General features: G+C 47.4%; 1 protein-coding gene across 1 annotated transcript; it reads left to right on the top strand.

Moving 5' to 3' along the window:
• Nucleotides 1–30,188: 30,188 nt before the first annotated feature.
• On the top strand, nucleotides 30,189–64,898 carry CDRT4 (CMT1A duplicated region transcript 4; the record flags this gene model as incomplete). The annotated part of the gene is given in 6 exon segments (XM_081162052.1): nucleotides 30,189–30,430; nucleotides 37,789–37,894; nucleotides 41,787–41,865; nucleotides 56,781–57,229; nucleotides 57,233–57,263; nucleotides 64,714–64,898. Coding segments are annotated over 6 exon segments (1,092 nt in total).
• Nucleotides 64,899–72,089: the final 7,191 nt, after the last annotated feature.

The following is a 72,089-nucleotide window of genomic DNA, read 5'->3' as shown; positions in this document are numbered from 1 at the left end:
CTGTGTCTGCCGCGCATCCAAAACCCAGGCCGAGGGTGCGGCTCCCGGCTTAAACCGCAGTGCTCTCCCGTTGCTCTGGCTGCGAAGACGCGGCCTCTTCGCGTGGCCTCTCTTCTCCGCGCGTCCTGCCAGCTTGCCGGGCTCCTCCCCCTGCACCCCTGGTGTGTTTCAGGCTTGCTGAGGGTCACTCGCTTTTCCTGCTAACGTCTGTACATTCTGGTCCTTTTCCTGGAACGATTCCTTCCCCTTTCTCTTCACTGGGTGCCTGCTACTCGATCCTTCACATTTCAGTTGAATTATCACTTCTCTGCAATGATCACTTATCAGAAGTCTTCTCTGACTCCCCCGCACCCCCAGTTGGTTCCAATGTCCACATGTATGCTCCATGCTGCCTGACACTGTGTTTGTCTGGGATTTATTGATGCCACTCTGTAGGCTGTACAAACGATAAGCTAGGATAGGTCATAGCTCCATGAGGTAGGACGGAGTGTTTTTGCTGACCACTGCTTCTCATGCTTGGGCACAATGTTTGTTGATGAGTGAACAACATAAACAAGTAAAAACATCACCGACGATTTTGAGGGTGGTGAATGTCCACTAAAGCCTTCACCAGTGGCCAGCATCTTTGCCCTTGGTTTAAAGCAAGTGAAAAGAGGTAGTTGCATGGGTTGAAACTGTTTTTTAGAATTTTTCTTTTTCTGAAAGCTCACCAACTCAGCTGCAAGTACTCACTCCATTTGTGATCTCATTTAGGGAGGGAGCCTTTGGATTTAAACACATTTGGCTGTTGAATAATCCTGATTGCAAAATAGGGTGACTTCATGCTCTTCCTTCCTCCCTTAGAATAAAATCACAGTTCTCTTCACACTAGGGAGGCCTTGCGAGGAGTTCCCCGAAGGAGCAGAAAAACAGTATTTAAGAGACATCCAGTCTTAGATCCATAAAAGGACCATTGTAATAGGGATTTGGCATGTCCATTTTTATCAGTTTTCTGAGTCCTGTCATGGAACGTCAACCACCAGTCATTAGGTTCTCAGTATGGACAAAGTTATTTATTATCACCTTCTGGGGTTCAGAGACCTGCCCCCCTCTATCTCTACTGAAATCCTTTTTTACATAGTATTTGGGGATTCCACAGTCCCATCTCCATGAGCTTCCAGATGTAGCTGGAATTCAGTTGGCAGATCTACTTGTCCTCATTTCCATTCACTTATTCATTCAACAGACAGTCAGAGCCCATAAGATATCAGGCACTGACTTTGCCACAGTGATTTCTTTTGCTTTCAGTGACATACTCTTCCTCCTAACAGAGTGTTAGCTCCAGGAGGTTAGGGATCTCTGTCCATTTTGCTCATGGATGTATCTCAAGTACCTAGAATTGTGCTTTGCCCTCAGTAAATACTTGTTGATTGAATGGAGGCCAGAATCCCTTATGTTAAAATGGAGTCTAGATACCTTCCTATATTTTGCCTGACTACCATTCAGCATCCATTTTCCCCACTTTTGGGGTTAGAACTCTGTTTTTCTATGGGAGAAAAATCCTTATCTCACTTTCAGAGTCTGGGGGGTAGTTGGAGGCCAACCCTACCCCCAAGATTCTAGTCACTAAGACTTGAACCTGGGTCTTTTGTTGGAATTCCTGGGAGGAGACACTCTCTCCCAAGAAGTCTTAGATCTAAAAGGTTGTAAGTCTGTCACTTCTGAGGTTCACCATGTGGTGACAGCCTGCCTGGGAGTGGAGCCCAGATGGAGGAAATCAGAGCTTGGAGAAGTTGAGAACAATCGAGTTCTAATGACATTGCTTTTCTGTTCAGCTCATGTCACCTGCGTTAGTTTCCTAGTGCACTTGTAACCCTAGTGCACATACTGGGAGGTTTAAAATCCAGTTATTACTAGATTAGGGACCACTTCAGTGACCTAATTTTACTTGATTACCTCTGTAAAGATCCCGTTGGCAAATCAGATCACATATACAGGTACTGGGGGTTAGGACTTCAACATCTTTTTGGGGGCCCAACTCAGCCCATACCCTACCTCTTGTATCTGAGAGCCTTACCTGCTTAATGTTTCAATTTCATAAAGCAAATCCTATATTTTGTAGAAAGCTTTCCAAATAAAGAAGAAATTTTCATTTTTTTCCATATAATTTTTCCATGTAACTGGGAAGAAGGAAGCCAGAAATGAAAGAAACAACAAACTGGGTTTGAGAAAAAGGTAGCACTTTATATTTCTTGCACTATATATACACACAGATATAAACACACAAGTGCGTGTACAGTATACATAAGAATTCTACGTAATTCTATTTACCCATCTATGTCCATCCATCCATCCATCCATCCATCCATCCATCCATCCATCCATCCATCCGTCATCTATCATCCATCACCCATCCATCTATTATCTGTCATCTATCATCTGCCATCCATCATCCATCTATCCATCCATCACCCATCCATCTATCATCTGTCATCTATCATCCATCATCCATCATCCATCTATCCATCCATCATTCATCCATCTATCTCCACATTTATGGTACAGATGCTTCTCAGTCTTATGCTTTCTTCCTCATGTGTTAATCCTGGGATAAAAACCACATCTAACCTGACTACTGTTGGTCTCCTGCTAAGGGACTCCTGTGTTTACCTGTTAAAATCTCTCCCCAGGTGCTGGTTACCCAGCCCAGTAGCAGCTTGAGATCTGAGAAGAGAAGGGCAGGAGCTGGATTTGGGAGTTATCCCAACATGGGGAGTTCATGTCACAGATTGGCATTTCCTCTGTGGTAGGTGCACCTGGGGCTGAGCTGGTGAGATATGACTGTACTTCTCTCTTCGACCAGTTTCTTAGCAAGTCCACGAAAGAAGAGCAAGCATCTCTCCTATATTGAGCACTGTTCTAGGTGCTGAGGATGCCACAGTAAACAAGAGAAACAGACTTGAGTGTTAAGGGGCTTACATTCTAGTGGGATCAGCGAAGTCTCCCTTTCATCCTGGGGAAGCCAGGCCAATGCCATAAACCCCTAGCCCACATTTTAGTGAGAGGCAAGGCAGAGAAAGATCTGGCTTTCCTGTTACTCTTGGGTGACTGTACTGTGCTCTGAGCCTGGTGTGGGTGCTCTCCAGTCTTTCCCTTTGGGACCCCTAGGGTTTGGGTGCCAGTCTTTCCACTGCCTGCCTGCGCCTCCAGCCAGGGCACCTCCAAACTGGGAGATGTCATGGCATCTTCTTAGCTCTTACTTTGCTTCTTGTCACATTGCTCTTCTTCTCCGGAAGGGGGCCAAGGCCTCCCTTAGTTGAGTCCTGCATGCTCTCTGACCAGCTGTGGGTGGTGAGGACATCCTTCTGCACCCAGAGAGGGCTTCTCAATGTTTTGTTTCCTGTTGTGCTTCCAGTTGGTTAGTACAAGGTTTGTTCATGGGGCACTTACCCTGGTGCTGCTCTCTCTCATCAGGTATCCCCCTGATTTTATGTTACCTACACTCTCTTCTGAAAGGACTCTGATTTTTAGTTGTAATCTTGGTTGCTGTTGTGTGTGTAACTTTGAGAGTTTAATCTACTTCCAGTATTTTCTGTATCTTAAAACAGCACACATTATGTCTCTGTTCTTTTATGTTCAGCAGCTTTTAGCTCCTTTGTAAAAAAAAAAAAAAAAAAATTCAATGTTTAAATGTTGGACAAATAAATGTTTTGGAAATGAAACAAACACTTAAAAATAGGGTGTTTTAAAATTTCCTTAAAGTCTTTTGAGCTTTCAGGCTGGGAAAAGGTTAAATATCACCCCTGGAGGAAATTGGGCTCTCAGGAAAATGGAAATGATCTCTATTCTGTCCTAAGAAAAGAGAGTTCAGCGTGGCTCCTTACCCAGGTGGAAGAGTTTCTGAGTGGCCCTGGGAATCGCCCAGGCTCCCTCCAGGACTGAGGCGAGGTAAGGCAGGAAAAGGCTGGCTCCACAGGACACCTGGACTTGAATATCGGTCTGGCTGCCTCTCAGCTGTGTTGTTTGCAGGTCAGGCCCCATGGACTCAGTTTTCTCAGCCACGAACATTGAAAAAACGAATTCCATGCGATGTTTAGGACGACTCTTTGGAGTTTGAGTGGGTATAAGCAGGGGCTTCTGAAAACCATACCCAGAGCAGCCCCTCTGCTGGGGGTGGCTGCCTCACCCTGTTCCCAGGCTGGCCTCCTGTTACAGCAGCTCGGAGATGAGCCAAAAGGTTTATCCATTGTTAAATGAAAACTGAATTGAGGTTGATTCCAGCACTCAGTGCTATGTTAGCGAGCTGATCAAAGCTCTCAGAATGTAGGGCTCCAAGTCTGACTGTGTCACTCTCTGTATGTCTGGGCAAGTTACTTACCCTCTCCATGCCTCAGCCTCTTCATCTGTAAAATGGAAGCAATACCTATCTTATAAAGCCTCTGTTAGTTACTAAGTCAGCACTCACAACATGTTTGGAGCAGGGCCTGGCACACAATAACATTCAATTAATGTTAGTTACTATTATAAGCCCCGCACTTGGAAATAGGTGGTAGCCCCAGCAGTGGCTTTCAGCAGGGAGGGTGGGCAGTGGGTCATCAGCATCACAATATTGACCTTCAGAGCATCTTCACCAAGTAAATGGGGAGGGCCTTATTTTGATGTCTCTTCTATAATGAAGAAAAGATGCTATCCTAGAGAAGGAAAGGGGCCTTCCTGAGGCTCCCGGGTCAGAAAAAAGCAGAATCTAAAGCCTTCCTATTGAACCCCAAGGCACTTGGAACCAGAATACTTACCGCCTGGGGTTTACGGTGTTCAGGGGCCATGCAGGGTATGTTAGGGAGAGCGGCTGCTGTGCTGGGTCAGCGGCAGACACCCTTATGGGATAAGCGTGGGGGCACAGCATCTTGTGATCTAGGGCTGCACAGGAGGTGGAAAGTATCAAGTTTGTCTTCCTATAGAAAAACCACCATTTTCTGGAGTTGGTCCGTCTTAAAGAAATTTTGCAAAAAAGCAGCAGTTATTTTCTGAACACTCTCTGTCTAGGACTTTGATGTATATACAAAGGGTCTGCTGGAGATCACGAGAGCTGCAGGCCACTTCAGGGTTCCTAGAATTGTAAAAAGCAGAAATGAGAAAACACGTTTTCAAGCTCATGGTGATACTTTTGGTGCTCACATTGAAAAAGTAACGTTTCTATGCTCCACATCGTATGTCGCCAGGGAGTTGCACGTTAACACAACGAGCCCTGCGCAGCCATTAGAAAGGCCCAAACCCAGAACACTGAGGACAGCAAGTGGCAGCGAGGACGCGGAGCAGCAGCAGCTCATCCCTGCTGGCGGGAAGGCAGGACAGTGCAGCCGCGTTGGAAGACAGCTTGGTGGTTTCTTACAAAATGGAACATACTCTTACTCTGTGGCCCAGCAACTGTGCTCCTTGGTCTTTATCCAAATGAACTGAGTCTTATGTCCACACAAAAACCTGCACATGCATGTTTATAGCAGTTTTATTAATTATTTCCAAAACTTGGAAGCAATCAAGATGTTTTTCAGTAGGTGAATGCACAAGTCAGCTGTGTATATCTAGACAGTGGAATATTATTCAGCACTAAAAAGAAATGAGCTATCAAGCCATGAAAAGACATGGGGGAAATTTAAATCCGTATCACTAAGTGAAAGCAGCCCATCTGCAAAGGCTGCACACTGTATGATTCCAGCTATATGACAAATGGAAAAGGCAAAGCTATGGAGACAGTGAAAAGAGAGTGGTTGCCAGGGGCTGGGGAGGGAGATGCGTAGGTGAGGCACAGGGGATTTTCAGGGCAGTGAAAAATATTCTGTGTGATACAATGATGGATCTATATCATTACCCATTTGTCCAAACCCTAGAATGTACAATATCAAAGTGAACCCTAAGGTGAACTACGGATTTGAGGTGATTATAACGCATCACTGTAGGTTCATCCTTGATAAAATATGTACCATTGTGCTGAGTGATACTGATAATGGGGGACGCTGAGCTTGTGTGAGGAAAGGGGTATCTGGGAAATCTCTGTATCGCCCTCTCAAGTTTCTTTAAATTGGAAACTGCTCTAAAAAACAAAGTCTTTAAAAGTAGGTAATGCATTTCAATATACTAAAACTACAATGCAATATAATTGCACTATTTAAAATTAATTGTAGAATTTCTAAAAGATAATAACTCAGTAATGCTCAGCAGGGTGGGTGGCAGGCACGCGGCCAGGCCTCTGGGCCTCGGATGCAGTGGTGGCTGACACGGGCCTCCCGGCGTGAGGAGCCTGCCCCGGCAGTGGGTCAGGTATGACGTGTTAGGGGGGTTCAGAGGAGCGCTGAGCTTTGCCGGTGGGCCCCGAGAAGGCCTCACAGAAGCCTGGCCTTTAGGGATGCTCGAGCTCCGCAAGGCAGGAAGGAGACGGGGCGTCCCGGCGGAGGGTGGGCACGACCCCCCGGGGGCAGCGCCTTTCAGCCCGTGCGCCGCAAGCACCAAAACACGCGAACCTGCCTGGGTAGCCAGGGCACTGCCTCTTCCTGAGGGCGCCAAAGGAGAACTGACAGCAGCCCACACCCTGGCCGTCTGGTGTGACTGAACCAAAATTAGACCTTTTTTTTTGGTGAGATTGGCAATATATATATCTTTGGTGTGCTGCAGAATTTTAGTAACTAGTTTATGTGCCACGAGATGAAAAGTGTTGACAATCGCTGTCTAGAGCATCGCACTGACACCACTGACGTGGCTCATAGGGAAATCCTCAGAAGGTTCGGTTTAGTTCTTATGGGGCAAGATCTTTTTTTTCTTCACCAAGTTCCTTGACCTTCCCATTAAGTGTCTTGTTCTCATTAATTTCCTTGAGCATCTTTATAACCATTACTGTGAACTCTCTTTTTGATAACTTGCTCAACTCCATCTCATCAAGGGCTTTTTCTGGCAATTGTTCCCTTTCTTTAGTTTGGGGTTTGTTTCTCTCTCATTTTTTTTTAAGCTTCTTTAGTGTTGAAAGTATTACAGATGTCCCCTTTTTATCCCCACTGATCCCCCCCACCCCACATCCATTCCACCCCCAGGCTTTCCCCATAGCAATGTCTGTGTCCATGGGTTATGCTTATAAACATATAAGTTCTTCGCTTAATCTCTCTCTGCCCACTGCCCCCTCCCCCCTTCCCTCTGAGAAGAGGTGGGGCAAGATCTTGCTTTCATGCCTCTAAGCCCTTATGTGGTATTTGAGTCCCTTCTCCCTCTTGGTCCTGGGGGCTGTTGAGTGGAAATGGCCATAGCTGATGGGTCAGTGGGGGTCCACAGTCGTGGCCAGCTTGACACCGAGTCCCTTCCTCAGTGTTCCTGAGCTGTTGTTTCAAAGAATCAGCTTTCTCCCGTCTCACCTCTCACTCCCTCTACCAGCACCCTGTGTAGCTCCTGAGTTTCTTCTGGGTGTATGAACTCATATGAATAGTTGCCAATGAAAAAGGAATTAGATATGTGGATCTCTTGTGAAAGAAATTACGCAAAGTGTTTCAAAGATTTAAAAAATTCCTATGGGCTTGTCTGCTATTCTGGATAACTACATTGCAGCATTCTTTCTTCAGTGGAAAGTTGAGGGCTGACTGGGTAAAATATGTCTTGTGCTCCAACATGATGACACAATCCAAAGCTGGGAGTTTCGATGTATATCTAACAGAATTAGCAGACCATCCAAACAGCCTGGGACACCAGAACTAGGGAGCACCTGTGTATATACGCTTGGTGTTTAATATTCTTTCTTTGTTGTTTGCCAACTTCTTGATAACTTAGTAACTATCATGATTTGTTGCTAGATCTTGGAAGGGAAAACATGAAGAAAAAGATAAACAGGAAATATGTCTAAACATATGATCTGTGATCTATTTTAGATATCTGCCTACTTAGCTAGCTATCTAATCTATCATTATCTGTTATTTATTAAATGCATCTTTCTCTGTTCTCTCTCTCATCTAAGCTTTGGCATATATTTGGAAAGATAACCAACAGATATTTTCTTTTTTAAAACAGCTTTATTAACACATAATTCACATTCCATGTAATTCACTAATTTAAATTGTGCAATTCAATGTTTAGTATATCAACAAAGTTGTGGAGCCATCACCACAGTCAACTTTTAGGACATTTTAATCACTCCAACAAGGAGCCCTGCAGCTTTAGCTGTCACCTCCCGGCTGTCCCACCCTCCTCTAGCCCCTGGCAACCACCACTTTTCTTTCTATCTATGGATTTGTCTGTTCTGGACATTTCATGGAATAAAATATAGTGTCCTTTTGTGACTGGTTATTGTCGAGCCCAAGAAAAAAGTTACCTACTAAGAAGGACTCCTGGTGGCTAATTTAAAGCAGGAGCCTCCATGAAACCAGCTTCAGGGAGAAGCCTGCACTAAGCTTCCCGACTCCGCCGAGCCGGCTGCCAACGCCCGCTCCTGCGGCTGAGCTGCCCTCGTAAAGGAGCTGCTCCAGGCCTGTTTCAGCCGGTGGGCCGGAGGCTGCCCTGTGCAATCAGAGCTGTGTAATTGTAGCCATTCGCATTTTCACCGACCAGTCAGGAGAGTGCTTTCTGGAGCAATCAAACTGGAGGCTTTGGAGCCCTCATTTGCTGAGCACTGCCAATCAGGGATGGGGCGGGACTGTCTATAAATCAGCTCTCCTCTGACTCCCAGAGCACAGGGTCCCTTTCCCCCAAAGACTGAAGCCTGCGTTTTTCCCTGCTGGAGCCGAAACACCAGCGATGTCTGCAGGAGCAGTCCAGGCCAGAGCCCGGCTGTCTAGCGGGAGGGGGGCCTAGACAGAAGGCCTCCTCACCCCTGGGCCACCGTGTTTCTGGGCAGCCTTGTAGCCATGCTGTTCTCACAGCGGTGCTGTATCACAGTTGGGCTGTTTGCACTGAACAAGTTTTCTTCTTCACCGCACCTAAAATTGGGGATTCCTGTTGGTGTTGAATGGGTGCCAATGACCATCGTTGACATTATAGGGCAGCCAAAGTGGGGCTCTGAAGTGACAACCTGACGCCATCCTGCAATTAACACACTTGGTGCCTACAGGACCTGAGGGTCTTGGGTAAGTCCTCTTAGGTCCAAGATTTTTCACACTTGTGGTTGAGATCTTGGAGATTTTATTCAAGGTAGGTAGGGCCCCTCATCTGGTGACCTCTGATCATATGTTTGGACCAAGAGGGTCCCTCCATACGATTTGAGTTTGGTGCCTGCTGGGGGAGGGTATCCCTCAGTTGTATTTGGCACCAGGGAGGGTATCACCCAGGGAGAACTTTCCTTCATTGTGTTTGATGCCCTCGAAGGTATTCTCCAGTTGGGACTAGGCCTTGTCCATAAGGTTCGTGGGGATGCTCACACTGATGGGCACCTGAAAGGATACTGTCATGGGGAGGGGCGCGTGTGAGAGTGCTCACGCTGATGGGCACTCGGGAGATGCTGCCCATGAGGAGTGCAAAATAGGCAACCCGGGCTCGAAAATGCTCATGCTAGTCAGCGCTCCCTGGTGGCAGCAAGGGCTACTTTGGCTGACTGCATGTGTCAATACTGCAGTCCAGAGAACTGTCATTGGCTAGGCTTCTGGACAGACTCACAGATGATGATCTCAAGCTTTGTTGGCCAAGATGATGTTTCTTTGAAACCCCAAAGCTTGTCTATTTGCACGCTCAGTTAGAACAAAGAAAATGCCAAGAAAATTCCGTAACTTCTAGAAACATTGTGAAGGTTTTTTTCTTTTAAATTGGTAACTTGAGAGCTTTAAATGAAATCGAGAGGATACCACCCCCTTTTTAGGAAAAAACAATTCTAAATTTGGTAAGTGCCTTAATAAATTTAAAAGGAAACTGGTGCGCATGAAGCTGGACCAAAAAGGGGATCATTGGAAAACTTTTCCTCTGACCCTTGTGCCTGGAACTCTAACGCCAAGTTTGTTAAGAAACCTTGGAAGAGCCCTCATTTGCTAGCCCCCCTTCCTTCCACTCCCCGATCTTTGTCTACAAATGCGCAGCTGCCATCTTACTGCCAAGCTTCACCTCTGGAGCCATTTTTCAGTCTTCTTCCCAGGAACCCAGGGAAATCTGCCCTTAAAACTAAGGCCTTTGGAGGCCACACTCTCTACTTCCTAACCTTTCCAACTTTATTGTGCACATTTTCTATTGCTTGTGTTTGTTGATAAGCCCACCTTAAGGAGAAACTTTAAAGGAGAGGATCTTAAACTTCTCAGAGACAATGGAACACATTTTTTTTTTTTTTAAACTTTAAAACAGCTTTAAAAGAATTCTTACAGCATGCAAAAACTCTGGCCATCTGAGCGAAACCTCAGTTTAGTCTGCCTGCCAGGAAAAATATTTGAATCCATGACTTTTCTTTTGAGCTGTGTATATTGTGCTGTCTGTGTTTATGTTTGTCTTTCTATGCATGTTATAGTGAAGTATATTTCACTGCTAGAAGTATTGCCAACATTGATTTGTAAACTCACATTTAGATAGTGAGAGATCCCTATTCTACTGGCTTAGAACAAATGAGTGCTCATACAAATTGGAGAAATAACAGAAACCAACACGATTGCCTTTCAGGTGCACGTGATTTAGAATTAATCTTTAGTAAATACAACTAGCTTAAGGAAGTTGGTTTAATTAAGAAGTGCCTGCAGTTGTCCACTGCTCTGCTAGCTTTGGGGCTGGGAAACCAGGGTAATAAGTTTGAAGACTTTAGTGTGTCATCTTGAAAGGCTAGAAGGGCACAGCCTCAGATTCAGATCCAGGTACTCGCTACAAAGCCTGGTTAGGATGTTACAGTGATGGAAGGTGATTCATATGGAGAGTCAGAAAAAGAAGGTGTGAGGAATGGAAATACATTTTTATTGAAGGAAAAGAAAGTCCTAAAGTAAAGTGATTTTTCTAGAATAAGAAAGAAAAAAAGATAGGACAGAAGCGGAAAGGTCTACCTAAACACACCCTGTACACTGGTCACACTCTCCCCAGGTGGGACCCAACCACGTCCCACAGTTGAATTCGTCACTAACCGCCCATTATCACATTGCTACCTATATCTTACATGTATTAAATCTGGTTATACCTATTTCAACCCTGAGCACTGTGGAATTCCCTTTGTGAGTGGAAAGAGCCTGCACTGTCAAGAACCTAAGTGTTCACCTCATGATGTCCAAACATACCTGGAAGGACTTCTCAAGGGATGTTCAAACCAGACTGAGCCCTGTTGGAAAATGTTCTGATCTCCCTTATTAATAAATCCGTAGATGAACAAACTCTTGCAGACACCCTTTGTGCCCCGCAGGTTAGGCTTATGTGTGTGATATGAAAATCAACCCTGGGCATTTGGTTGATAGCTGGAGGCTGACTGGGTGATGCCTTTTGGGTCACTTGACATCCTTATTTTCTATCCTTAAAATGACAACAGCCACCCCTCCAAATTCTCATAGAGGAAACAGAGGGCTTTATCAGTCAATAGTAGATGACTACCCTCATGTGGATCCCTCTGTTTATAAAGACTCCTCTTGTGGCCTTTCTGTGGGATGTGATTTGCCAGTGGGTTCTTTAGGAGATGAGGGTAATGCTTTCTGAGAGTTGAATTTTCATGTGGTGGCCTTGACTGCTCAATTAGACATAATGTTGTGAAACTTAACTAGAACCATCAGTTGAATTGCTAGCTCAACCGCTATAGCCACCAACCCCAGCAGACATCTTTCGATTTCTTAGCACAGGCAGTTCTCAGCTACAGACTTGCCCCTGATTATGTGTTCATGGCCCGAGGGGGAGTTTGCTTCACAGCCAGTACCTCCTGCTGTACCTGGATAAGTACTTCTTTCCACGTGGAATTAGAAACAACCCAGCTCCTCAATCTTGCCAAGTCCCTTAAGGAGCATTCCAGCTTTACTCCTAGTGTCAGTGGCCAGACTGAATTTAAACTCTGACATCTTCAGTTGGCTCCCAGTTGGGCATGGAGCTATTTTAAGGTCTGGGTTGTAAATTGTTTTGCTTATTGTTTTTCTAATTCATTTGATATAGTTCGTTGTCAAGCTATTGTTGTTCTGTATAACCAAATGTTTAAAACCTCCTACAAAAACTTGAGTAATGGTTGCATAAAGGCTGAAAATGATCCATCAGGCCTCTGCATCCCCTCCATGTTTGCAGTTAGTTCATGATGGGTAAAACCTAACTTGTGATGCCAAATACCTTTTGTCAATTACCGCTGATTTCTTTTGTGAACTAAGTGCATTTTTTGTCGTTTAACCTTTCCCAACTTGTTTTTGCTGCTTTTATAAGAGACTGAATTTTTTGACTTTGGCAGTTGCTTGAGAGACCTGTTGTAAGCAAATGGTTCTAGTTGTTCTATTGGCTACTGTCCTGCCACAGGAGTCCCACCGAGGGACCAGATGGTACTGGAGCAGGTGGCCAAGCCACTCCAGCACCGACAAGGGACAAACTGACCTGATGGGTCACCAATGCTGTCCACAGGTTTTGACTGAAAAGGGGAGATGTTAATGCCAAGAAAGAAGATACCTACCAAGAAGGGCTCCCTGTGGCTAGCTGGGCTCAGATTTAAAAGAGAGCCTAGCAGCCATTTCTACACAGGGGCAGGCCTCTTGTGCAAAACTACTTAAGAGAGAAGCCTGCACAAAGCTTCCTTACTCCGGCACTGAATTGCCTACTGACACTGTGTTCCTGCCGTCTGAGCCAGCCCTAATAAAGGAGTTCCAGAAATCCTATTCCAACCAATAGGACTGAGACTTTCCTTGTCCAGGCAGAACTGTGGAGCTAGATCCTCATTAGGATTTTCACTGACTCATCAAAGCAACTCTATTCTGACCAATCAGGACAGTTTTTTTGGATCAATCAAACTTTGAGAATTTGGAGTCTTCATTTGCATGATGATGGCCCAATAAGTGACCAGGGTTGGGCACTTATCTGTTTATAATTTAGCTCCCTTCTGCATCAGAGAGTACATTTTCCCTTTCTACCAAAGACTGAAGACTGTTTTCCCAGCAGGAGCTGAAATATCAAAGATGTCTCACTGGAGTAGACCAGAGCAGAGCAGAGCAGAGCAGAGCAGAGCAGAGCAGAGCAGAGCTGTCTAGCTGGAGAGGGCCCTCACCCAAGGGCCACCTCACCCCTGGGCTGCCTTACCCCTGGGCTGCCTTGCAGTCATGCTGTTCTCACAGCTGTGCTGCATCACAGTTGAGCTGTTTGTGCTGAATAACGTTTTCTTCTTCACCACACCCCAAGCTGGTATTACATTGCACCCAACATGGTGCTCCGAAGTGATGGCCCTATTGTTTGATGTTGCCCTGAAATCAACATACCTGGTGCCTGCAGGACCCCCTTGCACTTGAGTTGTCTTCCTGGCAGTGCCTGAGGGTATCTGAATACAACTTTCACTTAACCTAAAAATTTCAAGGTTTATCCACATAGTAGCTATTTTTCTTGAGAAAAACTTGTGGGTCAGGTGAGGCAGTAAAAATGACTCCCTGCTATTGCCTTTATGGAAGTAGGGAAGCAAACTCTACATGTTGTAGTTGCCCAATAAAGTGCTGTTAAATTAATTTTGCTTTATTTAAACTAAGGTCCAGCACTGAAACTCCCAGTTGGACTGGGACATAAGTTCTGTCTTCCAAAATAAAGTTCTTGTTAAGAAGGTAGATTCTGTAGCCACATTGCCTGGGTTCAAATCCTAGCTCTTCCCACTTCCTCCTTTACTAGATATATGAACTTAATCAGGTATTCAACATCTCTTAGACTCAGTTACCTCATCTGAAAAATGGAAATTAAAAATTGTACACAACTTCTAGGGTGGCTATTACGACCAACTGAGGTCTTGGCATATTGCCTGGTTCCTAGTAAGCCCTTAATAAAGGCTGGCAATGATTTTTATTCTTTTTTCAAGAGCTATAGTTCTATAGGCACAAGAAAAATTATAGTACAATACAAGTGCATTGAAAGATGTATAATCAAAGGGCCATGGGAGACAATGAAGAGGACAATCGATTCTCAGTGGGGTGGGTAGCAGGGGAAGGCAGGCTTTTTTCTTTTCTTTCAGGATTGCTCCCTGGAGCCAGGATCCAGACCTGGTCTACGCATATGTATTTTGGGGTTGCTGTTGTGTTTTAAAGGTTTTCAAATTAAACACCTTTAGGCAGGCATTCACACTTCCCACTCCTTAATGATGGTCCTTGACCTAGACCTTAAAGTTTGTTATGAATTAGTCAGACAGGAAGCAGAAGGGGGCAGGCTGAGGGTGCTGGGGATTACTTATATACTTACTTAAACTATATGAATTTACCACATGATTAGTGTCACTCTTACATTTCCTTTTAAAAATTAGTTTTTCTGTAATGAATAAGTGATAAGGGTATATGTTAAAACAAACCAGACAAGAGGAAAAGGAAGTCTGCCCTCTCTGGCCTGTGCTCTTCTTTTCCTTCCTCAGTTGCAGTTGGAATTTCAGAATGCTGTAGCATTCCAGAGACCAATCTTCTAAGCATTTCAAATTTAAATGCATACGTATCTCCTCTCATCCCTTTTGTTTTTTCACAAGGACAGCCTTTGAAAATATTTTTAATAAAACATGAAAACAAATACCATAAAAAATTAAAGCAAGGCTCAGAACCAAGGGGATTTGTTTTTGTTTTCATTTTAATTATAGAATTTTATAAATGTACACGTGAATAGAGAGACAAGTACAATGAACCCTCATATACCCATCACCCAGCTTCAACAGTTATCTACTTTTGCCCATATTTTTCATTTACAACCTACTTTAGTTTTTTGTTTTTTTTTTTGGTTTCTCTTAGGTTATAGTATTTTAAAGGTCTTGTCATTTTTGCTTAAATATTTATGGTGATCACTGATTACTGTATATATTATGGTATATATAGATTTGCCTCATTTATTTAAATAGAGAGATAGAATTTCCATTATGAACAACATTTGCATCATAGGAGTACCAGAAAGAGAAGAGAGAGAACAAAGGATTGAAAAATTATTTGAAAAATAATGATTGAGAACTTCCCTAACCTTGCAAAGGAAATAGACATACAAATCCAGGAAGTACAATGAGTCCCAAAGAAGATAAACCCAAGAAGGCCCACATCAAGACACATAACTAAAGTGCCAAAAGTTAAAGACAAAAAGAATCTTAAAAGGAGCAAGAGAAAGGCAATTAGTTACCTACAAGGGAGCTCCCATAAGGCTGTCAGTTTATTTCTCGACAGAAACTTTGCAGGCCAAAGGGATTGGCATGAAATATTCAAAGTGATGAAAAGCAAGAACCTACAGCCAAGATTATGCTATCCAGCAAGGCTATCATTTAGAATCGAAGGAAAGATGAACTTCCCAGATAATAAAAAGCTAAAGGAGCTCATCACCCAAACCAGGATTATAAGAAATATTAAAGAGACTTATTTAAAAGCTTATTTATAAATATAAATAATAAAATGGCAAAAACTTATCATACTTATCAATAATAACTTTAAGTGTAAATGGGTTAAATGCTTCAATCAAAAGACATAGGTGGATGAATGGATAAGAAAACAAGACCCATATATATGCTGCTTATAAGAGATCCACTTCAGTTAGAAAGACACACACAGATGGAAAGAATGGGATGGAAAAGATATTTCATGCAAATGGAAAAAAATAAAATCAGGGGTAGCAATACTTATATCAGAAAAAAACTTTAAAACAAAGGCTATAACAAGAGACAAAGAAAGACACTTTATAATGGTAAAAGAAATTGACCTAAAAAGAGGGTATAACCCTTGTAAACATTTATGTACCCAACATAGATGCACCTAAATATATAAAGTAAATATTGATGGACATAAAGGGAGAAAAGTAATACAGTCATAGTAGGGGACTTTAACACTCTATTGACATCTATAGATAGACCATCCAGAAAGAATATAAACAAGAAAACAATGATCTTAAATGACACATCAGACCAGATGTATTTAATTGATATTTTTAGAACATTTTACCCCAAAGCAGCAGAACATGCATTCTTTTCAAGTGCACACGGAACATTTTCCAGGATAAACCACAACTTAGGTCACAAAACAAGTCTCAATAAATTTAAGAAGATTGAAATCATATCAAACTTCTTCTTCCATCACATTGGGATGAAACTAGAAATCAATTATAAGAAGAAAACTGGAAAAACACAAACATGTGGAAGCTAAACAACAAGATCAAGGAGGAAATCAAGAGATACCTTGAGACAAATAAAAAGTGAAAATGCAATGACCCCAAAATTTATGGTACATGGCCAATGCAAGTCTAAAAGGGAAATTCATGGCAATACACGCTTACCTCAGGAAACAAGAAAAATCTAATCTTACACCTCAATGACCTAGAAAATGAAGAACAAACAAAAACCAAGTGAGTAGAAGGAAGGAAATAATAAAGATCAGAGCAGAAATAAATGACATAGAGTGTAAAATATACCTCACAAAAGATCAATAAAACCAAGAGCTGGTTCTTTAAAAAGATAAACAAAATTGATAAACCTTTAACCAGACTCACTAATAAGAAAAGAGAGGCCCCAAATATATAAAATTGGAAATGAAAGAAGAGAAATGACAACTGACATCACAGAATTCCAAAGGAGTATAAGAACATTTATAAACAGTCGCACGCCAACAAATTGAACAACCTAGAAGAAATGGATAAATTCCTAGAAACATACAATCTTCCAAGACTGAATCAAAAAGAAAGAGAAAATCTGGTCAGACCAATAATTACTAAAAAATCAAATCAGTAATAAGAAAACTCCCACCAAGCTAAAGTCCTGGATGGTTTCACAGGTGAATTTTACCAAATATTCAAAGGAGAATTAACACCTATGCTTCTAAAACTATTCCAAAAAATTTAAGAGAAAGGAAGAATCCCAAGCTCATTTTATAAGGTCAGTATTATCTTGATTCCAAAACCAGGTGAAGACATTATAGAAAAAAATAAATATTATAGGCCAATATTCCTGATGAACATAGATGCTAAAATCCTCAACAAAATATTAGCAAACCAGATCCAGCAATACATTAAAAAGATCATACACCATGATCAAGTGGAATTTATTCCAGGGATGCAAGGTTGGTACAATATTTGCAAATCAATAAAGGTGATACATCACATAAACAAAATGATGGATATAAATCATATAATCATATCAATAGATGAAGAAAAAACATTTGAGAAAGTCCAGCATCTACTTATGATAAAAACTCTCAGCAAAATGGAAATAGAGAAAACACCTCAAGATAATAAAGGCCATGTATGACAAACACAGCTAACATCATACTCAAAGGTGAAAAGCTACAAGTGTGTCCCTTAAGATCAGGAACAAGACAGGGATGTCCATTTTCACTACTCTTATTCAACATAGTGCTACTGGAAGTCCTAGCCTCAGCGATCAGAGAATAAAAAGAGAAAAAGTTACCCAAATTGGAAAGGGAGAAGTAAAACTGTCATTATTTGCAATGGCATGATGCAGAGAACGCTAAAGAGTACACCAAAAAACTATTAGAACTGATAAATGATTTCAGTAAAGTAACACAATACAAAATTAATATTCAGAAATCAGTTGCATTTTTATGCACCATTGACAAATTATCATAAAGAGAAATTAAGAAAACAATCCTATTTACAATTGCATAAAAAATAGCTAGGAATAAACTTAATCGAGGAGTCAAAATACCTGTATTAGAAAATTATGACATTGAAGAAAGAAATTGAAGAAACTACCAATAAATGGAAGAATATATCATGCTCATGGATTGGAAAAATTAACATAGATAAAATGCTCATAACTATCCAAAGTAACCTATAGATTCCGTGCAATTCCTATCACAAGACCAAAGGAATTTTTCACAAAACTAGAACAAAAAAAATCCTAAAATGTATATGGAACCACACAATACCTCAAATAGCCAAAGCAATCTTGAGAAAGAAGAACAAAGTTGGAGGTGTCATGCTACCTGATATCAAATGACAAGACTATAGTGGTCAAAGCGGTGTGGTACTGGCATAAAAACAGACACATAGATCAATGGAACAGAATAGAGAGCCCAGAAATAAACCCACGCTCATATGGTCAGTCTCTGAGAAGGGAGGCAAGAACATACAATGGGGTAAAGACAGTCTCTTCAATAAATGGTGTTGGGAAAACTGGACAGACACATGCAAAAAAAATAAACTAGATCATTTTCTTATACCATATACAAGAATAAACTAAAAATGAATTAAAGACTTAAATGAGGGCTTGAAACCATAAAACTTTTAGAACACATAGGCAGTAAACTCTTTGACATTGTTCTTAGTAATATATTTTTTGGATATGTCTCCGCAGGCAAAGGGAACAAAAGGAAAAGTAAACAAATGGGACCACATCAAACTAAAAAGTTTTTGCACAGCAAAGGAAACCATAAACAAAGTTAAAAGACAATTTTCTGAAAGGTAGAAGATATTCACCAATGGCACCTCTGATAAAGGGTTAATATTCAAAATTTATTTAAAAATTAATAGAATTTAACACACACAAAAAACCCAAAAAACAAAAAACAATTTGATTAAAAAATGGACAGAGGACCTAAATGGACGTTTCTCCAAAGAGGACATACAGATGGACAATAGACAAATGAAAAGTTACTCAACATCACTAATCATCAGAGAAATGCAAATTAAAACCACAATGAGATATCACCTCACAGCTGTCAGAATGGCTCCATCAACAAATCAACAAACAACAAATGTCGGTGAGGCTGTGGAGAAAAGGAGCCCTTGGGCACTGTTGGTGGGATTGGAATTGGTGCAGCCACTGAGGAAAACAGTATGGAGTTTCCTCAAAAAACTAAAGTAGAACTACCACATGATCCAGCAATCCCACTTTTGGGTATTTACTTAAAAAAATCCAAAACACTTATTTGAAAAGATGTATGCATCTCTGTGTTCACTGCGGCTTATTTATAATAGCCAAGATACACAATTGGATAGGAAAGATGTGGTACTTACATACCATGGAGTATTAGTCATAAAACAGAATGAAATCTTACCATTGGGACAACATGGATGAAACTCGAGGGTATTATGCTGTCAATTAATCTCTGAGAAAGGCAAGTAATCTTTCAGAAGGACAAGTACCGTATGGTCGCACTTATATGTGGAATCTGAAAAACAATGAGCAACCAAAACAGAAACAAACTCATCATAGACACAGGGAACAAACTGATAGTTGCCAGATGGGAGGGTGGTTGGTGGGCTGGGTGAAAATGGTGAAGGAATTAAGAGGTGTGAATTGGTAATTACAAAATAGTCATAGAGATATAAGATACAGCACAGGGAATATAATCGATAATATTGTAATAATTGTGTATGGTATCAGGTGGATACTAGACTTATCAGGTGGGTCACTTTGTAAGTAATATAAATGTCTAACCACTATGCTGTTCACCTGAAACCAACATAATATTGAATGTCAACTCTAAATGAAAAATTTTTGAAAAATTAAAAAATAATTTTCATTATGTGGATACTCCATATTTTAATTAGTCTCCTTTTGACCAGCATTTACTTTGTTTCAAGACTCTTGGCATTATAAGCAATGCCACTAGATGCATTCAGTTTGAAGCCATTATATTACTATTTGACGTACCCATTCTCCTGCCTGGGGAGTAGAATACAAATTTCAGAATTAGTATTTCCCACCAATAGCTACAAGTTCTGCACTTATTTCAGTGGAGAAGAACATTGCTTTGCATCCCCACCCCCAACCCAGCTCCACATGTGTTTATCCGCTAGGATTAGGTTCAACTGTGAGTGGCAGGAAATCCCAAACAGTGGCTTAAACCAGTAGAAGCTCATTTTTCCCTCCTGTAAACACCTGGATATAGGAGGTGCAGAGGTGAGAGTGCCCTTCACAGTAGCAAAGGACCTGAGCTGTTTGTCTTGCTACTCAGCTGTGTGTGGCTTCTATTCCCAGTCATCACAGGATACAAGGCAGCTGAGGCAGGAGCCATCATGCCTATGTTCCAGGCAGCAAGAAGAGGAAAGGACACAGGCACACTCTCTCTTTTCAGGGACCTTTCCTGAAAATTGCACTTACCACTTACATTTCCAACTCATGGGTCAGAACTCCATCTCATGGCCATCTAGTGGCCAGGAGGGTTGGGAAATGCCATCTTTACTTGGGATGCATGTGGACTTGGCTACAAGTCAGATGCAAGAACTTCACTGCTAGTGTGAACAAGGTGCTGTGGGAGCTAACAATGTGCCTGCAACAGAGGTCAGGGAAGGAAGGCTTCCTAGAGGAGATGATACTGGCGCTCGCCTGAGACGGGCAAGGTTTGCTTTTTATGAGATTTACAAAAGATAACCTGGGAATTAAAGGTAAATTCAGTTAAAATTGATATTGTTTCCAAACCTTTCTGATTTTCTCAGAAAGTCTGTATAAAGTCCTTAGCAAGAGTTACTGGCCTGACTCAGGAATTATTTGCTGCATCGATGAATGAATGAGTCAAGAAGTGCTGTGGGAATGACCGCCAGGGCCACAACAATAGCTCCTACCACACACGCTCTTCTACAAGTTTTCCTTGTCATTCCTCTCCCAGAATGTGAACTCTGTTTCACCACCTTCTTGAATCTGGGAAATGCTGTGACTCTTACCAATAGAATGTGGCTGAAGTGACACTGTGCTGTTCTAGGAGTAGCCCTTAGCTGGCCTTATGGTCCACTTCTTGCCTTTCAGAGGCTAGAATCCATGTGAAAATGTGACTACTCTGAGATCACTCTGCCGGTGAGGAGTCCAGACCACATGGAGAGGCTTTGAGGATGAGATACAATGGGAGAGAGAGAGGAAAAAAAGGGGGGGAGGAGACAAAGAGACAAAGAGACCAAGATGCCAGGCATGTAATGGAGAAGTCATCTTGGAAATGGATTCTCCAGCCCAGCTGCCCTGGCTGATTCCATGTAGATCAGAGATGAACTGCCCAGCTGAGCCCTTCCTGAATTTCAGGCCCACGCTTAAGGGACATAACCTTGGTTTTAGTGCAGTAATGAATCTCTGGAAATCTACCTTGAAAAGCTATGTTATGAAGTGTGCAGGCTGTTCCTGGGAGGGGCTCTGCATGAAGGTCCTGTGGAGAGCATCTGAGGAGGGGCAAGGATGTGGCCAGAGAGAGCTGTGGGGTGTCTCTGTGAAGCCTGCTATACCCAACCATTCCTCACCAAAGGAAGAAAAGTTCTTTATCTCATGTTCTAGGTGAACACAGAGAGCTTATCAGAAAAACAGCAAGGAAGCTATCAGAGACTTCTAGGGTTATGTCAAAAAGACTCAGGTTCCGACTGGCTAGAGAAGGAGCAACTTGAGCATTCATAAGAATACAAACTGCAGAGGATTGAATCACTCCAAAACTACTTAAATCACAAGTTCATTACAAAACCAGTAACTTTGGTCACTTTTGGAGCATGCAAAGTATCCAGTTTATCATTTTGAAAACTAACAATGAAGGGGGAAAATTCAGAATTTGTCTTGCCTTTTCCATAAACTGCACCTCAGTGTAACCAAAGACCTGACAAGAAGTGTCTCCTTATAGAAGCATTCTGGATTAAAAAAAATGAAGAAATGATGTAATTAGAATATGGCCAATTTGAAGTGTCTAAGGCAGCAGTGGGGAACGTCTGACCCTCAAGCCATATACAGCCCACAGAATCACTGGGTCTGGCCCTGCCAAGGAGGGACTCGAAATTCAATAAATCTAGGAGCTGTTTTCATAGCTAATTTTTAAGTTTATAATTTTGTATGGCCTGTGAATGATGTTATAAATATCCAAGTGGCCCTTGGCAGAAAAAGGTTTCCATCCCTGTTAATACCTTTTCCAGTCGACATTCATCAACAGCTGCTGACATTATTAATGAGAAACAATTGGGCATCACATCCTTACTGATACAAGCCATCTTGGAAAAGCAAAACTGGCCTGGTTAAGGCTCTTGATCTTCTGGCCAATTTATAGGGAACATAGACATAGCTAAAGGACACCATGGAGATGAGACCATCACAATCTGGACTGCAGAAAACTCAGTTTCTTCTACAAATAAGGAAACAAAATGAGAGAGGGAAGGGGAAGTTGTAACCTGTGGGCCTGCTCTGTGTTGCCATGACCCTCGTGGCCCTCCTGCTGCTCAGGGAATCCTCTCAGCTTCGGCTCCTGCTGCCAAGTGCCAGTTCTTTCTTTACCTCCTATTTGTGTTCCCGAGAGAACTGGAGGGGCCTCGGCCCTGTTTTTGCTCCAGGTCATGCCACAGGTCAAAGACCAGGTAGTGTGATAACATGTCCATCTCTGACCTACTCAGCTGAAGGTGCAGGGCCATGCGGGGCCCTGCTAGGATGGGATGGTGTGTGATGTTGTTTAACACCCTGGAAGGCAACCTGGGGACCCAGAGGGAGAGTTGACAAACTTCTGACCTAAAGCATTGATTTTACCCTGACTTTCTTTTGTTTTCATAGAAAATCTGAGTGTGCAGGCCAAAGAGATATGTCTGAATCCATTTAGCCAGTGCCTTGGGGAGGGGCTAGGGAAAGAATAGAGCATGCTGGGAGGTGGGAGCTGGGGGCCTGGGCAGGCTCGCCATGGACCTCCAGTGGGCTCTCCCACTGGGTGGATGCAGAGCGGCCTGGGCTTCCTCTTTTCAGTGGCTCATGTTCTGGAGTTTGCACATCTGATTATTCCACCTGTGACTGTGTTCGTGGGCAAGTCACTCAACTTCTCTGTGCCTCCAGTTTCTTCATTTGTAAAATGGGGACTAAAACAGTAGAACCTACGCAACCAGTCTATGGAGAAGACTGAACAGTGGGTGAGTGAAACGCGTGACAAATTGAGGACAGTATCTGGCACTGGGTGCATGCACGCGTGACCCAGAGCCAGCTCTGGAACCTGAGGGCGCTGTAACTCACCTGCCCTGGATGAAGGGACGGGCATGCTCAGTCCCTGCCTGTTTGGAGGTCCCAAGGAGTGCCAGTGATGGGGCTGTGAGGTACACTGAGAGACCCTGAGGCTGGGGGTGTCTCGAGGCTGGTCAGCGCTACAGAGGTACAGAGGCCCACGTTGCACCCTTGGGCAACCCATCCCTCTTACAGCCCATGAAAGCTACTGGGTGAGCCCAGATCACATGCTGACTCAGGGGAATTGCTGCCCCCAGAGGAGGGAAAATGCACCTCCCTAGAGCCAGCAAGGCCAGCAAGCCCTGTGGGAGGAGAGTAACTTGGGCTGTAGGTTTCCTTTTCAGGGCTTGGAGTCTCTCCATGAACAACACAGACACAGACGTGCTTAGCGGTGTGGCCTCTCAGAGCACCATCTGTGTGCTGGCAGGTGACAGGGCTGATGTCACCCCAAATGTCCCTCTGGCTCTCTAAACAGTGGTTCCAGGGGTCTGGCTCCCAGCTGGGGCCCTGTGCACCGCAGCACTAGACCTACAAGCAGCTCCCAGTCACTTCCAGCCACACAGGGCTTTATGGCTGCAGCTTCGAAGGTTGTTGTGAAACCCTGGGGTAGGTCAGCTGCCATCCCCACACTTCAGATCTCCTTGCCCCTGGCTATGCGCACAAAGACGTCCACAATTTTCTCTACACTTGCCTGGAGAGAACACAGACCCTTGCCAGACCTCGCCTCCTGCCCTGGCCATGCATGCGCTCCCACATCTCCAAAGAGTCCGGCCGAGTGTGCTCCGTCCTTGCTTGGAGTGTCTTTCATGGTGCCCGAGGAGACCAGAGGCTCGGCCCCACTGGCAGGCAGAGGGGTTATAGAGAGAGATTCGAAGGGAGTGTGGCACTGAACTGGGAATGGACAGGACTGGAGGGAAGAAGCACAGTGGCGAGGAGGGTCTGAGGGCTCTGGCTCACCAGGCACTCAGGGAAGGTGGATTCGTGTTGGGGAACATTTGGGGTGCATTTTCTTACCACTATGTGATAACAGTACCAGAAAGAGACAGATCTTCTGCCTTCCGGTCCTGGGCCTTTCCCGGTGACCACCTCTCTCCAGGTTCCAGAGAACCCTGAAGCAGAGGAGACGACCGGGAGCTGCTGGAACGTCAGGAGGATAAGTGCTGGCTTTGGCGGCAGAGAGGCCAGGGCACTTCAGATTCCTAGTGGGCAGGCTACGAGCAGGGACTAGCTGGTGAGCGGCACCAAGACAATGGTCAGGGAGAGATATTTCAGAGGAGTTACCAGCCGGGTGCGATGACTCTAATGGAGAAATCCTGCCTGGCTCCTAGATGCCGTCCCGAGTTGACACCGGCGATGATTAGGCCACACTCCCGGCCTGCTCTGCCCAGGCCTCCTCGAGTCCTGGAGGAGTTTTCAGAGCTGGGGCTGCAGGTGAGGTTGGCGCACATGAGCCCCATTGCAAACTAGGCCAGGCCAGGGAAGGGAGGGGCTGCTTCCAAACAGCTTTATGGTGACAGCGATCCTCTCATCTGCTCATGCAAAGAGCATCTTGCTTCAGGAGAGTGCTGAGAGCAGCCTGTAGGAAGACAAATTCCTGAGCTGCATCCCCGGTCTACAGAGTCAGAAATTCTGCGGTGGGACCCTGCACACGGGGTCTTAACCGGCCCGAGGTGATTCCTGCACTGAATGGCCACCGGTCTCAGGCATCTCTGTACCTGGGCGGGTCTGACACAGATAAATAAATGTTTGTTAAAATGAAGTAACCTCAATGATCTCACTTCCTCCTTTGGTGTTAGAGATGTCCAATGAGGTCACGCCTGTGCAGCGCCTGGTCTAAAGCCCAGCACTTAACGGCGATCACTTTGGTGGCAGCAGGGGTGGTCCCAGCACCAGGCTCTGAGGACTGCGTCCTCGGGTCAGGCTGGGCTCAGAGGAAGAGAACAGGGCAGAAGATTCAAGGTGAGGGGTGCATGGCAACTGCTGATGTCACAATGTCCCCATTTACCCCTGACTCAGGCTCCTGGACCACCTGCAGTGGCAGAGAGAGGATGGCTGGCATCAGCAGAGAAAGGACAAACGGGGAAGTGGGGTCGAGGACACTGGGACATTTCCAGGCAAAACATAAGCACCGGGCAGTAGAACCACCAAGGTACTGAAGGAAGCATGGAGGAGAACCTCAGATATCTCTCAGGTAACGGGGCTGGGTGGGATGCTTTTCACACACGGGAGTGCCCGGAATCCCCATGAGGAGAGTCCAGGGCGAAGGTGAAAATGCAGGGACCCCTGGCAGGAGGCCACGCCCTTCACAGAGCCCTCTGCTTGTGTAGGATCCCAGAGTCCGGCACTTCCTTCCATGGTTCTGATTCTGCTTGAGGCATCCTGCTGCCAGGCTTCAGCTCCCCAAATCTTGATTTTGTTTTATTTTTATTTATTCCTCCTCTAAATCTCTTCCTTTCTTTCTTTTTTTTTTTTTTAAAATTATCTTGATTGTTGAAAGTATTACAGATGTCCCCCTCTTCCCCCCATTGGTCCCCTCCACCCAGCATCTGCTGCCCCTAGGCTTTCTCCACACTATTGCTTATGTCCATGGGTTTGTGTATATATGCATATAAGGTCTAAGGTTAATCTCTCCCCACCCACCCACCAACCCCCGCCTTCCCTCTGAGATTCGTCAGTCTGTTCCATGCTTCTATGTCTCTGGATCTGAGTGAGATCCTGTAATCCTCTATGTGTTTGAAAGTTTTTGAGTGTTTTACTGTAGTTGATTTCTAATTTCATGCCATTGTGATCCGAGAAGATGCTTGATATAATTTCAATCTTCTTGAACTTGTAGAGACTTGTTTTGTGTCCTAACATGTGGTCTGTCTTTGAGAATGTCCCGTGTGCACTTGAGAGGAATGTGTATTCTGCAGCTTTGGGGTGAAATGTTCTGTAAATGACACTTAAATTCATCTGATCTAGTGTGTCATTAAGAGTCAGGTTCCTTGTTGGTATTTTGTCTGGAATATCTATCCAGTGAAGTCAGGGGGTTGTTAAAGTCCACAACTATGACTGTATTGCAGTCCATCTCTCCCTTAAAGTCCTTCAAAAGTTTTTTATATATCTTTAGGTGCTCCTATATTAGGTGCATATACGTTTACCAGGGTTTCTGATGAGAAATCAGCTGACAGCCTTATGGGAATTCCTTTGTAGGTAACAGATTGCTTTTCTCTAGCTGCCTTTAAGATTCTCTCTTTGTCTTTATTTTTGGCATTGTAATTATGATGTGTCTGGGCTTGGGCCTCTTTGGGTTCTTCTTTCTTGGGACTCCCTGTGCCTCCTGAACTTGTGTGACTTTTTCCTTGATCAGGTTAGGGAAATTTTCTGCCATTATTTCTTCAAGCATGTTCTCTATCCATTGTTCACTTTCTTTATCTTCTGGTACTCCTATGATGTGATATTGTTATGTTTCATGTTGTCCCATAGCTTCCTTAAGCTGTCCTCCTGTTTTCCTGTTTTTGTTTTCTTTTAAATATATTGTTATTGATTTCAGAGAGAGGAAAGGAGAGGGAGAGAAAGAGATAGAAACATCAATGATGAGAGAATCATTGATCAGCTGCCTCCTGCATGCCACTGGGGATTGAGCCCACAACCCAGGCATGTGCCCTCACTGAGAACCAAACCTCTATCTCCTGGATCATAGGCTGATGCTCAACCACTGAGCCATGCTGGCTGAGCTGTTCTCCTGTTTTTTTTTTTATTGTTTTTTTTATTTTTGGTTCTCTGGTTGAGTGATTTTTTTTCTCCCCTGTTTTCTAATTTGCTGATCTGATCCTCAGCTTCCTGTAACCTGCTGTTTATTCTTTCCAATGTATTCTTTATTTCTGCTATGGCATTCTTAATTTATTTCCTAATTTTCACATATTTTCTCATGCTGTTGAGCATCCTTATAATCATTATTCTGAACTCTATATCTGACAGGTTGCTTATCTCCATTTCATTTATTTCTTCTGGAGAATTCTCTTTTTCTTTCATTGGGGCTTGTTTTTTTTGTCTCCCCATTTTGGCTGCCTGTTTGGGTTTGTTTCTATGTATTAGGTATATCTGCTAGGACTCGCAGTCTTTTTGGATGGTCTCTGGTGCAGGTTAATGTCAGATGCTGTTTGTGACTGGCCTTGAGTACTTGTTTGGAGCTCTCAGTGATCCAAAGCTTGTGGCTCCCTCTGCTGGGCTGGGTGCATTTGGAAAGGACCAAGATGCACAACAATGTCTGCTTTTCCAAGCTCTCAGTCCAGAAGCAGATCAGGCAAAGACTCAAAGCACCCAGTGATCCACCTTTGCCTGCAGGCTGTTAGTTTCTTTATGAACCTCAGACTATAGACCACAACAAGGCATAAACTCCACAGGGTGGGGTGAGAGGTTTTCCAATAGGGTGGGAGAGCAAAATCTGCCTTGATGGTAAAGGTCTGCCTGAAAAAGATGTCCACTGTAGTATTGGGGAATGACTCAGCACAGGAATCTGAGCTCTATCCCCAGAACCTTTAACCCTGGATTCTCCTCACACAACACTTGTCCACTCTGCCCTCCCTCTGCTGGAGCCCAAGGTGAATGGCTGCACCTGAAAATTTTGTGTATTGGCCCTTTAGGAGGGTGCCTGCATTTCTAACTGTCTCTTCCTGGCAGACAGAAACCCTGCTGTTTTTCACAGCGAGATGTTATATGGGCACCTCTCTCAGTTCTGGTGCTCTGGGTTGGGCAGCCCAGCTTGTGGTTTAGATCCCAGAGTTTTCAGTGGGAACCCCCACAGCTGAGGTATCCTTCTGGACCTTCAGCTACTGGCTGTGGGAGCCCAGCCAGCCCTCTCGTGCCTCTGGACTTCCTACCAGTCTCCATGTGGTCTCCACTTTTCCTCCTTGGTTATGAGGGTGCTCTTTAGCTCATCTTCAGTTGCAGTTGATTATTCAAAATGGCTTTTCTATATTTTAGTTGTAATTCCAGTTTGGTCCTGGGAGAGTGTCAGTGTAGCTTCCACTTAATCTGCTGCCATTTTGGAATCTTTCCCCAATTCTGATGAACTATCTGCAGAGGGCTTGTTTTTTAGAAACAGTCAGGTGATCCTACAGTGCAGTCAGAGGGACAACTCTACTTAAACAGGAAAACAAACCAACACACACACATGTAATATACCCATACTTCTTCCTGGATGGTGGGGGCAAGGGGTCAGATTGAGTTTCCCCCAAGATGCCTGGTGTCTGGACAGAGCTGAGCACCAAGGAAGTATTGAGCTAGCACTGGTAAGTGCCTTTTATATTAAGCAACTATAGGAACATCTAGGGAAGTTGATCAACAGCCACATGAACAGTAGATTTTTAAAAAAAGTAATAATGAAATTCAAGTTGCTTCTTTCAAATTAAGAACAGGGAATAAAAAGTGTCAGTAAATAAGAACAGTTCATAAACTGTATGATCAATGAAGGCACTGCAGTGTAGATGGGGAGAGGAGAGGAGAGGTAACTCTGTTTTATGGGTCAGGAGGTGTTCCCCTTCTCCCCATCTCTACCCTAGGGTGGTGTTTCTAGCATTCAGAGACCCCAGAGGCCACTCTGTGCTGGCAGCTCTAGTTTGGCACTTGTTTGGGCTTCATCAAGTCAGCATGAGAGAAATAGAAAGGCGAGGAAGGGCAGGAACATGGGAAGCCAGAGTTCTGGGTTCAGATTCAGATCTGCTCCATATCTGGAAGGGGGTCAATGGCTGTGGAGAGAGCTGGCTCCTGTTTCTGTGTATTTGTGCTTCTGTGCATGGGTGTGTGCATGCACGTGTGTGTGTCTTGTGTTGACCTTCTGGGTGCTGGAGTCATAGTCTTCCTCCAGGCCTCCTGACAAGCATTTCCCTCTCTCAGTGTCTTCCAAGTGCTTACAGCTGGCAGTTGAGCAGGTGCAAAAATGGGCTCCTCTCTGGATGTGAGATTTTTGGGCTCCATAAACCTGGATCTGCTGTACATGTGGCATTTCTAGCATCCTCACTTTGTTCTCCTGGGGCTGCCACCATCAGAGATCTGGAGTCCTCAGACTGAGCAGTGGGTGGTCTGCAGCTTCCTCCTTGTCTCCTCTAATCAAACCAAGAGCCCTCTGGTTGCCATATTGGATGGGTTAGTGTGTGTGTCTGTGCGTGTTTCTGATGTGTCTGTGTGTGCTTGTGTTTGTGTGTCAGTGTTTCTGCATGTGTTTGTGTGTGTCTCTGTGTGTATATGTGATTGTGTTTGTGTGTGTATTTCCATGTGTGCACTTGTGTGTGCATGTTCATGTGCACATATGTACATGTGCTTCTGTGTGTGCATGTTTTCGTGTGTATGTTCTTATGTGTATTTGTGTGTTTCTGTGTGTGCCTGAGTGTATATGTGTGTTTGTGCTTATTTGTGTTTCTGTGTGTATCTGTGTATGTCTTTCTGTGTGTCTCTGTGTGTGCCTGCGTGCCTGTGTGGCAGTGTCTCTGTGCATGTGTGTCTGTGTGTGTGTACACATGTGTTTATGTGTGTGTCTCCGTATGTGTGTGCCTGCACACCCACTCTCTAGAGGCCCTTGAGCACTGTGCCCTCTGCTCCCTCCTGCCTAGTGACTGTCAGAGTTCTGAGGATGGACACCAGGCTGCCAGGCAGTGGGGAGTGTGGAAAGAGCAGCAGCTGGTCCAGGCCACTCTTTGGGGAATTTTGGTAGAGAAAAGGAGAAAAATAGAAGTCAGGAAGCTTGGGGTCAAGGGAAGAATTTTTCAGAGGAGCAAGAGACTTGGGAATATTTGAAAGCAGAAAGGGAGGGGACGGAGGAGAGGGACACTTGGCAATGCTGGATAGGAGGAGGGAGTGAGGCTGTATGGGAGAGGCTGAAGGAGTGTGGGGTCAGGAGCAGAAAATGGATATTAGCACAACTGCTCTCCATCCCAGGATGGTTACCAAGCTTGGAGCTAGCAAAGACCCCCAGCATCAGTGCTGTCACTGTCGAGAATGAACTCTACCAGCAAAGGAGCAGGCAGAGTAAGCAAGTTTTGAGAAGGCAGAGACACTCTTGTGAGGCTAACATCATTACTCATGCACACGAGTATGTTCATTTCCTCATGTGACTCATGCCAGGGATCCACTGGGACATAGATGTATCAGTCACACTCAAAAGCTTGCCTAACCCATGGGTTTCATCCCTGCCTATGCCCATGTCCCTGCCCGTCCTTGTTCCCAAACCCATCTCCTCACCCTGCCCATGCCCATCCCCATGTCAATGCCCATCCTCATGCCCATGCCCATCCCCATGCCCATCTCCATCTCCATCCCCATGCCCATGCGCATGTCCATGCCCATCCCCTTGCCCATCCCCATCCCCATCCCCATGCCCATCCCCATGCCCATCCCCATGCCCATCCCCATGTCCATGCCCATCCCCTTGCCCATGCCAACCCCCATGCTCATGCTTATCCTCATGCCCATCCAATCCCTACTTTACCAGAGAAAAATGAGGTCAAGAGAAGTCAGTAACTAGCCCAAAGTTACACAGGTGGCAAATTCCAGAGCTGGGACTTGAATCCAGCACCATCTGATACCAAGGTCCAAGCTTGAACTCCCATGCCATATTCCTAGATGGTTCCTGGCCCTGTCTGACCCCTGACTTTGCTGTGTGTCTGACCTTCTATATTGATTTGTCTGCTCCTGACTTGGCCCTTCACTGTTCAAACTTCAGTCAGCTTCTGCATCTCAGTTCAGACTTCTCCACCAGCTACTGGCCCCCCGCTTGACCTTCGTGCTATTTCTTCCCCAGGACTTCAGCAACTTCCCCAGTCCCAGTTTTCCTCAGGCCACCACATCTCTGATGACAGGAGAGGTAGGCAGGCTCCAAGGGAGGTGCTGAGAAGGAGGTACTTTAAGTGGAATAGGCCAACCTCATGTCTGTGACCTGCAGTATGTGACAGGGTGGGGAGTGAATCCAAAGCTCCCCAAGGGGAAGCTGTGCGGAATGTGCCAGGAAATCAGCTCGAAAGGAAGAGAGGTTTGCCAGGTTACAGTGAGTTGAAACCAGACACTAGGAATGTGTAGCCAGGAGGTCAGCCCTGCTGCCTGGGAAATACTTGGCCTACTTTGATTTTCAATATTCATTGTTTATTTCTAAAATAAATGTTCCTTTTACCTTTGTAATTCTTAATGTTTTTAGGAACATGGGAAAGAATGATTTTATTCTGGCCTTAGACACTTTTGGCCTTCGAGAGACCGGGCCAGTTTGCTAATTACAGCCTCAAGCCTGGCTGATGGCCAGGTCTTTGGTAGGTGCAGGCTGCCTGCAGTGCATCCGCACACACTGTGTTCCCCAGCCTGGCCCTACGGCCCATTAGGTCACTCGCACTCAAAGGCTGGAACCCTCCCCACCCCGTTGCCCCTTGTTTTCCCACCACACCCGATCTTTTGTCTCCTCTTCTTCCCCTACCCTCAGTCCAAGTCTCCTCACTGATGCTAAAGAGAATCTCTCTCTCACATACACCCTCCCCACCTAAACACACATACACACACTCATTCACACCTGCATACATTCGCCCAACACCCACACACTCACACCCACACCCAATTCACCAATACATACTCACATACCCACCCACAGACACCACTCGCACACATACACCCCTCCCACCCCCCCCACGCATTCCATGCGTACCCACACCCTCTCACATACACACATACATACCCCCATAACCTCACACACAGACACCCACACTCACACATACACATGCACACACCACACTCACACCCCTTCCTGTCCACACTCACCACACTCACACCCCTTCCTGTAATGGCTGGGTTACAAGTAACAACCAACAACTCTTCTACACAATCTTCCATTTCCACCCTTTGAGCAGCTTTTACTTTAATTCTTCCCACGCTTTCCACTCCCTTTCCCAGCCCTACCATCCTTATATCTTAGATGTTTTCAATGTGAAATTATATCAAGTGCACAAAGACATAGAGCTTACATCTTTGTGATTTATCAAAAGTGGACACCTAGTAGTAATCCCTCATGTCAGAAAGTGGGGCACTGCTAGCCCCCGACCTTCTCCCATCTCCCCCCGTTGCTTACCTCTTCTCTAATCCTCAGACTTAACTACTCTCCTAAATTTGTGATGATCATCCCTCGATTTACACTGAGGAAATATACCCTAAACACTATAGTTTGCCTGACTTCTTTCACTCAATATGATGTTTGTGAGATTCACCGTGGTTGCACATAGGGCTCACTTTCTATTTTCATTGCTATATAGTGTTCCACTGAATGGATATACCACTGTGCATTCTGCTCCATCCCACTGTCCATTTCATCTGTGTAGATGCTGGGTTATTTCCTGTGTGGGGCTATTACAAGTAATGCAGTTATAAACATTCTTGGCCATGCATTTCCACGACACACATATCTGAAGCTGGGTGTGGCGTTGCCTTTCACAGAGTGGGCATGTTTTCTTTGGTTGATGATGTCAGACTTTCCAGTTTATGTTCCTACTCGCAGTCTCATGGGCATTCTTATTGCTGTATATCTTATCTTCACTTGGTATTGTTAGTTTAAAAAAATTTAGCCATTCTTGTGGGGGTATAGTGTTCTCTCACTGTGGTTTTAATGCTAATTCCCTAGAGGTTGAGTATCTTTTCATTTGTTTATTTTGTCATTTGGATAGCATCTTTTGTGATGAGTCTATTCAAGTCTCGGCCAATTTTCTATTTTTTGGTCTTTTAAAAACTGATTGTAGGGTTTAAAAAATTTTAAAATGTATTCTGTATACAAGTCCTTTTTGGTTAATAGACTGCAAAAGTCTTCCATGCCGAGGCTTGCCTTTTCATTTTCTTAATGGTATCTTTCAGTGACTGAAATTCTTAACTTTAAGAAATCTTTTACTACCTTGATAACATGAAGATATTTTCCTATGTTATCTTCTAGAAGCTTTATTGTTTAGTTCTAACATTATAAACATTTATAAGTACAGCCCACCTGGACTTGATTTTTTGGATCTTGTGAGAAGGTAGGAGTTAAATGTAATTGCTTTTCCATATGGATATTCAAGTGGTCTAGCACCATTTATTGAAAATACTGTCCTTCACTCACTGTTCTGCTGAGCCATAGGGAAACTTCTCTGAGCTTTCTGGTCTATGCTATTTGTTTATCTATTGTTACACCAATTCTACACTGTTTTAATTACTTGGGGTTTATAAGTTTTGAAATCTAACATAATATGTTCAAGTTTGTTCATCTTCAAGATCACCTTCTCTATCCTTAGCTCTTTTTACGTCCATATAAAATTTAAAATCAGCTTGTCAGTTTCTACTGACAATCCTGTTGGAATTCAGTTAAGATTATATTGACTCTATGGCTCAATTTTAGAAGAATTGACATTTTTACAATAAACATGGTATATTTATTTAGATTTTAAAGATATTATTACAATAATGTATAATGTATAATTCTCTGTAGGGCAAATTTGTACATCTTTTGTTAGATTCATTCTCAACTTTGATATTTTTGAAGCAATTGTACACAGTATCATTTTAGACATTTTATTTTATGTCTATGTCTGATATTTAGAAATGTAAATGATTCTGGTATGCTGTTCTCACATCAGCGCCTTGCTATACTCATGAATTCTTATGGTTTACTTGTGTATTTCTTTGGGTTTCCATGTATATGATCACAGTGTACCAGTGAAACGTGATGATTTTAGAATCAGACTGACTTGGTTTTGAATTCTAACCTTACCACCTGATAAATGTAGGACTTTCAAAAAGTTGCTTGATTTTCTGAGGCTCATTTCTCTCTCTACAGAAGGGTGGCACTCTTAGGTTCACAGTGAGGAATAAGTGAGAATAGGTGCCTGCCCCCTGGGCAGGGCTGGCAGGCAGGCCAACACTGACCGTTGCTACAACCATCGCCTTCATTTCTTCCTCCCCACAATCTCCACGGCTCTCCAAGTGCTGGCGCTCACCCTCTCATTTAATGGAATTCCTCTCCTAGATGGTGTCAACTCCAATGGGTTCATCTAGTTCTTGGGTTTCTTGACATTTCTGTGATCCCTGACACATCCGTTTCTGTGATGTAGTTTTTCTAACACCAAATGTGTGAGGTTTTCCACACCAACCGATTCTCTGATTCTCAAACACCAATGGGGTGTCCTATAATTCAGCTCAACTCCGATACTAGCAGTGCAAGGTCAGTGTAGACCCCATGGGTTGAAGGCTCAGTCCCACAAGTCTGTCCCACTTCAGACACTAGTTTCAGGTACAGAGGCCACCTATCCTTCAACCTGGCTGTGAGTTCACGGGCTTCCACAACCCCTTCCTCTAGCTTGATCATTCGCTAGAATGACTCACAGAACTCAGGGAAGTGCTTTGCTTATGTCTACCACTTTATTATAAAGGCTGCAAGGCAGGAACAGCCACATGGAAGAGTCAGGGGTGGCACAGAGCTCCCACACCCCTTTCAGGTGTGCCACCTTCCCAGCACATCCATGTGTTCACACCAGGAGGCTCCCTGAACCCCGATTTACAGGGAGAGACAGAGGAGAGAACGAGAGGTCTGAGAGGTAGACAGAGGCAGCCACCGTTCGAGTTTGGATTTCACTCTAAGGACTATGTGGAAACCACTGAGGGAAATATTTAAGTTGGGGAGTGACTGAGCACTGGTTCATGTTTTGGAAAGGCCACTCTGGCTGTTGGGCATATACCATAAATTGTCCAATAAGTCCTAACCGCCATTGGTAGGGTCTGTGACTTTAAGCTAATGATGTGTGTAATGAAATTAGTTTTAGGCTAATGGATATAAACAAGAATTGTATTCCTGGAACTACATTATAGTGAAATGACATTGAGCAAAAACGGTGTTATCGAGGACCTACTGTGTGGAGACCAGAGTGGAAGTGGGGAGGCCAGCTCAGAGGCCACAGAGCACCCGGTAGGTACGAGGCAGCCTGGGCAGCATGGTGTCTAGTCACATGGGTCCTGGTGCCAGCTGCCCACCGCCAGCCCTGGCTCCACCATAAGGGATGTATGACTTTGAGCAAGTCACTGGTCCTCGCTTTGCCTCAGTTTCACCCTCTGTAGGAGGGGCTTAAAGTAGCTCTTAACTCATAGGTTTGTTGGGAAGGCTCAATAAGTTACTGCATGTAAAACATGGGCACCCACGCCGTCAGCCCTTATTATTATTAGTAGTAGTAGTAACAGTTGTCATCCTGGGTGAATGTAGATAAAACAATAGATTCAAGATGCTGTATTTCTGAGGCTGAGTTGATGTGGTTTGGCAGTAAATTAGATGCTGAGGATGAAGGAAAGTGGAAAAAGACTCCTATTTCTTTTGGCAAATGGTTTGTTAGTTGTGCTGTTTAATAAAATGTGGAAGACCAATGAAGGAGCAGGTGGTGTGTGTGTGTGTGTGTGTGTGTGTGTGTGTGGAATAGGATAGTTGTAAACATCCAAGGAGAGCTATCCTGCCAGGGATTCGCTCTACAGACCTGGAATTCAGGGACGAGTTCGAGGCTGCAGGCGTGTGGGAGTGTGGCACAGTGACGGGTCACCCTGAGAGCGTGTGCGCATGGGGAGGACATGGGCACCCAGGACAGAGCCGAGGAGCAGGGTCCAGCAAAGAGCCTGAAAGAGCAGGCAGGGCGGTGCTGGAGCCCGGAGGCCGTGGGGTGACGGAGCCGAGAGCAGAGTTTCGAGAGTGGCCAGCTGGTTCCATTGCCACCGTGGCTCAGGCAAGCTAAGTGGTAAATACAAAGTAGGTAACTGAGTTTGGTAGCATGGACATTTGCTGAATGGACAAATGAGATTTTACTTCATTGGTTGGTACTTTCATTTAAAAATCAGCTCAGTTAGAAAGCCCGGTTGTTTGCTCTCCTGATGCCACCAAGAATTAGGTGAGGGGTGCCCCAAAGACAGCAGTCTTCTCAGAGCAGCCTTCAGACGAAGCTGCGATGTGCAGGTTAAAAGAGGTTCCCCTCGTGTGATGGCTCCTGAGTGGAGAAATGGCTCCCGCCTCTTCTTCAAGTAGAGTTTAGGAGCCTCCGGTGAAGGGGGGGCCAGTGTGAAAAAGTGCTTCCGAAGCTGGGATCGGCATCTCCAGGGACACCGCAGTTGGGCACAGCTGTTCTGAACCTGGGAGCAAGTTAATGCACCATCTCTACAGCTTCCCTGAAGCAAACCGTTAACCTTTCAGCTTCTCTGTTACCTAGTGAGGAGGAGACATTAGGTTGGGTGACTCTTAAACTGTCTTCCCAAGCTTTCGTAGGCATCAGCATCACCGAGAGGGCTTGTTAAAATACAGCTCCCTGGGCCCCGCCCCAGAGTTTCTGATTTAGGCCAGGGTGGGACCAGAGAACAGGAATTTCTAACCAGCTACCAGGTGAGGCTGCTGCTGCTCCTGAGACCACCCTGATGACCCCTGTCTAGATCCTATGCTCCCTGAGAGGAGGGCCCACATCCCTCTGGCTTCCCTGGTTCTTCGGAGGCCCTTAATAAGTCTGCCTCCTGATTAAATGAGTGAAATAAATACACCTCTGTGGACCCCTCATCTCTGAGGTGAGGGGTGAGTGCTGTGCTGAGAGTCTGAGGGACAGGCTGTCCCCAGATTTGCATTGCTGCCCCACGCTCCCCCACAGCCCCCCTGGAGGGCTCTTCTCAGAGCCCCACGTGGCAGAGTGGCCGTCTGTGGACCCCGAGCTCTCCCGGAACCCTTCCTAACTTGCAGGGTTTGGTTTTCACATTTTGACTGTCAGCACCCTTTGGCAGTTCAGTTCGTGCCTGCATCCTTGTGGGTGGGGTCAGGCAGAGGGACAGTGCCACAGGTTCTTTAACCGGTAGTTTTTTCTGGGACCCGCTGTGCAGCCCCCAGTGAATCAGCGATGCTCTCGGCTCTCCAGGGCAGAGGAAACGGGGCAGGGCCTGGCTCCTGGCCTCTGAGGGGTGGAATTAGTTAGGGCTCCGTCAAGGCGCCAAGGCTGCTGGTGGCCACAGCCCGTGGAGTACAGGCTTCTGGGGGAGGCCCTGCACCCCCCACGCACACAGAGCCCCTTTCTTCCTCAGGGAAAAGTGCCCCTTTCACGGCCCACCGCAGGCACAGGAAATGGAAAGTCCCAGGGCGTCCTGAGCCCTGCTCAGCTCCACCAAGGACTGTGCTCCAGCTTTTCCCAGAGGCAGGGACAAGGCCAGGCCTTTGCACACAGGCGGGTCCTGTGGGCAGCTGTGAGTGTTGCAGCTGGAGGCCTCGGCAGCACTGCCCTCCGCGAAGAAGCCCCATGTGCTGGCCTCCCAGCCTTGACCGTGGCTCAGGAGAAAGCAGCTCTGGAGCCCCAGGCCCCCCAGGGTGCAGCCCGGGCAGAGCCTGGAGCCAGGCTTTGCTGAGCCGCTGCAATCGCACCCCTGCTGGCTGCACATTCCTGGGTGATGAGGAGGGATTCCAGTGTTTACTCTGAACAATGTTTTCCTGTGTCTGACCACTGGGGTGTTAAATTCTTCCAGATTCCTGGCTCCAGCTGCAGTTGCAGCAGGACAGACCCAGGCCAATGGCAGCTGGCAGGGCGATGGAAGCCAGGTCCGCTGGGCACCTTCGGTCTGGAATTTCCATGCGGTGGATGGAAAGACAGCGCCCCCGGCTCTCTGGGCTCCGTGCCCGGGAGGGGTCTGTTGTGGTCTCCACTCGGAACTCTCACTGTGCCTTCTGCCGTTCCCACCTCCAGAGCAAAAGTCAGCTTTTCTGGTTTGAAATGCGTTGGGGAGTGAAGGCCAGGCAGGGAGTGGAGGGCGTGAAAGCCAGCGAGTTCTGAGTTCTGGAGGTCGGGCTTGTGTGTTTTCCCTGTTAGTATAACCCATAGCGGAGCTCAGGAGGAATTCGTCTGGTGGGGTGCTGGAAACGAGTGCATTCGGGTTTCTGGGGCTGCTGTGCCAGGAAGTTTTAGCTGCCAGGAGGTAAGAGCTGGATGGGAGCTGAGAATCCTTATTTCTACCCAGGAGGAAACTGAGGCACAAGGAGGTCCAATGACAGGAGGGATAGAACATCAGGCTGGAAGACCTGCCCCAGCACAGCTGGCTAGAGCTCTCAGAACTGTGGGCGGGGGCCTGTAACTATTGCTGCGATTTATTGCTGAGCAAGGCGACCAATGACACAGCCTTGGGGAGACTTTCTTCCCTGTGCGTGTTGATACATCGGTGTCTTTAAAGACACAGCTGAGAGCTTCAGGAAACCAATAGAATCCTTTTGAAGATAAAGGTGCTCTTTGCTTCCACTGCTCGTAATAGTTTCTTCACCCTGTCCTGGCTGATGACCGTTCAGGGGAAACTCACGGGATCCACAAGGACCTGTGCTCTGCAGAGCTTTTGGTGAAGCTCCACCTCTGGGCAGGTGCCTTCAGCCTCTTTTTTAAATCCTCACCCAAGGACCTGTTTTTATCGATTTTAGAGAGAGGAAGGGAGAGGGAGAGGGAGAGGGAGAGGGAAACACTGATGTGAGAGAGATATATCGGTTGGTTGCCTCTGGTACGCGCCCCAACCTGGGAATGAACCTGAAACCTAGGTATGTGTCCTGACCCAGAATTGAACCCTAGACTGACTTTTCAGTGTATAGGACCCTGCTCCAACCACTGAGCCACCTGATCAGGGCCCTTCAGCCTCTTGAATCAAAACAGCCCAAGTTGGAGTGTGGCGCGGGGCAGATCAGGGCCTTGAAATTCGCATCGTTCTAGACCCTGTGCGCCCAGACCCTGGGAACCTACTCCTGAACCCCTCTTACGGTGCACATGTGTGCCTGTGTGCCCCTGAGTGTGCATGTGTGTGCACGTGTGCGCGTGTGCAGGCACAAGCAGGAAGGGGAGATGGGTGGCAATCCTGCCTTCAGGACCTAGGTGGAGTCCATGCAGTGTTTACATAGTGAGATTACATAAAATAGTCCCCTGATGGAACTTGTCATTCTGAGCTGGCTGCTTTCACAAAGCCATTTTGATGCCAAGGATATTTTTACTTGGTTTTAAAAACAAACCACTAAGATTTCAGCTTTCTATACCCCTCAAATAGTGTGGGAAGCAAGCACCTAGCATCACCTCTGAGTCCCCTTCACACTGTCCCTCCCTCCCTCCAACCCGAGCCTTCTGCCTAATCAGCATGTTTGCTGCCTCAAAGTGGCCTTTTCAGAATTGACTGTTACATGGTGGCCCCATGTTTTTATATTTTGCAGCCATTAATTCTTTATTTATGTAGGTTCTCTTCTTCAAGTAGCAGTGCTATTGCTCTCGAGAGATGGGAGTGCAGTGAGAGGAGTAGTTGCTCAGTGGAGTGGCTCCCACTGCTGGCAGGTGCAAAGCCTCCTCTGCCCAGGCTCATGGCTGGAGCTTCCTCTGAGTGTCCGGGGAGGGCCTGTGTCAGTTCTCTCTTGCTGTGTAACAAATTACCCCAAACTCAGTTGTTTGAAGCAAACGTTCTAATTCCCGTGTGCCAGGAATCTGGGTGTGACTTGCTGCATCTCTGCAGGGGGGACAGTCATGGTTCTGGCTGGGGCTGTGAGCCCATCTGGAGGCTCAACTGCAGGAGGATCCACTGCCACACTCACACAACGATTGGCAAGAGTAAGACCTCACAGCCTGTTACGCGAAGGGCCTTAGATCCTGGCTGGCTGTTGGCTGGAAACCTCCCCAGTTCCCTGACACCTGGGCTTCTCCATAGGGCAGCTCATTGTATAGTAGCCGGCTTCCCGCAGAACAAATGTGTTGGGGAGAGAGAGAGGGTTCAAGATGGAACTCCACATGTTTTGCAACTTAACCCCTGAAGTAGCATCCTGCTGCTTTTTCCGTATTCAACTTGTTAGAAGTCGAATGCGCAAGGGGAGGGTTTCACAAGACTGTGAGCACTAGGAGGGGGGCCCGTGGGGCGTCTCAGAGGCTGCCTCCCTCCGGCTGTGACGGACAGAGGGACGGAGTTCCATGTTCACTCCCTGGAACTTTGTTGTCATAGCATCCTGAAAACTTCTAAGAGAGATCGATCGGTTGCCATCAAACCCACAGCCTCGGTATGTGCCCTGACCAGGAATCGAACCCACAACCTTTTGGTGCATGGGACGTTGCTCCAACCCACTGAGCCCCCAGCCAGGGGGGTCATGAAGTACTTTTATCTGAATTAATGGATCATCATAACATCTTTTGAGGCAGGATGTTTCTCATCCCACATACGAGGAAACCGAGGTTCAAAAACACTAAGTAACTTGCTTGAGATTAGACAAAAAGGTGAAGCTGACTTTCAAAGCAGCTCTCTTGACTCCAAGTCCTGTGCTCCTCCCTACACCCCCTTTCACACTCCTTGCAAACCTAAGCTTCCAGATTATTCCCAGGAGGAATTTGGCGAGACTTTTTGGCCCAATTTCACACATTAAATCATTTAGACCAGGCTGCAGTGACCTGAGAAGAGAAATAGAGCTCAGCTGGGACAGGTGTCGAAGCTGGAGGCTTCACAGAAGACCCGGCTGTTGACTCTGAGAGTTAGTTACACAGGGTGTGTGTGTGTGTGTGTGTGTGTGTGTGTGTGTGCGTGCACGCACATGTCCATGCACGCTGAGAGTGTGCTTCATAGACTCGCAGGGAATATTCATATGTCCCGCTCAGGGCTCTGTGTGCATATGAACATGTGTCTGCAAGTGAACACAGAGGCCTCAGGCTGCTCAAGGTCAAGGATGCTCTGCAGAGGGTCTCCTTTTGGTGAGTGGAGGAGGGTCTAGTGGTACAAACAGGGCTATTGGGATCTGAAAAGTGGGGTGGGGTGGGTGGGGTGGGGTGGTGAGCCGTGGGGGCAGCAGTGTGGCAGCATTTGTGTTGCAGGGCCCCCTGAGCCCATCTTTACTCTTTCCCGATCTTCAACTTATTGACCTGTTTTTGGTGAGATGCATTTTGCTACTAATTTCTCCAGCCGGAAAGTCAGACGTGCTGTTTGGCGCCCTGGAGGCTATCACAGTCCCAGACAGCAGTGTCGATAGCACTCCGGCCAGTGGGCTCTCACCACACGCCTAGGCCCTGGGCTCCATGCTTTATGTGAATTATCTCATGACAAAAATCCTCACAGCAGCCCACGGGTAGTTCCTATTATTGTTCCTACTTCACAGATGGGAGCAATAAGACTTAGGAAGTTTAAGTATCTCATTTCCGCTCACACAGCTAAGCGGCAGTTGGCCTGTACTGAACACATGCTCTTAATTTTACGCTACACTTTACTCCAAACAATTGTTGAATTGGCAGCTTTCCCTTGTTAGGAACTTTGGCTAGCTCTCTTACTAGTTGCCCTCTCGAGATGTTGAACTACATATGTAATAACATCACAGAAACACAAGAGCAGCAAGGAGCGAGCTGGTTTTCTGCAGCGAGGCACGAAGGTGGACCTTGTAGGCCAGGCCCTGCCAGGGAGAGGACGCCCCACGACAAAGATTCGCTGCATCTCGCCGCTGTGCCAGCGAGACGCACCACAGCCCGCCTTGTTTAATTTGACTTCTGACTCAACAGAAACTCCTTTGTCAGGACTTCAACCCCTGGCATGTTAGCAACACATATTTTGTGCGTGGCTGGTAGTTATGTTTCATTGTATGCTACTCGCTACTCGCTACTCGTGTGTATTTGTGCCTAGAAAGATTCATTTGAAACCAGTAACTAAATATCTCTTCTCAATTTCAAAAGACCTCTTTCTTGACCTCTGGGGAATTGATAATTACTATTTTCTCTTTTAACCATAGGCAACAGTTTCCTATATATTTAACTGTCTATTTCCCCCAAAACTATCTAAAGTTATATTATATTTTGCCAGTTTACCTTCCTCATTCTATTTTTCTCAGAAACATAGTGAAATAAGCTTCACCAGGGACCTACAAAAGCTTCCATACAGAAGAGAGCCCGAGAGGAGATCAGAGCGAGGTAAGTCTGGCCTTGGGTTTGGACTATAATTAGTCCTCAAAGTAGACAACTTGTGGGCTAAGAGTTGACTGGAATTTAATTATCTTGCTCTGAGCCTTAAGAAACAGTTTCAGGGGGCAGGGGAGAGGGAGACCAAGCAAGAAACATAATAACACAATGGGATAGACGGTCCCATGGATAAGCCGACCTGGAGGCTGGCCGGCCTTCCCAAAGGCTTGTCAGAGATCATCGGAGCAGCTCTGGAAGGAGAGATAAAGGGACTAGAGGGCAGAGGCCACACATCTAAATTTAGAGTCATTCAGAGGGAAGAAAACACACATGTGAAGGGGCAGTGACATCCACTAGCAAGTGGAAGATGCTCAGTGCTGCCTCTGGTGGGGTAGGACCTGGCCCTGTCTGGTGGGAGTGGTGCACGTACTGGACCAGTGGGATGGACATGGAGGCCCAGAGGAAAAGTGGAGTTTGAATCCAGTTCATTTAAGCCCCAGGGACTTTTCGTATCAGACAGGGTGCCCTTCACCTACGATGAAGCCTGAAGCCTGGACTGTTGTGGCTCTAAGTTGCTGCCCTCTTGCTCTTCTGGCCACTTCACAGGCAGAGTCTCATAAATTATTCAATCTTCACAATCATCCTGCAAAGGAGGCATGTCATTCCCATGTTACAGATGGGGAAAGTTACAGCTGACGGGGGGGGGGGGGGAGAAGGGAAAGGGAGGAAGTGATTTGCCCACTTAAAGTGGTAAGTGACAGTGCCAGGACTGAACCCAGGCCACTCCATTAGTTATATTTATTTTTCATGTTTATTAGGAGAATGCCCACCTTCTGCCAGTTGACCTTCATCACTAGGGCTTCTGTCAGCCAGCTAGTCCGTGGTTTCCGTGTCCCACAGTGTGTGGCTGCCTGAAGCCGGGTCCCCAGCCTCCTTGGCAGCTCCAGGGGCGGTGCTGTGGCAACTGCAGCAACATCTGTTCATCTGCTGGTTCTGATCCACGGGCCTGGGGTCAGGGCAGCAAACGGGATCAGTGAGATGCCTGTTCTTAGGTAACTTAACTTCTAGTTGGTTAAGAGAAAATAAACAAATGAGAAAATCGTGAGAAATGCCAGTTGAAAATAGTTCTATGCAGAGAACTACGATAGCGACTGGCAGCTCCATCAGGCAGTGGTGAGAGGCCTCCTTGAAGAACCCACATTCAGGCTACTTATAAGATGGCCCATCCCTATGGAGATTAGGGAAAGGTGCATCTAGGCAGAGCGACGTGCTGGAGACGGTCCCTGCCATGGGGACAAGCCTGGTGTGTGTGGGATGACAAAGCCCAAGGTGGCTGATGTGGGGAGTGGTGGGAGTGTCACCAGCTAAGGCTACAAGGACAGGCCAGAGCTAGTCAAGCAGAGCTTTGTAGGCCAAGTAAGGAATTTGCAATGTATCTTAAATGGAATGGGAAGCTTTCGGAGTCTTGGTAGAAGAGTGATTTGATTTATGTGGAGAAGGAATGGAAAGGGAAAGGGTGGAAGCAAGGCGGCCACCTGGCAGGTATTTGGTAGGCCAAGGAGAGCTGTTGACGTCTTGGATGAGAATGGAGATGCAGAGGGTGGTGGGGGACGATGGACTGGCTACCTGAAGTGAAGATGCAAGAGGGAGCAAAGACAATTTAGATTTTTGAATGAGGCAGTTTGCTGAAGGATAGTGTCTCTCTCTGAGATGGGAAAGACCGGGGAGCAACATATTAGGGGGTAAGGTCATTAGTTCTGTTTAAACCATGAGAAGTTTGACATCCTACTAGATACTATACAAATGAAGATGCACGGATCACGGTTGGATATATAAATTTGGACTTTGGGGAAGGGATCAGGCTAGAATTAAGATTTGGCAAATAGATGGGATGTAAAGCCATCGAACTGACTGATGTCACCCGGGGGGCTGGTGGAGATAAAAAAAAAGGAAGGGAGCTGGGAAATCACCAATAAAGACTGAGAAGAAGGGTGGTAAGTAACGGAGGAACATAGGTGCCTGCGGTGTCATGGAAACCAAGTAGAAACGCGTTTGAAGAACATGAGGGTGGCCGGCTCTGTCCAGGGCCACTGCTTCTCGGAAGGTGAGAGGGGAGGGGTGTGAGGTGCGAGGGAGAGGTGTCTTTGATAAGAACAGGGACAGCTCCTCCAGCAGGGGGGAGGGAGGGCAGGGTGGTGGTGGGGAGAGAAGGGGGTTCCTGATGGATTCTTGGGTGTCCCCCAAGGTAGGTGAGGCAAGGACATCAGGGTCGAGGGAGAGGGAGAAGGGGTCACGAGGTGGTTTGAAATAGTTGTTTGGGGAGCAGGAAAGTGAAAAGTCTTGGAAAAGGGGGTAGTGGGGTGGGCTAGTCATGTCGACAGACTGAGATAGAGGAGCAAGAGCGTGGAACATGAAACTAAAGGATTCTGCAGCTGGACAGCCTGAGGGAAAATCTCGGGGCACCTTGGACGCGCTGTGGACCGTCCCTGTGGGCTTTAGTTTCCTTTCTCGTGAACCGGGGGTCATACGGCATCTAATGCGTATGGGTCTGGTGCGGATTAAATCAGCACAGGTGAGGTGCTCAGGCTGCACCCGTGGGTAGCACGCCCGCAGAAGCTGGCTCCTCTCCCCTCGAGCCCGCCGGCGGGCGCTCTGCCCCCGCTGCCCTCTCAGGGGAGCCCGTCAGCCGGTGTCACGCGTCCCGGGCTCGGTCACGCGGGGCTGGGATGAGGCTCCAGGGCCTTAGGAGAGATGATAAGGGGAGGCCGTGGAATTGAAACAGAAGGCGGGAAGTGAGGGCAGGAAGGGGTGACAGGGAGGAAGGGAGAGTGGGCGGGCTGACGGGGCCTGCGGCGGGGCCTGCTGCGGGAGGGAGCGGGGAGGGTGGGCTGGGGCGGAATGGGGTGCCCACAGGTGGGACTGTGGGTGCAGTGCCGTATTGGCAATGATGAGAAGAGTGGACGGACCACCGGAGCGAGCGGTGGAGACTGAGAGGAAGGCCCGTGTTAGGCGCTGTGTTACCCCATCTTAAAGGAGGCGGGTAGGTCAAGGAAGGCGGGGCCAAGGATTTGCGTGGGTCATTTACGACACGATGAAAAAAAATCACTGATGATGATGGGAATAAAACTGCAAAGAAGCCAGTGTCCAGGGGGTGAAACTGTTAGTGACCGAGGGGCAGAGCCCAAGGGCCAGGAGCTGGCAGCAACCAGGTGGATGAGGGGGTGACATGAGCTTCAAGGCAGGAAGGAAAATGGTTTGAGAACGGCAGTGGGGGACAAGGGGGACACGTGCCTACCTCCAGGTCCAGAACCTCTGGGCTGTGAGGGGACAAACCACTCCCCCGAGAGACCTGTAGGGGACCGGAGGGAGGGACGTCCTTTGATGGTCTGACAGTGCTGTTGGCAGAGGGTCTCAGGGATGTTTGCAGGTCGTGGTGTCTCCAAATGGCAGCTTTTTACCCTCAGCTTTCAGATTTTGCACACAGTTTAACAGTTTACTGAAGACTCTGAGCAAATCCCACATTTCTTGTTCCCTGACGATTTTCTCAACGTGATGTGGTGAATGCTACGTATCACGGGGTCATTTTTGCCTTTCTCTGAGAGCACAGGGAAGAGCAGGCTCTTTTCGGGGGAGGGTTAGGAAGGGTTCCCAACTGGCTGAGCTGCACTCTGGGTTTGGGAGGACATGCCGTTCCTTAGAGGTTGGGAGTGGGAAGAGAATTCAGGACAGAGGCGACAGGACTTGCCAAGAAGTACAGGCATGAGAAGCTGGCGAGCGCCGGCGAGGGGGTGTCAGGATCGCTGGGCTCTGGGGCGTGCATGTGTCTGTGTGTCTGTGTATGTGGAGGAGAGTGTGTGGTGCTAGCAGCCAAGACTGGGAAGCTTTTCCAGGACTAAAATTTTGAAGAGTCTTGCTAAGGAATATGCATGTTATTTTACAGGCAATAGGGGGTAAGTTTGGGACAGAACTGTGATGTGATGAGATTTTTCTAGCTTGGTTTTCCCTGCTTAGGAGTCATGCCTGGCGTAGTACTTGGCACAGTATAAACAGTCAGTGAGTATTTGTTGACTAAATGGATGGCTCTATTTATAAATGATCATTCTTGCAGTAGCTGCAAGGGGATAAAGTCCGGGGAAAGAGAATAGAGAGGCTGTAAAACCTATTTGGGGAATGGACCCTGACCTTAGGGTACGAGAGGGAAGCAGGAGCTGAGAGTCTACTTGGAGGGTCAGGAAGGACGGCAGTGTCACTGACAGGCAGGCGTGGGGCAGAGGAGATGTCTGCGGGAGTGGGGTGACAGTCAGCACTGAGCTTTGTTTAGAACAGATTTAAATTTGATGAGAAGGCAACACTTGTTCAATAAGCATTTGAAAATAAGAATCTCCCAGAAGAGAGACGGTTCCTAGGAATATATTTTGGTTAATTTATCAAGGTCCCAGTGGTACCGAAGACACCGAGTGATAAGACTTTTAGGAAGTGATTTGAACACTCTCAAAGGGAAATGATTAATAATTTAGGATGCCAATATAATCATTTATAATGGGACACACCCATGTATTTTTTGACATCAGTTTTCAGAACACTGCTGCGTGAACAGGAACAAAGGGGCCACTTTCAGCAAGTCGTACAGCCAGTGAGCCCCCATTTTACTCATTCGCTCCTCGGAGAACAAATGCTGGCAGCCCAAGCCCGTGGCAGCCCGGCCCCGCACAGTGCTGGAGGAAACGGGAGGAGGCCTTTGCCACGCTCTTCCTTTCTCAGTAGAAAACATGGGACACGCTTTGACAATTTCTTGGTGGCTCAGGGACGTCATTAAGAGCACCGATGATTTCTACTGGGAGCAGCGCTATTGAAAGGGCTTCATTTGAGTTGGGGCTGCGTTGGGGAGCTGAGACTAGTGGCCCCTTCACTAAACGGCTCGTGCTCTCTGAACTTTCGTAGGAAATCGGTTTGCCCCTCACGGCTCTTCGGTTCCCCCAAGCGTCACGTCATGTGCGGACAATTGGCTGGGTTATTCTGCACCTGTTTGGGCAGGGCTGCTGGGTGGCTCCCACAGTGTGAGTTCCAGGCGCCACACCTTGAAGTTTAGAACGCAGTTTTCATTGATCCCATGGCTATTTCTTTGCCAGCATATACAATTCTAACAAAGCATCCAAGCGAGTGGGAGACTTTTGGGGCAATGTCCTTGTGCGTAGCTGGTTTTGGCCACAGGGAGCTGATTCCATTCACTTCTTCCCCGGTTTTCCTGTGACTCGGGTGGCACTGGGGGCTTGTTCTCCAGCTCTCCCGCCTGAAGTCAGCCTCACACTGGTGCTGGGAGCACTCGCCCAGACTCCCTTTTGGTTTCTGGCCTCATCGCTACGGGCTGTGCTCCCGTGAATGGCAGGCCTCGGAGCTGGCAGGAACCCTGGAGACCACTGCAGTCAATACCCTAACTGCTCTTTGTCCACGAAGACGGGAACACGAGGACAATCCTCACCTCTCAGGGTGGGAGGGGCAGTGGATTTGGCAATATTGAATTTTGAGGGAAACTAGCAACTTCAGTAGCCAAAATTTTCTGAGCACCTTGCTATAGAGAGGTTTATAAAAAGGGAAAGAGTGTCTATGAGTTTTCATCTTAAAAGACACAATTTATTACTTACAATGGCTAAAATTGGAAACACTGTAAAATTCCTCGGTGGAGACACAATTAATGCTGAGTCTTCACTGGATAGATTATTAAGCAGATGGACTATTAATTATTTTTATTTCTAAAATAATTATGAGAAATCTTTAGGAACATGAAAAAATACAATGTAATGTTAGATTAAAAGTGATGGATTCAAAAGGATATGTGCATTTCATGACCACAGCCATATAAGAACTGGGTGAGGGCACAGGTGATGATTGTGTGACGCTTAATGGGATTATAGGATGAAAAAATAACATTTTCCAAGCTTTCTATAATGCTGATGTATAATTTCAGTTATGAGAACACATACAAATAAGTACAGCAAAATACAACTGGCCGTCGCCGACAAGGCACACATGTGAATTGCTCCTCTAGAAAGGAGGTGGCTTGTTGCGGCTCCCCCTGGTGATCCGTTAGTGACTGCGGGCTGGCCACACCCGGGGGGAGGATGGGACTCTGCTCACAGGATAGAGGTGTCTGTGTACAGCGTTGAAATAACCTCCTTCACTCCATCTTCCATTTGAAAAGTGCCGAGTGCCATCTCCAGAGCTTTCCCTGCTTCGCTTCATCCCCCAAAACTGTGCTTTCCTTTTGTTTAATTTCCATTTTGTAAGTTGTTTTAGGACTAAAGTTATTGCTGAGTATGAATAAAGAGATTCAGGGTAAAGTACAGTCAAACTCTTGATTTTCAGGAGGCAATTTATTTGGATTGTGGTTCAACTCAGGAAAACTCAACTCCAACCATTGGGAGTTTTGATTTTATCATGATTTGAGGTTCTCTGTTACCCAAGAGTTGGGTGCAATGTGTGATGCATGGATTTTCTCACATTTGGGCATGAACTGTGGCAACTGTGTGACACTGAGGACAGGCTGTCAATAGGCTGGTGGAATGACTGAATCCTGTAGAAGGCAGCTACTGTAGTTCTCTGCTTCTAGGCAAAGTCTCAAATGTAAGTCACCTTCTTCGAAACAGACACCTGCCTGGGTTGCTAGTGCTTTGAGCATTTTAAAGGAGGCGGTGGCCTGGCCCATGGGCTGAGGCAAGTCCTGGGAACACCTGTCTGTTTCCCAGTCTTCTCTGGGCCCACAGCGCCCCACTGTCCCCGTGGAACAGGACTTCCGTTTCCTGACTGATTAGACACTGCGAGCGACACACTTTCAGGGGCTCACTGCTCAGGAGCCAGCTGTCGGGCAGAGAAAGGGTCTCTGAGCACATGTTGCCTAACGTCACTCATGTCGTTCCCTGAGTGTGAGGTTGCAGGGCTATTTCTCGTTGCCTGATTCTCTGTATCTGTCTTACTTGTTTGCCTATTGGTGCGAAATGCCCACCCAAAACCGTCCACAGGAGGAAAGGCTGAGAGGCTCTCCTTTGATTGTGTCTATCCGGCTTGTTCTGAAGTTTTCATTGTAAAATTGGAGCTTGATCTATGGATCATATGGTCGGGCCACATATGCTTTGTGCCCACTGGGTCTTCATATTACAAAGTAGGATTAAAAATATATATATATCTTTATTGCTTTCAGAGGGGAAGAGAGAGGGAGAGAGAGAGAAACATCAATGATGAGAGAGTCATTGATGGGCTGCCTCCTGCCCGCCCCCCACTGGGATCGAGTCCTCAACCCGGGCATGTGCCCTGACCGGGAATCGAACTGTGATCTCCTGGATCCTAGGTCGATGCTCAACCGCTGAGCCACGCCAACAGGGCTAAAGTGGGAATTTTTATATTTATGATCTAATATTCCTTGGATCAGTGTAAAATTGAATTCGTAGTTGTACCTGGTAGGTAGACAATGCCCAGCGCTTTTTCCTGCAGTGAATTTGTAAAGAATTTATTCAGCTCACTTACATTCTAGTTCAGAGCAGAGCACATAACTATTTGGAAAGAGCCCATGTAATCTGTGTACTAGACGCTGAGCAGAGGACTTCGCTCAAGATTTGAAAACACTGAGGTGGCATTTAAACAACACCCGCTGCCCTTCAAGGTTCAGCACAGCCACCTTCTCTTCTCGGACCTGTTTTCTGACCTCCCTCCCCACGCAGGCTCACCGAGGACGGTGACGGTCTGTCTCCTCATGGGGCTGAGCTCCTTGAACCGAGGCTCCGCCTCCTCCCGCTCCGGTCCCCAGCCCCCGCTGCAGGGCCCGGTACACGGGAACACTCAATACCCATCTGCAGAGGGACTGAGGGACTTGTTCTGACCTATGTACAAAGGACATCTCTCTCTTTTTTTTTTCTGATGACAAAGATGATATGAATTATTCTTGAGTTGTTGTTGGCATGGGAAACAGACCTGCTTTGTGGATCTTTGACACTGAGAAGTGTAGACCCCAAAGCAAGATGTGAGTGTGGAGAATGCATGGCCTGTTTGGGGTGGGCACAGGACCCACAGCAACATAGACTTGCTGAATGCACGCATGGAGGAGCGCACTGATGCTGCATGGCCATAGGTACTCGAACCCTCTTTCCACTGTTGTGTCTCTCAAGGCATACACATTCTCAGGTAAATGACACAGAGCACAGAGGCGTTTCCACAAGCAGAGTCTGCCCCTCCGCCCCCCACAGTGGTGAACTGACGAGGCCATAGCTCTATAGGAAGATGGGCACCTCTGGCTGGACTCCCACCTCCTGCCCCAGATGTGGTTAGAGACCATTCCTTCCCCTAGAAAGAGGCGCCGTCTGGATTGGAACATGCTCCCCGCTCCCAAAGCGGCCCTTCATGCGCACTTGGCTTTTAGCAGAGTGAAGGAATGGGCTTGTAGCTCCTCTCCTTGGGGTGCGGGTGTGTTTGGGGAGGGGCAGCGGTGAGGAGGAGGAGGGGACCAGCATAAGGAAGGGCCAGAGGGCTCCTCCTCTTTCCTGGAAGACCAGCTTACCCCTCCCCCCATTTCCCTCTGTCTTACCAGTCCCAGGGTTCCCAGTGCTCCCAGCATCAGTGCTGCTAAAGGCACATCAAACCACTATCCGTGTGCACCCCAGAGCCTATCAGGTGGAGGTGAAACTATGGCAAGAGGTTCCATCGCTTCCTTGGAATCGGGGCAGGGTAAAGAGGTGGAGAGGACCGTGACGGCGGGGCTAGTGGGGAGTCTGTGGTGTGCACCTTGTTTCACCAGGTGAAACCAAGGGCTCAGCACATATGCTGGGCCTGTGGGGCGGGGGCACCCCGGATGGCGAGCGCCAGGCTGGTTCACACCCAGGAGCGTTGTTCCGCCTCGTAGAGAAAAGCCTTCCAAGACTCTTCGGGCCTAAGTGGCAGCTTCCTCTTCAGCCAAAAATAAACAAGGAGCAACCAGAGGGCAGACGAAGGAACAGGGCAGGGAGGAAACGAGAGGCTGAGGACAGCATGTCGGGGTGAAACGGAACTGCATGGGCTTCCTGTTTCGGGTGCTGTGCTTGTCCTTCTGGCGCAAGACAAGACTCTTCGGTGCGGCGGAGGGAACAAAGTGAGAGCCGAGACGCAGCAGGACAAGACGCCTGCAGACTGGGGCGGGGGAGAGGAGCGAGGCGGAACGGGAGGAAGCCTTGGTTTCCAGTGGAGCATGAGGCCCTCTCAGGCTGTTCTCCTGGGTATGGACGTGTTCGTGGGACAAACCTTCTGAGACTGATTTCAGAGGAGGTGAGCCATCGAAGACCCGCCCTTACCCTGAGCAAGTTCATCCTCCCATCCTCTTACGTCATAACATTTTCTGATGCTCACAGTTCCAAAACAGGGGCTAGAGAAAGATTTCAGGACCCACACAGGCGTTTTCCTGGTTACTTGTTTCCACGAGATGCCTTACCCAGTGACTGAATGCACGAATGACTGATGAACGATTCCATGGCCAAATGAGATTAGGGATGCTACATTTTAATCTGCTGCAAATCAATCTGTCCTTAGAGATTACAGAACAAGTTAGCATGGTACGAGCTCTGAGAAACCCCGAGCTAAAGGAATTTGTTTAACATGTCAGTTTTTAAACTTACCTGACCCAGGCCAGGCCTTCTAAATTTATAGTCCACAACACCATAGACTATGCTAATAAGGCCCCCGGATTAAACAATGTGGTCATATAGGGTGACCCTACCCATGGACCGTTTTCCCCTTTACATAACACCTGTTAGCCTCTGGAGAGATTCCTGCATTCTATGGGTCACAGCTTAGGCGACACTGGGTTAAGAAAGTGTCTTGCCCATCACGAGATTGCAAATGGCGCTACTTTCACACCATATTGGAGCTACACGTCTGAGTGGGATTGACCGGTGCCGGTGCATTCACCCCTCAGTCCTGCTTGGGACCCACAAGATCCTTTTGTAAGATGGTTTCCTGGGATAAAGATGCAGCCTGTGGCCACAGACAGAAGGTGAGATTAGCTTTGCATGAGAATATCATTCACGGCCACAGTTTTCTTAGCTCAGTGCTTTAAGGAAATGGCTTTTGATCTAAGTCAATTTTGATATATCTATATTGATTTCAGAGAAAGGAAAGGAGAGGGAGAGAGAGAGATAGAAACATCAATGATGAGAGAGTCATTGATCGAACGCTCAACCTGGGCATGTGCCCTGACTGGGAACCGAACCCCGATCGCCTAGGATCCCAGGTCGACCCTCAACTGCTGAGCCACGCCCGGCCGGGCCTAAGTCAATTTTGGAATAGGCAGAGGTGGAGGGCATGCTCCATGATCCTTTTAAATGTTGAAAGGTCACTGATAGGCAGCACCGAATATATACAATAAAGAATTCTCGAATGGAAATGTGTTTCGGAGCTGCCAAAGAACTGGAATGATCTCTTGGCTGTTTCCTGCCTCTTGAGTAGCCAATATCCTGTAAATCTTCAGTGTTTTTTGGTTTAGATCCTAAAACAGGAATTCCCAAGTTTTGTCGCACATTAGAATCAAGCTTTTAATTCTTATGCCCGTGTTGCATCCCATACCAATGAAATCACAATGTTTTGGGTGGGAGTCAGGCATTTAAATTTTTAAAAGATCTCCAGTAATTCCAATGTGCAGCGAAATTGGAGGATTGCAGGCTTAGAAGCACTTTTATTTCCAGACATTTAATTAAACCAGCAATGCTTCTGTGAGAGAAGCAGGACAGGAATTCACCGTCACCCTCATCTTGTTTGGTGACAGAAGTCTCAAGAAGTTAAGGATCTTGATCAAGGTCACACATTTGTGTTAGGCTCCAGGCAAGTGTCACTCCTTTGAATTTCTTTAGGTCAAATCCAGCATTATCAGACTAGATTCTGGAAATGGTAGGATAAGAGATTGAGGTGGGGGTGGGAGGAGCTGGGGTTGAAAACCCAGTGGGTGGAACGTGGGCCTTTGTGTCTGAAGGAGAAACGTGGAAACCATGCCTGTGCTGTGCCTCCCGCCCCTCCGTCAGTGCTGATTCTGTCTGCGGATGCTGGTTTCGTTTCGTTTATAGAGAGAATGGAATCTTTGTGCCAGAGTTGAAGGAGGCTGTCAAAGCCCACAGCTTGTCTTCGGACTTAATGTCAACTATTTGTCTCCTTATTTTCAAACAAACAAGTCCTCCCCATGAGTTTTGAGGCTGTCTCAAACATTTGCTCCCTTGGTTTTATACTTTCCTGGTTCCTGAGTCAGCAGTTATGAGAAAAACTTGCCATTTTCTAGAACTGGGCTATCAGCCAGAGGCTGTTGTAGGGGTCCAGTGACGTATGGTGAGGGATTTTAGGGCTGTTGTGGGGGTCCAGTGACTTGTGGTGAGGGGTTTTGAGCAAGGTGGTGACTTATACAATTGTAGGTTCATGTTGAAACAAATAATTTATTAATAACTGGACTTCTTTGAGGCTTCAGGATTCATTAACTAGAAACTTAGAGGCAAAGATAAAAGGAATTATCCAAAATTCCCAAAATACCACCAACTCAAGGCAGCTTTTTCACCACCTGGCATGATTGAGCAATCCTATTGTACATATGGGGTGAAGTACAAACACATTCCTACCGAATACAGAAGCTAAGTCAAGGATTTCCTTTCACTGTAGGCCGACAGGTGTGGGCGGGGACACTGGGCGACACATTCTATGTTGCTGGGAACTTGGAATGACCTGAAATTCTGGGATCTGATGGTAGGTCCTAGAAGAAGATGCTTCCACTTCCAAGTTTTAAAAATTATTATGTAAAACTCTCAAGGTTAGAGGACTATTTGAGCATTATGTCTTCCCTAGCCTCAGAAAAATGACACTGAATTCTCCTAAGAATCTATTGTCAGGAAAGGTTGCCACTGGGACAATAGTATGGACTTTCTCTGTAAGGCCTGGATCAGAGGAGGTTTGACAACAGCTAGCCTTTATTTATTTATTTATGAGTATGAACGAATCTCTAAGATGCTATCTTTTGTTAGGTGTGTTATAATAAAATGCTAACATTTGTAATAATTTACTTTATAGAGATAGTGGGATTTAAGGCTGTCCCTGTCTACAGCACACTCACTTGTATTCCACAAAGTTCTCTCGATTAGAAGAAAAAAGGGAGGAAAACCTGTGAACTGCTTATTTCAGGGGAGTGTTTCACAGACGAATGAGTCAGTTGAAGAAAAGATTTAGAGCCATTATCAGTGTAAACTAAAGCTACTCAGTGTGGTCCTCAGACCAGCTGAGTTACCTGGGAGTTAGTTAGAAAAGCAAATTCTCAGACCCACAGAATAGACCTAATGAATCTGACCCACTGGGGTGAGCCCCAGCCCTCTGTGTTTTCACAGCTTTCCAGGTAATTCTAGTGCTCACTAAAGTTTGAGAAGCATTTTCTTAGAGTGATGGTTCTCACAGTGTGGTCTCCTGACCAATGCCATCAGCATCTCCTGGAACTTGGTGAAAGCCACCGGGACTCATTCCCTGGGTCTCGGCAGGTAGGTCCTTGGCACCTTTAGGGGTCCATAGGCCACAGAAGTGGCAAAAGTGAGCATATAAACTAATGAGTTCTTGGATAAAAATTATCTAGACAGGAACTGAAAAGATCTCCTGGATCTGTTTCCCAACACTTGGTAATTAATAACAAAACCTTACAGATGCTCAATGGCTCCCTGCCACCTATGGTTTAGAGCACTGGCTGCTGAATCTGCAGCTTGGGTGGGGGTGGCGTGGCAGGGGGAGGCCTAAGACCTGTGTGGGTTGTAACAAGTCCCACAGGTAGGTGGACCTTCTCAAGTTCAAGAGCCACGAGACTTTAGTTTCCATCAAATTGCCCGCTGCGTGGCCATGTAGAGATTGGCTTCCCTATGTCAGCCTGAAGTCGGCTCCTGCCAGCTGCCCATCTCTGCCAATGCCAGGCTGAGACGTGCAGCCGGGAGGGAGGGAACTTGGCCCACTGCAGAACGTGACCACGCTGGGCTCCGGGGGAGATGGCGTGGCTTTGAAGTGGAGACCTTTCTTCACTCTTTCTGTGGTCCAACCTCCATGCAGGCCTGAAAGCTCAGAGCCCGGAAAGCAGAAAGCCTGAGCCCGCACGACCAGTGCGCTGGGCTCGCCGAGCCCATCTCCTGCTCCCTGGAAGGCACTTCCTCCTCTCCGAGGGGGTCATCAGCCTCATGCAGAGACCCTTGCCCTCGAGCCCAGGACGGCTGCCAACCACTTTCTTCTTAGGTCACTTTGGGGTGGCTCTAGGTAATGAGTATATTTTCCCAAAGGTATTTGGACCCACGATGTGACAAACCCTCTAAAACTGAACAAGAGAACTGATACAAGAAAGATGAAGGCTGATGAAGGTAGGGCTTGAGGCCTGGAGGGGGGCTTGTGCTGCAGGCTGGAGCCTGGCGGAGGATGTGGGGCAGGTGAGGGGGCCCCTCGCTGCATTGGTGGGGGGAACACAGCATGTTGGGGGATGAAAGGGCTGCTGCCCATTTCATCCTGGACAGTTTTAGTTTCTCCTCTGCCAGATATTAGCAAATGTCCTAACCTTCGAGCTCTGTGGCTTGTGCACTTGCTCCGAGGAGACAGTGGCGAGCAGTCCAGCCTGTGCCTAGAAGCTGGGACGTGCATTCTCCAATGAGAGGTGACCCCGCACACCTCGCCTTCCTGGGACAGAATAGTACTCTTGCAGAAACATGGGACCTTTCACCGCATGCTCTCTCCTGATGGATGTGTTCCCAGAGGAGCTCCAGCTCCTGACCACCCCGGGGGCGGCTGGAAGGAACCGTGTAACCTCATCTTCTCTTGATTACCCCCATTCACAGTGCTTGTCACTGAGTTCAGGCTGGAGGTGGAAAGATGAACATTTTAATCCCACCGCCTCTCAGACTCTTATTGAAATGACCAAAGAAATAGAAAATCAAGAGAAGTGTGCACCCCTTGAGAAAAGAGAGGGATGCACAAGCCGAGGGAGAGAAATTCTGAGGCGTTTTCTGCTAGCCTGAGTAAAGCTGCAAAGGGAAGAAGGAAGGACTGCCCCTGATTTAGTATCTACATAGAATCAGCTGCTTGATAAACTAATGGGTAGAATTCCTAGTAATGCCCCCCAACCACCAAACATCCCAAATTTCTGGCCAGCAGCTACAGTAAAAACTTATGAATGTTTGAGCCCATTAGACTTGAGATCAAACCTACCATTTGCTAGTTGTGCAAATGAGCCAGCCTTAGTCTTATCCTCTGTTAAATGGAGCTAATACTCATGCTAAGGTATAACAAGGATTAGATAAAATAGTGCAGGCAAGGAGACATAGCCAAAATTCTCATGGTTACCGTTTATTGATTACTATATACCAGGCACTGTGCTGAGGCTTTACAGACATAAATTTCCTTTAATCCACAAGGAAGCCCTGGTAAGTTGATCTTACTTTAAGGACTACTTTACACATGAGGCAACTGAATGAGGTCTAGAAGTGTTAAGACACTTGTTCGAGGTTCACAGCTGCTAAGGCCAGAGAAGGATTTGAACTCAAGCAGTCTAAGTGCAAAGTCTGTGTGTTCAAACCCTGAGCTATGCTGTTCCAAGCCCTTAACATATATCACTTCATTTAATCCTTACAGTAGCCTTATGGTGACCATTTTTATGGGTGAAAATGGGAGTTCAGAGCTAAACAATTTGATGTTTATATAAGATCTGAAACCCAGCCTGCGTGACTCCAAGTTCCCTGCTCTTTACTATCACAGTTCTTTAATTGGTATACTCAGTGGAATGTGATTGTGTTTCCCAATTTTGCATTAGATTTTATTCCCCTTGAACAGAGGGGATTGAGAGAGTCAAAATGTAGTTCCAACACTCCCCTTCTTTGAATTATTGTGTGCAAGAGCCTCTAAATCGCCTAATTTCTCCTTGTTGGTAGAACTCACAGAAAACATTGGGCTTCCCCTGGAACTGCTTGAAGAACATGAGTCTTGGCCAGCCTACGTCACATACACCTCCCCGACGGTGCAAAGACTCATCGAGAAGAGCAAAGCTAGAGAACTGGAGTGCATGCAAGCTCTCGAGGAAAGCCGGTGGACTCTGAGGCAGAGTAAGCCTTCCAGCATCATCCAGATGAAAAGGAAAAAGTCATCCAAGACCTCTGCCAAAGCGATGCTCATGGACACGAAGTCTGAGGCCATGATGTCGGTGTGGAGCACTTTCTCGCTATTGGCTGCAGCTCCCACGCCAGAACCCACACAGTTTCATACGGATTCCAGAGAAAGTCCCACTGCAAACTATAACAAGATCATCTTCTCTCGAAAACCTCTGATGAGGATGCTTCCATACAGCTCACTTCTGGCCAGCAAGGAAAAACATTTAAATGTTTAGCAAGGAGTCCCTGCCACCATCCCCCAAGATTGTACAGCAATTAAGCTTCATTTGCCACAAATTTCACTATGTCCTTTAAGGCTGAACTTGCCCCTGCTCGTACAGAGGTTGGCTGAGATAAATCAGATCAGATGTGAGCTGGGGGTGAGTGGGTGGATGGGTATACCCCCTCCAGCATCACAGTCGGATGGGGCTGGGAAGTCCCAAGCTCTAGTCCACACTATTGATGCTTAGGACCTAACTGTGGGTAAATTAGCCTGGGCCCAGACAGGAGACAGACGTCACACCAGCTATGTTATTAAAGATAATTTAATGTAAAGAATTATTAACCAGGTAACTGAAGAGACAGGAGGAGAACATAAAGTTATTGGTGGAGGTAGTACATGCAGGAGGCAGTTATCACCTCCAGGGCGGGGGTGGGTGGAACAAAGGGAAGATATTGGACCTAAAAGTGAGACAGTTGGAGAAGGGGCATGTGGGCTGAATCTCAGGTTCCCGAGGTAGGGGAGTGGGGTGCTGCTTAGCTGGCACTGGTGTCTGAGCTCAGAGGAGGACCCCTATGGGGATGGCACCCCTGCCTCTGAGGAGGGGTGCTGCTTAGGCTGAGGTTGATTCTGCGAGTGTTGGGAAAACCAAAAAACTGAACTCAAATGCTTCTAGAAGGAATCTGCACTACCTGAGCGAACAAGAAGCATTGCTAGGGGAAACAGACAGGGACAGGAAGCCAGCAGAGATAAATAGGAAGTAAACCAAAAACGAGTTCCTTCCTCCTGCTCTAACCTTGTAGGCCCCCTCTAGCGCCCACTGTGGGCAGAGCCTATAGGGAGGAAAGCAGGAATGTGGTTTGCAGAATCCCAAACCCAGCGTCTCAAAGAACAGTGTGAAACGATGGACTTGAAGCAAAGGGAAAACGAGCTCGGACCAGCTCGGTGGGGTTCCTGGTGACCCCTCCTTGCTGCTCCACTTGGCACCAGACCCTGGTATTGAGATGCTTGTTCCTTGGAGAGTTTACAAAGTGGCAGCAGGGACTTGGCTGTCCCCTGCTAAGAACGGAGAGTTTTCTGTAAGGCTTGCCTTGCCAAGCAGAGCTGGTGGGGAGAAGTCCGTGGCTGGACCCCAGCTGTTATTTGTCAGACCTCAGCCAGGACTGGCCCACTCACGCTCTGAGCTGATCGGCGGGTGCGAGAGCAGGCTGCTGAACAAGTCAGTGTCGAAGCGCACAGGCTTGGTCTTCACACGTGAGGGACCTGGTTATGCTGGCAGCCCCGCTGGCCTCAGATGTGGGGTTTATCTTCTGGGCACAGCTGCAGGGGGGCTTTTCTTTCCTTTGATCCCACCTGAGTTTCTGTGTGTTTATTTCTAATGCGGTGGGAAGCACCTCACGCTTCCCTGGCCGAGATGCAGAGGACGAGGTGCGCTGGTTGCTTTAAATGCCACTTGAAAAAGTTGACTTTGCCCTAAAGTGTGTGCTGGCCATCCCAGGGTCTGTGGACACTTCTGCTCGGCTCTGGCCGCTGCGAGCTGTGCTGGGCCAGCCGCCCGGGGAGGCCCGGAGCACCCTGCGGGCTCAGCTCTGGCCGGAATAAGCTCAGGAGGGACACAGTGGCTGCAGCTAACGGAGCGGCTGCGTTTGTGTGCATGGAGCACTCAGACCTGCAGCCGTGGATAAACTCCAGGACACTTCTCCCTGCCTTTCACGGGAGGTTACCGCCAGAGGAGATTTAGGAAGCTGTGGTGACAGCGACCCGCTGAGAGTGTTTTTAGGAATTTGGAATAATTTCTTCCCATCCCTTTGAGCGCAGAGCAGTCACTGTTCTTTTTAAAATAAAACTTCTAGGTGTTTCATAGCTTTTATGAAAATACATACTCCACATTTAAATGAGTGTTCTATGAATAGCGTTTCGATTAATTTAATTCTCAGCGTATTGTAACGACCCTCACGTGGCGATGAGGCCTGGCCGCACCTGCCACGCAGTCCCGACGGTCCGTCCCCTGAGGCAGTTTTAACAAAGAAAACGTCGAAAGAGGGACTCGCTGGAGCCCAAGCTGGGGTGCAGGGCAGGGCCACCCCTGCGCGAGGCCCGAGGCTGCGGGAAACCAGCCTGCGGGGCACGAGGCCGGCGGCGCGGGGAGGGGTGGCCTGAGGCTCCTGGGGGCCGGGCTGGGGCCGGGCTGGGGCTCCCCCGCCCAGGCGCCCCGGGCTCCCCGACGGGCCGTGAGTCCAGCTCCTACAGGCTCCTTTGCTAAGCCCTGGAAGGCGCCGCGGTGCGGGCAGAGCTGGGAAGGGAGCTCCGGGTGTCCGGGCGCACAGCGGGCAGCCCCGCCCCGGGCGCGGAACGCGGCGGCAGCAGCTTTGTTCCTGGGAACCCGCGGGCGTCCCGGGCGCTCTGGAGCCCTTCCCGCCGGACGCGGGGCCAGCGCGCGGGCGGCGGCGCGGCTGGAATGCGGACCGTTCCCAGCGTGACCTCGTCTGCGGGGCGGGGGCGCGAGGCGGGCAGCTCGGGTTACTCTGAGCGCGCTGGGCTCCCACCCCGGGGCCGCCTTCTCCGAGGCCCACGGCGCGGCCCCCGCTGTGCGTCTCCGCGGCTGCAGCTTCTGCTTGGACCAGGGCGCTGCTGCTGCTCGCCCTGCGGGGCAGGTTGACGCCGCAGCCCGATTCTGGGTTGGCCCGCTGGGGGGGGGGGCTCTCTGACTGAGGCCCCGTCCTGATTGGCCGGCTGTGGGGCTCTGTGACCGAGGCCCCGTCCTGATTGGCCGGCTGTGGGGCTCTATGACTGAGGCCCCGTCCTGATTGGTGTGCTGTGGAGCTCTGTGACCAAGGCTCCGTTCTGATTGGCCTGCTGTGGGGCTCTGTGACCGAGGCCCCGTTCTGATTGGTGTGCTGTGGAGCTCTGTGACCGAGGCCCCGTTCTGATTGGCCTGCTGTGGGGCTCTACTAAGGTTCCGTTCTGATTGGCGTGCTGTGGGGCTCTACTAAGGTTCCGTTCTGATTGGCCTGCTGTGGGGATCTGTGACTAAGGCTCCGTTCTGATTGGCCTGCTGTGGGGATCTGTGACTAAGGCTCCGTTCTGATTGGCCTGCTGTGTGGCTCTGTGACCGAGGCTCCGTTCTGATTGGCCTGCTGTGTGGCTCTGTGACCGAGGCTCCGTTCTGATTGGTGTGCTGTGGGGCTCCGTAACTAAGGCCCCACTCTGATTGGCGTGCTGTGGGCTCGTAACTAAGGCCCCACTCTGATTGGCGTGCTGTGGGTTTCTATAACTAAGGCCCCGCTCTGATTGGCCTGCTGTGTGGCTCTGTGACCGAGGCTCCGTTCTGATTGGCGTGCTGTGGGCTCCGTAACTAAGGCCCCGCTCTGATTGGCGTGCTGTGGGCTCCGTAACTAAGGCCCCGCTCTGACCCAGATTCCCTGGCGCCGGTGCACAGGCTGGAATTTGCCCATTTGCAGATTCCACAGCGGGCGTTGAAGTCGTTGCTGTTTAACCTCCGCGCCGTGACTGAGCCTGCTGGTCATTTTTGCTCCGGGGGGCCGTCAGTTCCACATTCTGCTGGTCCCAGCAGGAGCACCTCTTGAAGGAGATAAGGCTGCTTGACAGATAAGGGGCTGCAGGAAAGTCTTCAAGGACATAACCGCATAAACAAAGGTGCTGGCGCAGTGTGTGCGAGCCAGCTTCTTGGGTGCCCTGGGTGCCCCTACCTGGAATGGGTGGCTGGGGTGGGACCTAAACGGAGGGGCCCAAGAGCCGGACTTTATCAGCAGCGTCAGCGAGCAGTGCAGCGTGGCCAGCGAGCCCTGGTCTTCCTCTGGTTGGCCCAGGTCCTCATGTGGGAAGCAGAATGCCTTACAGACCCTCAGTGTTTTTCTTCAGGACAGGGAGGACAATATGGTCTCCTGAGGTGGGGATTTTGACCCTTGGGCCTGACGGGAGTCCTCAGAGGTGGCCGAGAAATCTCAAGGAACAGGGGATGCTGCACAGGACTCCCAGGCAGGGCCTGAGGGTGTGTCCATGGAGACAAAACCATGCGCAGGAGGCCCAGTGCTGTGTCAGAGGTGGTGAGAGGCCTAGAGGCCTTTGGGAGATGCGTGGGGGCAAATGTTCGCACCTGCACAGCAGGTTCCTTTCAGCGAGGCTGCCTCATTCACTCCTAGAGCTCAGGAATCCCCACCCTCTCCAGTGATGGGCACGCTGCAGAGCCTGTACTTGATCAGTGCCAGATAAGACAGAGTGACAGACTGGGGAGGGAAGTAAATGGGGACCTGAGATTTATTGACCCAATGTCCGCAGCCCCAGAATGAAGCTCAGACCTGGGCTTATGTTTGTAGAGTAATCAGGAAATTCTCACTCTTCCAAAGCTTCAGCCAGCTACCTGCGTACTTGGAAATCCCACTACAACATCCTAACCATGTAGGGCAAGGCTGGGCTGGGCTGTCCCTGGCACTGGGCAGTATGTGGGCTTCCTCAGGGCATCGGGGGTGAAGGGGCAGGCAGGGCCACAGGGGATGCAGGAACACCTCAAGTGTAGGTGGGGTCCACTGCCACTCCATATTCTGTACCTTGATCCTGACCATGATCTGGTTACCCTATGGGATAGGGCAGGATAAACAGTCATGAAAGGACATTGGACTTGGTGTAAATATCTGTCTCTTCTCTCGGGCTATACACCTCAGGGCAAATAGAACTACTCCCCTCCTCCAAACCTTCCTAGGCAACGTCGCTGGAGCCCAGCCAGGCTCAGCACCAGGTCACCTGCTCTCCAGATTCAGTTGCTCAGCTACCCAGAACAGTCCATTATTTTTGGTGGGCAAGTGATATGAGAAGCTACAAATGTGAAACCCACCTCTGTGGAACCATTTCTGCATGTCTGCCTGCGGGGGGCTTTTGGGGAGAGCAAAACTAGTACCAGAGAGAGTTGCAGCTGTGAGGAAGCTCACCCTGGGGACACCATGCCCATGTTAGAGCCCTTGGGCTTACATCCTGGCTTCCCTGGTGGACTCGTCAACACTGAGATGAGCGAGCCCCTTGGCTCTGGAACCAGGCTCTCCACTCCAAGGCCAGGTTGCTCACCTGCACCCAGGACCCTCCTCCTTCGAGGTTTCAGCAGTGGAACCCTTCTGTGTGTCCTTGAGTCGGCCAGGTGTGTTCAGCTCATGGCCTCTGACCCACAGGCTCAGCTTTGGTGCCTTCGGTTTTGCAATGGTTTTATTAGCCATCTCCCCTTGGGGAGTACAGTAACCCATGTGCTGCTGTGCCAGCAGAGCAAGGATGGTGACTTTGAAAGTGCCAGGAGATCTAGACAAGGTCAGTCGTGTTCACTGCCATACTCCCAGAGCCCTGTCCATCCATAATCTGGCACATAGTTGGTGCTGAACTATTTATTGAGAAGATTATTAACAACAGTAAGTCCTATCCTTTAAAATGGTTCGGGAAGGGGTGGTTTCTTTCCTAATAACCAGGGGCTGGAAAAGCCATGTGTCCAGGTTTGTAGGAAGTGTGAAGCACTTGGTAGGCACCTTTGCTATAAAGTTCCTTCTAGTCCTGACAGTAGGATTCAAATAATGGGTCAGTAGGTGCCTTTGATGGGCCTTTCCTTAGAGGGTGCTGGAGGGACAGAAGAAACAGGAGTTTGTCTTTTAAAATTAACATCTAGTTCTTTTGTTCCTTTAAACCACCAATCAATCCATGCCTATCTGATGAAATTCCACGTTGGTTATATTTTTTCCTCTGGCCTTTACCAGGCAGGACATAAGTTCACAGACTCAACATGTTCTCTCATCCCCATGTTTACAGCCATGCCAATGGGCACCCGGCAAATAGGCACTAAGTGCTTGCTGGTGCCTGGCACCGTGCCTGGGACCCAGTGCGAACATGGCAGGCACCCTGAGGCTTAGCGCTGCGATGGAGACATCAGACAACCACATTATCCCATTGCAGCTGCGATGCAGGTTACAAAGAAGCACAGGGTTCTGTGAGAGGGTATTTGCTTTCGGCTCATGACACGTTCTCCCCAGTCTCATGAAAAAAGGATTATGAAGGAGGCAGGATTAGTATCGGGACAGCTGCTCATAAAAAGGAGTGAGGTCACGGTGACTTTTTGGCCAAGTTGAATTTTAGTGGCCTGGTAAGTTTTTCAAACTTTGCAAAGCTGCCTTCAGTTTATACTTGGCCCTGACTTTCATGTTTGTTTCTGCAGCACCATGGAGCTGTCACCTCGCTCAGCCATGCTTTAGAGAAGGGCCTCCCCCTCCTGACCCCTTGCATAACACAGAGGCAGGACACTTGCTTTCTGCTGCCTTTCTGTTCTGGAGGAGTGGGCTGGACTGATCACAGGAGGCTGCAGGCCCCTCTACTGTTCCTACCAGGCTTTGGGCAAGGGCCAGTCCAAGCCTTCAGCATTGGGCCTGGCCCACTGAGCCTCACAACTTGCCCAGGTCTCCAGAGCAGAAAGACTACTTGTGGTTTTCCATTTCCTGTCTATGACAGAGGTCCCTGCTTCCTGCCAGCCTCTCCAGGCATTTGTAGGCCCCTCTGCAGGCAGGCATGGGGTGCATTTCAACCCAGGGAGAAAGCACTGCATTCTTTCATGACCTCTGGCTTGAGGTTGCCCTTGCTCCATCTCCTTCCTCCATCTGATTATAATCATAGAGCTCCTCCCTCTCCCCATCCCTCTTTTCTCCCTCTTTCCCTTCTTCCTTTCCTTTTCATCTTTATTGGTATTTATTTGTGTCATTGTGAAATTAAATGATGCTTTTCAAAAGACTCGGGCTCCCTGAAGTGTAAGAGACTAGGATGACCCTGATCTCACAAACGAGGAGAAGCCCATCCCTCTAATGCTTAGATACCAGGAGTCTGAGCCTCTATTCTGAAGACAATGGAAGTTTCCAGAAACTTTCTAGAAAGCTCTGAGGGATGCTTGCATATTCCACAAAACCATCCTCCTGGTCACCTGTCAACCCTGCCATCATCTCACTCCAAAAACAGTTGCTTCAAGGTCCCAGGTCATTGCTGCCTCACTTCTCAACCTAGCCACTGGGTGCCCCTGAAGCTTCCCAGAGTGAGCTTTGCCAGTGTGGTGACAGTCAAGTCTGTCCCGAAGGCATGGGAGTAGAAGAAGCACAACAGACTAAATTACAGTTGCTACCAGAAGTGTCTGCTTTGGGAGGCCTGCAGCCTCAATCTGAAGTCTGTTCCCTGGTGATGGCCAGCTCCACCTCCAACACGAATCTGAGTGCATCTCCATGAACTCAGAATCCAGGTCCAATTCCCCCTTAATCCTGGAGATACTGGAGCCACACCTCTGCCTTGCTTTCCCCTGTAAATAACCTCCCTCTTTTCTTTATCACGGGCAAAATTACCACTGCCTCATCCGTGTAATGTGGTGTAGTTCTCCTGGCCTGGGAAAGATAATCACAGTATTCAACATAGTGTACTTGGGGCATCAGGAAAGTTCAGAAGAGCCGAGAGCTTTTGTCTCCTTCTCTTTAGGGTCCCACTACCAAAATGTGGAGGAAATTATGCCTTCTGATGTTCAAGAGTGGCTGGCCACCTTCACCTCCTCCATCTGCAACCCCATCATTACCACTGACACCATTGCCATGGCCACACCGTCACCTTCACCTCCTCTGTCTGCAACTCCATTACTATCACCATCACCACCATATCTCTACTGAACAAATTTACGAAAGTGCAGTCTATTTATTGAAAAATTATTCTCTAAGCCAGCAAAAGCACAATCTCAAAAAAAGACCAGTTTTATAAGCCAGACAGAGAAAGACAATTACTATGTAATCTCACTCATATGTGGAATCTAAAAAAGACAAACTCAGAGAAACAGAATAGAGTGATGGTTGCCAGGGGCTGGAGGTTAGGGGAAATGGAGAGATGTTGGTTGAAGCTACAAACTTCCTGCTGTGATTAACAAGTTTGGAAATCTAATGTACAGCATGGTGATTATAGCTAATAATAGTGTATCATATTCTTGAAAGTTGCTAAGAGAGTAGATCTTAAACATTCTCACCACAAATAAGGAATGGTAATTATGTGACATGATGCAGATGATCGCTCATGCTAGGGTGGTGATCAATTTGTAATTCATAAATGCATCCAAACTTACAGAATGTTGCGTGTCAGTTACGTCTCAATAAATCTGGAAGAAAGGCCTATTTTATATTTTACATCAGGTAACAGAACATTTAACATCTCTGTCAAAGGCATCTGCATTTGCGTTATTTCACTGACCGGACACCCTGAGAACCCCCACATCTCTCTGCACAGGTAAACTCTCCAGAGCGCGCCCTCACAGAACGAAAGGAGGGTGTAATCAGGAGACCGGTGCTGACTTTCCAGAAGGCGTAACCATCAGGGTTCTTAACCTGAGTTCCATCGACCTGCAAGGGGTCCACATATAGAAATCAGGAATCCACGAACTTGGATTGTAGAAAATTTACATCTATGTTTTCACTAACCTCTCACTGAACTTTAGTATTTCCCTCAGTGAAGTGTTTCAGCACCTATGACTTTGTCACCAGTGGAAGTCACAGGTATTTTCGTGCCACATGATGCTCGTGGGTACCCTGGAATACTGTTCATTGCCTCTTTGAAATTCTGGTAGTCGTTAGGCTAGCAGCTGCATCTTGTTATTTAATGCACTAAAAAATCCACAGTACAATTAGCAAACTTCTCTTGTAAAAATACTTTGATTATTTAGTTTCAAAATAATTGGTTTTCTTTTTTGTCCTACGTATTTTATTTTAAAAATGTCAGGAACCCCTGGCCTAAGGTCAGTTTTCAGGACCACAACCCCTTTCATATCCCGCTTCTACTGAGCATCTAAAGTGAACAGCAGAAGCCGCTGTCCCTGGACATCTGCGCAGGATGTAAGCACTGTTTTCAGCTTGCAGTATTTCCTCTCAGACCTGCTTTTCCCCAATGCAAATGCAGGTGTATTTAATGGATGTATACGCACAGTACATACAGATCATGTACACGTTATTTTTAATGGGCTACATATTCTGCAACTTGCTTTTGTCACTTAGCATCTCTCCCCGCAGATGTGTCTGAATCGCCTTTCTTTTGGGTTGCTGTGAGGGGCCGTTGCTCCCTGGTGGACATTCAGGTTGCACTCAGTTTTTCCTTTTTATAACTTTCACTGCATGAACCTATGTCATTTGTGAGGGGCTCCTCCCTTCACGCCTGTCGGCCACTTCCTGAGGCTTGCTCCCGAGGACATGGAGGTGAGCAGGCTGTGACACGTGGGGTGGGAGCCCATATTTGAGCTTGTCATCTCTGGAGAAACCTGTGTGCCCCGGTGGTGGGAATACTTAATAGGGTGGTGAGAGATTCTGGTGCACAGGGGCCTCAAAACGGTAATTATGAAGCAAAGCAAGGGGCGTGCCTGCCTCCCCCGTCTTATGTCTCCAGTCCCTGCCCAGGTCATAGTATAGGGTCCTTGTGCAGTCAGTCACACATGCTGACAACCGCACAGCTTCAGGGTGATGGAGGTGGGATGTGATTTCACGTAGGTTATAGTGGAAATAAAACCCCCTGGAGTGATGCAACATGACAACCTGGCCTCACGGGTATAAATGGCTAAATAAGTGTTTTCTTTATTTAAAAAATTATTGTTGTAACAAATATGAGATCTTAAAAAATACATTTCTTTTGCTTTTCTCACTTACCAATACATGGATGTCCATGACACCGACAGGTGAGCTCTAACTCCCTCTTTTGAGTAGCCTGGTAACAGCCCACAGCAGTCATTTCTGATTTGGTTTCAGCAGTGAGCTGTGGAGGGCCTCTCGTCCTGCCCTGCCTTCAGGCTTGGCGTGGTGTGATAACGCCTGATATCTGTAGGGAGTGTGTAACTTTTCAGTGTTCACTTACCTTACTTAATGCTCTGGCCGCTCTGCGGTGGGGGAGACCCAGGCGGGAAATCATTTCACTTCAAAAAAACTGTGTTTGTAAAGGTGTTGAGGTAGAGGAGTGTTCTTAAAAATATGTCCAAAAATTTCCTGATACTCCTTCCCTCAAAAAGTGGAGCTTGATTTCCCTCCTCTCGGTACTGACCCACTTCTGATGCGTGAACTACAGCAGCAGTGATGGCATGTCACCTCCAAGGCTGGGTTACAGAAAGACTGTGACTTTAGTCTCAGGGCCCACCCTCTCTGCCTCAGGCTACTTGCCCTGGGGAAGGAGCTGCCATATCACTGAGCAGCCTGTGTTGCTTCTGCCAGCAGCCTCCCCGGTGAGCTGGACAGCAGGTTCTCCGGCCCAGGCCAGCACCCCTGAAATTTCATGAGAGACCTTGAGCCAGATCTGCCTAGCTCTGGCTCCCGAATTTCTAACTACTGGAAACTCTATGAATTTTGTTGCTTTCAGCTGCTCTGTTTGAGTGATTTGTTGCACAGCAGTAGATAGCTGCTAATTCAAGTGGGAGGGGCTGAGCTCATCAGGACATCAGAAGGTCAGGTGGCCCAGCAGAAGCCAAGCTTTCCTGACTTCGGAGTTCGCCTCCTGTGTGTGCGAAACTCCTCACATTCAGAGAGCAGGATTCAGCAGGTCTGATCTTTTAAACAAGCGCCTTTGATCATTCCGTGGCGGGTGGCCTGCCATGCTCACTCGAGAGGCTGGTGTGGGGCAGGAGCTGGGCTGTGATCCAAGCTGAGTGCGGTGAGACAGGTAGAGAGTGAATCTGAGTCACCTCAGAAAACAAAGACAAAAGACACATCTTTTTCCTAAGAACAATGGGCAACCAGTGCAAGGACTTAAGCACAGCAACAGCTAAATCTGTAAACAGAGGCCAAAATCTATTTGTTTGCTCTCTCACTGACCTGGCTTATCAACAACCCAAGCAGAACCTTACATATGGGGGGAGAGGGAAAGTGGGGTTGCAGGCCTGCCTTTGAGGAACTCACAGGTGACTTTAAAATGTATGCACAGGAACTCCCATGCTCCAGTGAGCGCAGCCCCCTTAACCTCATCAGTGTCAAAGTTTAGGCCCTCATTCCAGCAAAACTGGGGTGCTCGGAGCCTTTTAGATAAGAGCTTCATTTTTGACAATTGTTTTCCGAGTCAGTTCAAGGGCTATCTCAGAACCTAGTTGCTCCAGGCTATAGAATGATAGAGTGACTGGAAGGGTTGCTTGAGATCATTTTATAGAGACCCGTTACTCTCACCCAGGGAGTAAGGAAATAGAGGGTCAGAGAGGCTGGTGGCTTGGTGGAGTATTTGAATTCAATACATCCAAGTCTCCCAGGTCCACCGCAGATGTCTGTCTCGGACCAGGGAAGGGCCTGGTGGCCCAGTGCTCAGCATCTCCTGGCAGGCTGGATGGGGCAGGCGGAATTCCTTAGGCAGGGCTCCCGAAAGAGGTGAGCATTTTAGAGCTGGGCGTGAAGGAGAGTGACGTGAATGGGTGTGAGGAGAGAGTGGGGTATGCTAGGTATATCCAAAAATAGAGTGCTCAGAGAGACAAGTGCCGTGGATTTCATTTATGTGTGGAATCTAAAGAGCAAAATAAACAAACAAAGTGGGAACAGACTCATAAACACAGAATATTTTGACAGTAGCCAGATGGGAGGGGGTGGAGGGACTGGGTGAGAAAGGTGAAGGGAGTAAGAAGTCCAATGGTAGTTACAAAACAGTCATGGATGTCAGGTAAGCATAGGGCCCATAGTCAGTAATATTGTAAGTGTGTATGGTGCCAGGTGGGTAGTGGAAATATCGGGGGCATCACTTTGTAAAGTGTATGATTGTCTAACCACCATGCTGTACACCTGAAACTAATACAAATATTGAGTGTAAACTGTAATTGAAAAGAAAATTTACATTAAAAAAAAACAAAAATAAACTGTAATCTACAATTTCTTTTCTTTAAAAAAAATTGGTAAACCATAGGTTCTTCCCGAAGATATTTTTTAAAAACTTTTTTCCCACCAGGGCACTACCTAGATGGTGTTTGCACCCACCCACACTCTGCTCAGGGCGCCCTTGTTTCTCAGGAGAGATGAGGGTTTTGTGAAACTCTCCTAGCTCACCCCCTTCCTTTCGATTTATTCAGTTTTCATGTGAAACGAATTAAAGAGCAGTGTCTATTGTGGAAGGTAGGCTGAATAGAACGTGTATTTTTAAAAAGGCAAAATGTGCCCGGCCAGCGTGGCTCAGTGGTTGACCGTCAACCTATGAACCTCGACGAGGTCACAGATTGATTTCCAGGCAGAGCACATGCCGGGGTTGGGGGCTCCATCCCCAGCAGGGGGTGTGCAGGAGGCAGCCGATCAATGACTCTCTCTCATCACTGATGTTTCTGTCTCTCTTTCCCCTCCTTTCTCTGAAATCAATAAAAACATATTAAAAAGTAATAAAAAAAGGCAAAATGTGTTCTGTAGCAGATAGCCCTTGTGCCTCCCATCACTGCCCATAGCTTTGGTATCCCGCTCCAGGCAGCTCTCCTGGGCCCTTGCTCTCCTGGGAGGGGCCAGGGAGTTAAGGTCCCAGAGCCCCCTCAGTAACGGCCAACAGAAGCTGCAGGTCAAATAGCCCAGCTTCCTTGGCCCTAAGCGGGGTAATTAAGTCTGAGGCTTCAGAGTTCCCAGCAGGGTGGGGCCTCTGTGGCCTGAGCAGCAATGGGGTCAAGGACACACCTTGCACCGCCTCCTCCCTCCTGTCTCCCTCTTCCATTCCTCCACAAGTCCCCTGGGTCACGTCCCCAACGGGCTCCTTGGTTCTGAATTGTCCTCTCAGAGTCCGCTTTTGGCGAACCCAGCCCGAGACATCATGTAGGCAACCCCTGGTCCTCCAGCCGCCAGGGATCCAGGGGCCCTTTCGGGGAGAGGCTCTTCACTGTGGATGTCACACCAGGAAAAGGGGATCTTTTAAGATTTGAAGAAAGCAGTATGCGCATGCTAAACAGAGAAACAAAACAGCCTGGACTATAATACAAATTCTCCCCCACCACATGGCTGCCAGCCCCCCACCATTCCCCTCACTTGAGGTGACCAACCATTAAAGGGTTGATGGGCATCCCTTGGAAATTTTCTGTCTGTTCTTAAAACCTGAAGTCAGATCACGTCACATCTCTCTGCAAAAAACCAGAGTCCCTCAAACCGCCCAGCAGGCCTCTGAGCGTCCTTTCCTGGGCCTCGCCTCCCCCCTCTCCCTGCTCCGGTCTCTCTGGCTTGCTGGCTGTCCCTCACTGTCCCTCCATCACGCCAGCAGCTGCCACCTTGGGCTCTCACATCTCCCTCCCGCCTCCTCGGCAAAGCCTTTCTCCCAGAACCTTGCCGAAAGGTGCAGCCCTCCCCCTCCTCGAAGGCCTCTCCCCCTTCCTCTTCTTCACCCCCCTCCCCCCGTCCCTCCCTCCCCCTTCTCCCCCTATTCCCCCCTCCTTCTTTAAAACAACCTTTATTATTTAGAAGAAACTTAAATTCGTGTTCTACTTGGTTAGCAAGCGTCAGTCGCAAATCTGGGGGAGATACCATTTTCTCTTTCTTGTTCTTTCTTTCTCTAACGCGTCTTTAGAAGGATATTCCTTACGGAACCTGGGACCCGTTAAACCCCCACAGTTCCTGATGACCACATGGCAGGTCCTGCTGGGCTGGGAGTCAGCATAGCCCCAGCCTGGCAGGGCAGCTGCTTCTTTTTTTGTGTGTTCTAATTTTTAAGAAATATTTATTGTTGAAAATATTACAGATGTCCCTTTTTTCCCCATTGATCCCCTCCACCCTGCACCCCCCCCTCCCTCCCCAGGCCTCACTGCACCATTGTCTGTGTCCTTGGGTCATGTATATGTGCACATAAATTCTTTGGTAAATGTCTCCCCACCCACCCCACCCCACCCCACCTTTCCTCTGAGATCCCTCAGTCTGTTCCATGCTTCTATGTCTCTGGCTCTATTTTGTTCATCAGTTTATTATGTTCTTTAGATTCCACATAAAAGTGAGGTCATGTGACATTTGTCTTTCTCTGACTGGCTTATTTCACTTAGCATAATACTCTCCAGGTCCATCCATGTTGTCCCAAAGGGTAAGGGATCCTTTTTCTTTACAGCTGCGTAGTATTCCATGGTATAAATGCAGGACATCTTCTTCAAGTCATGTCCAAGGACACACAGGTAACCCTTAGGTTGAGCCTGGGAACATTTGTGAGGGTCATTGACTGGTCACAGACTCTACACAGCTGCTGAGTAATGTTAACAAGAGTGTAAAAACTGAGGTAATAATATTGAGTGTGTTCCTATAAATTTCTGTTGTAACCTCTGTTTTTTAGATTTTTAAATATATATTTATACTATAAGCAGATTGTGCTATTTCTTCTTTTTGATAGAGGTACAGATATATATTTGGATATAGGCTAAGGAATGTTCTTAAAACAGTCTTTTTAAAAAGATCAAGGTAACCACTCAAATATTTTCGGATAAGAGGTTAAATATCAGAAATTGTACTATGTGATTTAAACTTTAAGAGGTTGGAAGAAAGAAGACCTAGTTTAGACTGAGGAAAAATTAAGAGAGTTAATATACTCTAAAATATGTTATTGTTTTATATATATTGTTTTTCAAAGTTCTAGAAAGCAGTTACCCAGTGGATTTTTTTTTAATTTAAAGATTTTTAATTGATTTTTATAAAGAGAGAGAGGGAGAGAGAGAAACATTGACATGAGGGCCATACATCGATTGGCTGCCTCCTGCAGGAACTGAGCCCCCACCAGGGACTGAACCCGCAACATGGGCATGTGCCCTGACTGGGAATTGAACTGGCAACCTTTTGGTGCATAGGACGACACCCAACCAACTGAGCCATATGAGCCAGGGCTACCCAGTGGATTTTTAAAAACTTGGTTTTGGAGCATAACATACATTTAGA

Source organism: Miniopterus schreibersii (genome assembly GCF_964146895.1).
Source record: "Miniopterus schreibersii genome assembly, chromosome: 16".
NCBI lineage: Eukaryota > Metazoa > Chordata > Mammalia > Chiroptera > Miniopteridae > Miniopterus > Miniopterus schreibersii.
Note: the sequence above shows the minus strand (reverse complement) of the source record. Positions and strands in the feature narration are given on the sequence as shown.